The 72,089-nt window shown below is 42.8% G+C and overlaps 2 protein-coding genes across 2 annotated transcripts in view; both read right to left on the bottom strand.

Moving 5' to 3' along the window:
* The window catches only part of LOC8026950 (hyaluronan mediated motility receptor), a 4,285-nt gene extending 414 nt beyond the window's left edge, over positions 1-3,871 (bottom strand). Inside the window, exons 1-4 of the mRNA XM_029995468.2 lie at positions 3,813-3,871; positions 1,368-1,419; positions 1,273-1,285; positions 1-1,181 (exon numbers count right to left, since the gene is read on the bottom strand). The exon at positions 1-1,181 is cut by the window's left edge and continues 414 nt beyond it. Of these exons, the coding sequence (XP_029851328.2) occupies positions 1-1,181; positions 1,273-1,285; positions 1,368-1,419 (1,246 nt within the window). The 5' untranslated portion in view covers positions 3,813-3,871. The remainder of the gene's footprint in view (positions 1,182-1,272; positions 1,286-1,367; positions 1,420-3,812) is intronic.
* A 23,954-nt stretch (positions 3,872-27,825) lies between these two features.
* On the bottom strand, positions 27,826-53,627 carry LOC121838122 (2-acylglycerol O-acyltransferase 2-A-like). The gene is made up of 4 exons (XM_042294193.1): positions 53,489-53,627; positions 47,423-47,603; positions 36,690-36,889; positions 27,826-27,977 (listed from the first exon to the last, which is right to left on the bottom strand). The coding sequence occupies exons 1-4, from the start codon at positions 53,625-53,627 to the stop codon at positions 27,826-27,828; spliced, it is 672 nt and encodes a 223-aa protein (XP_042150127.1).
* Between the last annotated feature and the right edge of the window lie 18,462 nt (positions 53,628-72,089).

The raw sequence follows: 72,089 nt of genomic DNA, 5'->3' as shown, positions 1-72,089 counted from the left end.
GCTGTCCCTTGAGCTCTTGAAGTTGCTTCTTGAGCACTGTGGCACGCAGTCCGACAGCTTCCTTCAGGTCTTGAATTTTCTGCGCAATTTTTATGCCCAAGACCAGTAATTTCTCTTTCAGGGTCTTTGAAATATCCTTGAGGGTGTCGACGATGTAGGCCTTTTTATCCTCATCAGCATCGATTGCTTGGTACTGGGTGGACGCACCATTGCTAGAACCCATGAGTTCTTGTATTCTCTTCTTGATTTCCTCACGCGTTTCTTTGATGAGCTCTCTAAGCTTGTCTACTTTCTCACCAGTGACTTTCTTTACGTCTTTTAGAAACTTGTTCAGTTTTTCACGAAGATTAACCAGCTTAGCAAAAATTTCCATCGCGTGTTCACCGAATGACGCATACTGAGCAGGTTTGAATAATTCTTGCACCTTTTGTTTCATTGCTTCACGAGCTTCTGCCATCTGTTCCATCAAAGCTTGGAGCTCGCCTTTGATTTTTTCGGCGTGCTCACCGCCAGCTTTTTTCAGCTCAGCAAATTTTTCCTTCAAGTGTTCGACAATAAGAAGAAACTTCTCTTTGAGAGACTTAGAGATGTCCTTCAGGGTTGCGATAACATAAGCCTCACTATCTTCAACATCGTCATCATCCATTACGTAGTAAACAGCCGCTTGAGGATTGCTAGAGCCGTGAAGAAGTTCCTGCACCTTTATTTTTATCTCCTGCCTCAGCTGCTTGGCGAGCTCCTGCATCTGTCTCAATTTATCACCGGTGATATCCTTCATACCCTTAATAAACTCATTAAGTCTTGCTCGAATATTAAAAAGCTTTCCAAAAATTATTATGGCTTCTTCGCCGAACGACGCGTACTGGCCTTTGTCGAAAAAGCCCTGCACCTTTTTCCTAAGAGCCTGAACAGAGTCTTCCAACTGCTGCTTTAGATCATTGAGCTGGGACTTGATTTTTTGGGCCTGATCGCCGGCAACTTGCTTGAGCTGATTCATCTTTTCCTTGATCTTGTCCCCAAGAATGATGAACTTCTCCTTGAGGGTCTTGGAGATGTCTCTGAGGGTGTCGATGACCGTGACTTGTGTATCATTGTCGCTTGGTGCATCTTGGAAGGGCTTAATCGTAATCAAATTGGCTTGGTCGAACTCGAATCCCGTCACGCCTTCGTTTACTTGCCGCCTAAGAAAGTGCAAAGAATTAGGCATAACATTTCGAAATCTCAAATTGGTAGTGGTTTCTCAGACCTTAAAATGAGGTTAGACACACTCACCTGCCACTGCAGACTGGTTTCGTTTTTGCATTATGGGGAAGAAGAATAAATAGATATCACTTTATTGACCAAGGAAAACATTCTCTAAATCTTACCGTGCACTGCCATGGCCAGGAACGACACCGCAAGGAAGAATTGAAGCCTCATCTGCAATTGTGTGCCAATAGATTTTTTTAGTTAATTTGGATACGGGGGTCTGGGGTTTATAAATATTTTTTATGCTAAAGTTGTGACTGTCTGCTGAGAAACGATTTCACAGTCACTTATGCTGATGACATAAAGTAGCATGTCATATATATGGCTTTTGTATTTTTTCTTGGCTGCATTGAAAAACAAAAATTGGGAGTTACAGAAGCTTTATAGCAACGGTCATGAGAGTTTTATTTTTGTGTAAGGGGGTGCGATTTGCCTTTCATACATTAATAGCAATGCTGTAAGGAAAGCATTGATTAAAGCTACACACTAACCTTGATATGTTCTACAGTTCTAAATGTCTTTTGCTTTCTGTTTATTGAAGAACTTATACTTAAGATGTCTGATGTAAAATCATCCTTTCCGAATTTCTTTTACCCTTTAGGGAACATCTGTTTCTTAAGGAGAGCCTACTACAAGCGAGCAGCTCTCTTTTATGATATTTAGCTAGATGGATATTAGACAGTTTCGTTTCAGAATTTTAGAATTTCATACGAACTCAAAAATTATTTGCTATCTACACAAGAAATCAAGTCAAGACATTCTGCTAGCTTGAACGTTTGGTGAATATTATAATGACAACTTTGAATTATAACATCAAGCTTTATGATGTTCTGTAAGCAAAACTATGAACCTTGTTTGCTTATCCTTATTTACAAATTGCTTTAGAATTGTAAAGCAACCACATATTGCTTGAAGATGACTAGGTATGATTGTTACTTTCGGTACTATTACCAATGAGTAATTGGCGAGTTTGTAGCATTACTCGGTAAGGGAATTCGCTATTGGTTCGTGATAAGATGGCACTGTCATAACAATCTCGGTCTAAAACGCAGAACTTACACCAAGATTTGGGTAAGATGTGAGTCTAAAACTTCGTGTTTGTGCTGTCTTTCTCCTGCTTCAGTCTTGGGGTATATTGTACTTGCGTTTCCTTCAAACTGTTTTTGGTCATAGCACCTAAATTATGAGATTTTCGGCAAACTACGCAAACAACAACACTGTCTGGAATGTTGAACTAGATTTGAAAAGCTACACGCTATCGCAGTGCCTGATTTGTTAGTGAATAACACTTCTCACCTTCAGTAAAAAAAAGCTCAGAAGGGAAGATAACTAAATCAAAGCAGCCATTGAATACTACCCCTCGCGCGTTACCGAGCGAGCGCTTGGCGGAATGGTTACCGCGCTTGGCTATCACGTGGAGGCTCCGAGTTCGGTTCCCTGGAGCGGACCCCTAGCTCTTTTATTTATTATTTTAACTCCACATTCTCGTAAATTCGAGAGCCTTGTCGTCTGATCGAGTGACGAATTTTCTACAAATGTTAAAGAAACCCGTGCGGGTACGAAAGGTGCTCCGCGTAGTGGTCAGGAGTCAGTCTCTCCCCAGAGTTTGATCCTGCTGTCACGCAGACTTCGACGCCCGCGACGCTGCGTGTTTATATTCTGTTTCCTTTCTGTTTTGGGCACAAGTTCACCCCATTAAACGTTTCAGTTTCCTAAGTTATTCTCTGCTTCGTCACCTCGTCATTTGTGACAATACACGCTCTGCCAACTCCACCCCCCCTAGCGGGTTTCATTTTCACACATCGTCATTATTGATGTTGTGTTCAGTATAGCGTGTAGTGCAGGGGACTACTCAAACCCTCTGCTTGTTGTCATCCGGAAAAAGACGTCAGCAGGATGCGTGAAATCGTAAGTGCTGACATTGGTGTTCCCGAGAGATAAAACGAGAAAGACGGTGAAGGAGAGCAGAAAAAGAAAGCAGACGATAGGTTGGCCGTGTTCGCTTTCCCGCGACGACTTAAAGTTGTTCGAGCGCTTGTCAACTTTACTTTTTTTTTATACAATGGTCGACACCGCACGAAGTACAAAGCAAATCGAGAGAAACAATAAGTACAGATCGTGCAAAGTGATGTTTTCTTGCTTTTTAGTCTATATTAAAGCGTCGCTAGTGATCTCGCACGATCCGGACTACCGCTGGGGCCACCGATGTCCGCGTCGGCCCTTCGTTCCGAAGCCGCGGCAGTACATGGGACCTTACCCTATTATCGTTTTGCTCCGCTTGCTTCAAAAAAGAGGAGTACGCTTTTTGGGTCTTATCAAATTACACGACTATTGTGCACTTTGTGTAAGAAAAATTAAAAGACCACAAAATAAGTGTTTCGATGTACACATTGTAACAAAGTGAACTTCGGAAGTTACGATGTACTTGACTTATTTCGTGCAGAGTTCCAGAAAAATATCAGTGCACTAAACTAAAGACTATCCTGGAATGATGCCATGTAGATGTACTAAAGAGCTCTTAATGTGAGCGGGTGAGGATCGCAAAAAAAACCCAAAAAACTCACCGTTCTTGGTTACGTGCTTTCCAAGTTGGAGGCCAAGAGTGATGTGAGACGTCAATTGCGTCTCTTTATATTAAACCTGAGTATAAATGCGTTAACTGGGAGAAAAACCAGGTGTTATTCCTGGAGCCGCGCACAGCACTCCTTCAGATAGGAAGCACAGATGTTAAAGGTAGGGAAACCCACATGACAGATAGGTGTCTTTCTCAAACTTATGTTTGTTCAAGCAATGCGAAACTGAACAAAGAAATTAAGCAGCTGTTTGATATTTAAAAAAAAAGAGCTTAAAAGTACAATTTCGGTGAAAAACAAAACAAAAATCTCCGAACTCTTTCAGCTGACTGTTTAGATGTCTTGTATCGTGGCGCACGAAATGGCGCGATTGAGTTGGTTGTTTTATTTTTATTCTTCTTTGTAGCAATGATAGGCGTTGTGTAAAAGAATTATCTTCCTGAAAATAAAAACAAGCTTACAGTAATAATAATAATAATAATAATAATAATAAGTTTATTCACAAAGAAAGCATACATACAATATAATTAGTCTCACAAAAGCACTTGCGTGCTTGTGCGTGAGTACTTACAGTCCAGCATGGGATGAATTTAACAAATCGGAAGTATGTAAAACTAAATTGATACACTGATTGGAGTCCCTTTTATGTGGAACTCAACATAAGTGAAAGAAAACAAATGGTTCATCGCCTTAACAGTATACAAGCACAAACTTTTAGGCCAGTAAGCATGAAACGAAATTACCTATTTTTATACAATATTAGTAATGATTTACATAGACTTTGTAATACCACAAATGACACAGAATAATAAACTCTAGCTTTTAAAATCATGGCAATACAAACAGTCGCGAATAGAACAACAGTGAATGCAGACGTGCAAAAGGAATGCGAAAATACATTAGGGACGTGAAGAAAGAAAAAAAGAAAAAAAGGCATGGGTCTGGGAGCTCTCTATTCTTCTCCTGGCGTACTGCACCATTTACGCATTTCTTTTTTCACCTGTGCTAAGGATTGCAAATTAAGTAGACCATCGGGAAGATCATTAAAATATGTTGGTACATAATACTCCCTCAACCTTTTCCCATAATTAGTGTATATTCTTGGTATGTGAAATCTCTCTGTGTGCCTTAGTTGTTTTTCTTTAGCGGATGGTATTTTGAAATCGTGTGTGAAATCATATTTTGTGAGGACCATGAATTTATGCAGGTCATTCACTGTTAGCAATTGGAGTTCTGACAGCTGTTCTTGAAACGAAAGACTTTCTAAGTGTGTACCATACGTCATGTTTTGTATCATTTTTTTAATTAGGTTATTTATTTTCTGTAGTTTGTATTTGGATGAAAGTGCATATATGTGGATACCATATCTTAGTTTTGATTCACCTAACATCTGATAAATCAATCGCCTTAGATTAATACTTGCAGAACTTCGGAGTTTATAGAGGTATGAAGAAATTATTCGCAGGTGTTTGAGTAGGTAGTCAATATGATGATTCCAAGATAAATACTCATCAAAGTGTATACCAAGGTACCTAGTTTCACTGGCGTAAGGTAGTGGTAAGCAAGAACATTGTCTACATTCCGATGAATGCAAAAAGATGGGTTGATTAAGGTTAATTCGTTTCTGGTGAGTTCGAAAGCACACGAGGTTCGATTTATCATTGTTCACAAAAATATAGTTTTTTGAAAACCAACTCATAATTTGTTTAATGTCATCCTGTAAAATTGAAACGGCAGTATTATAATCTTTGTGTGTAATAACCAAGGCTGTGTCATCAGCGTATTGATACATTTTTGATTTCAAAGGAAGCAAAGATAGATCGTTCACATATATGTTAAACAGCATGGGACCCAATACCGAACCCTGAGGCACACCAGAGTTCAGGTGCGCAGTAGAACGTGTGCTATTTCCTATTCGAACTCGTTGGGTTCTTTCAGTGAAGTAACCTTTAAAAAATGTACGGAAATGCCCTCTGAAACCAATTTTATCTAGTTTCTCAAGTAAAAGTGAGTGATCTATTGTATCAAAGGCCTTTGTCAGGTCTAAAAACAGCGTAAGTACTAATTTGTTATTATCTATTTGTTCATTAATTAAGTCTGTTATCTCCTCCAGTAGAAGTATCGTGCCTATTTGTTGCCGGAATCCATAGTGGCAGTTGCTTATTAGTGAGAATTTGTCACAAAATGATGTCATGACTTGTAAAACAAATTTTTCCATTATCTGAGAAATTGCCGGCAACAACGCGATGGGCCTGTAATTAGCAATATCTTTCTTGTTTCCTTTCTTATAAATTGGCCGTACTATTGAAACTTTTAACTTACTGGGTATATTTCCTGTAGACAACATACCATTTATTATAGCAAGCAGAACGCGTTTTAAGCAGTCTATGTTATGTTTTATATCTCTAAATCTTATTTCATCAAATCCCGCTGGCTTTGTTATAGACATACTGTTAACTATGTATTCTAGATCTGATTCTGTCATTTGGGGCAAGTACGCCGAAACAGTTGAATTCCCTAACAGCTTAGCTGTTCCTACCATGCTGTTTACTTGGTTACGCAAGTCTTGTATCTTTGTGATGAAGGTGTTATTAAACTCATTGCTAAGCTTATCAAAGTCAGCTGCACCGAAAGTTTTTTGTATACATGCATCTATATTATCTTTAGGGGGTCTGCCAATTATTTGATTTACGATATTCCATGTTTCTCTTAAGTTCTTCCCGCACTGCTGGAGTTGCGTCATATGAAATCTCTTTTTAGCAAGTCTAATTTTCGCAGTGAGGTTGTTTCGTACTCGTCTGAATTCTTCTTTTAATTTTATGTCATGCGGATTTTGCTTACACCTATTCCATAATTTGTTTTTTTCAACACTCATTTCTAGTATTTCTTTATCGATCCAATTATTTCCAGGTTTTCTCGGCTTTAGCTTTATTGTTCTAGTAGACTGTTTGTATATATTTTTAAATGTTTCAACTAATGCCTCATAGAGAGTGATGTGATCCAGATGAAGCAAAGCATTCCAGTTATATCTTTGAATAATGTCATCTACTTTCTTATTGTCAATGATTTGTTTACGTTCATTTTTCCCTCTCACGGTCGTATGCTCTTCGTTTATTATCCTAAGCGCAACAAAATAATGATCTGCTACCTTTTGTTTAATAGTTCCCCCTAGAAATTTTAAGTTACTCAACCTTACTATCACATGATCAATGCACGATCTGGTAATTGTATTCCCTAGGTACTCTTCCCTTGTGTAATCGTTAATTAAATTATATAAACCGTAGTTAGACAATATGTCGAGATATTCCGTAACTCCCGTTTTCTTATGGCACATGGTATCTATATTAAAGTCACCTGCTAATACGAGTTGATCATTGTTATTAAACCTATTTAGTAATTTCGAGAATTCTTCATAGAACAATTCTAAATTATTGCTGGGCGGTCTATACACAGAACAAATTGTAAATGATAGTTCTGCTTTATGAATAGTAATCACAAGAACTTCTGCGTGTTTCAAAGACAGCTCAATACGATCAGTTAGCCAGGTATTTTTTACGTATACAAGAATTCCTCCTCCTTTTCTGCCTTGGCGGCGTGCTGAAAATGCGTGAAATTCATCAAAATTAAAAGACAAAGGCTCTGTCGCCTCGATATTTATTTCGGTTAGTATTAGTACATCTATATCTATGAGTGTATCCCTCAGGTATACATTTAGTTCGCCCCAGTGTTTTTTAAGGCTTCTAACATTGATTTGAATGAGATGGAGAATCTGCCGGCTGCCTTCTATTCCGTCCTCAACTAGTAAATTTTTGGTGTACCTGTCCCAATCTGTAAACGAGTTGCACGAGGTCATCTCAGCGGATGTGGTTCAAGTCACTCTCATCCTCGATACGTATCACAGCCGCCCCGTCTTTCCGCCTTACTAGAATTTTTTCATTACTCATCCAGACATATTTATAGCCTTTTTCCTTTGCACATTCTTTCGCGTTCCAAAACAACCATCGCTGGAGCTTCGTTAGGTTTTCGTTGATAAAAATGCGTTCAGATTTTAATGCGGAACGCTTATTGACCCATCTATCTCTCTCCGACCTGTCCCTGAACCGCACGATGATTGGCGGGATTTTTCCTTCCCTCGCTTTCAATCTATGCACAGACTCAATCTTATCCGGTTGAGGCACAGGAAGGTCCAGCCTTGCTGCTAGATTACCGAGACCCACTGCCGGGTCTTCTTGATTATTCTGGACGATACCGTGAATTTCTATGTTCTTCCGCCGCGAATATTGCTCAGCGTTTTCAACCGCCCATTCAAGCTCTTTAATTCGCGCGTCCCTTTCTGTACCTAGTTTTTCTAGTTCTTTTGTCTTTTTTTTCAGCTCGTTTGTGACATGTGAGAGTGAGTCAACTTTTTTTATCAAGTCGTCGTACTGCTTCGACAGCATGTCAGTTGTTTTCTCGATCGCTTCGATGGTCTTTTCCTGCTTATCCAGTTTCTGAATAACTGTGTCATGCTTTGTTGACTGCAAATTTAGTTTTTTTTCAATGGTCTCGATTCTACTCAAGACCTCCATTAGTGTTTGGTTAGTTTTTAAGAGCTGCGTCATCAGGTCTTTCTGAGACTGAGTGCCTTCTTCAGTTTCGGGGGCTAGTGCTCCTGTCTGACTGTCAGTTGGCAGCGATTGCCGCTGGAAGTGTACAGTACATGTTGTACACCTCCAAGACAACAAATCAGAGGGAGTCATAGCTTTGAATTTAGTTTTGCTAACTCCCGCACATTTTCCAACATGGTAGAAAAGGTTGCATTCTGCACATTTTAGCTTTTGGCTGTCAAGTGTTAGTTGTTTCAAACAAGCGATGCAATCAATGCTCTCTTCTGGCGAAGACATGATTTGCAATGCACCACAGCGATGTACAACAGCAGGCAGACCAGCGGAGTGATGAATGCAGTCAAAGGTCAAACTAAGACCTGCACCCACTTGAGGGTCAAAGCGGAGATGTTAAAATCGCCTCGTACACTCCGCTGGACTGCGCTGCTTCCACGCTTGTCTGTCGCTTATATGCCGCGGCGTCGGTGGGCGTTGCTCCGTATCTTCGACATCCGCAGCCCGTCAGCGGTCCTTGCGTGGTGACGTTGCAGCTGCGATGGTAGTGCAGTTGCAGACGACCGGTGATGTTAGCCTGAGGGTCAAAGCGGAGATGTTAAAATCGCCTCGTACACTCCGCTGGACTACAGGTTTTACTTTAGCTAGTTGGTACATACTTGAATATTGTCAGCTGAACAATTACAAATTAGAAAAACCGTGAGAGGAAAGACATACACACCGCTGACTATCCACTTGCTGTCTTTAATACTTCGTCTTCCTTTTTTCCTCTTTACTACACCTGGTGATGAAAGCCATCCCCCATGTCCGCGCGATGCACCCAATAGGGTGTTATGCGGCTCGTGCCACGTCCCAAGTATTGTTTTTCTTTCCGGTGGATTGTGATAGACGAAGGCAGTGCTCACGCACAGTTGAGCACTGCCTTCGATGGCCAGGGCTTCAATTACTTCACGTGCATATGCGTTCCGGTGCCGCCCTATAATGGTGATGTTGTTAAAATTAGGAGTACACTTGCAGGATGGGCAATGTGCAGAAATATGTCCTGCCGATGTCCCTTTCACAGAAGCCGCGTTCTCCCTAGTTCGATCGTTCACACACCGCCCCGTTTGTCCTATGTAGCACCTGCCACAGGAAAGCGTGAGTCTGGTCATCCGGAGTCTCTCCTGGTGACCGTCTCTGAAACCATTTGCCAGAAATTGAAACGCGAGCATCCAGGGAATGAGGCTTCATCGCAAGCTACAAATCGAAGAAACATAGCGGTCCTACCCTACATCCATGGACTCACACACAACCTAAAAACGATTGCCGGGAGGCATGATATTCGGGTTGTGTGCTCGGCGCCAAACAGGGCCTACTCCATGTGCCGAAGAACTAATCGAAAAACAAATCAAGAGAAGAAGCAATGCACAATTGCTCACAGGACGCAATTCACCCCGTGCCAAAGCGGCGTTGTGTACAACATACCGCTTTCCTGTGGCAGGTGCTACATAGGACGAACGGGGCGGTGTGTGAACGATTGAACTAGGGAGCACGCGGCTTCTGTTAAAGGAACATCGGCAGGACATCTTTCTGCACATTGCCGATCCTGGAAGTGCACTCCTAATTTTAACAACATCACCATTATAGGGCGGCACCGGAACGCATGTGCACGTGAAGTAATTGAAGCCCTGGCCATCGAAGACAGTACTCAACTGTGCGTGAGCACCCCGTCTATCACAATCCACCCGAAAGAAAAACAATACTTAGGACGTGGCACGAGCCGCATATCACCCTATTGGGTGCATCGCGTGGACATGGGGGATGGCTTTCATCACTAGGTGTAGTAAAGAGGAAAAAAGGAAGCCGAAGTATTTAAGGCAGCAAGTTGATAGTCAGCGGCGTGTATGTCTTTCCTCTCACGGTTTTTCTAATTTGTAATTGTTCAGGTCTTAGGTCTCTGTTCCAGTTTTCCTCTCTGCTTTGTCTTAAATAATGTGTGGTATTACCTTGCCGCTAATGTTTATAGTAATGGGCTCATATAATTTAATACATAACTAAATATTATCAGAAATGTTTTGTATTAAACACTATTTGATAAAAAAAAGCATTCGGTTGTTTATTTTTCTCAGAGAGCTCCGTGAGCTTAGTCCCACGTAAGTCAATCGCTTATTTTTTTTAAACTTCTGTTTTATAAACATTTTGATGAAGTTATCGGACAAGACATAACCTTCTTATATCGCAAAAATTTACCGTAATGGAACAGTATTCCCTATTTAGAAAAGGAATCCGTAAGAGAAACAATTATTCTGTATTCATCATTCCTAAAGCGAGTGTCGTACCGCGTTACCATTCTTGCTGAAATGTTTCCTCGTATTTCTAAAAATATACCTTGCAGTTAATCTTTTTTTACAACTTTTTTTTATATTAAAATGTCTTAAATGCAATGTAACACAAAATTTACTTGGCTGGAAACATTGTTAACTAAGTGGCATGAGGAATGTTAACATATTAAATTGAAACATTATGAGCTCTAATATTCCATTCCTTGTTGCTTATTGTAAGGAATGTAAATCAGTGCAAACTTTTTAATTATGACTGAATTCAAAGCAGTCAGAATGATAATTAAAGTACAAATAAATTGCAATTTCGACTACTCGATTTTACCCTCTTGTTTGTCATGCCACGAGCAGACTAGTTTGCAAAAAGTAAAATTTTAACTTTTATTTTAGTACTTTACTTGGCAAAACGTCAATGTCTAAGTTACCTTCCAAGAACAGACGCGAGTACAGTGTTTTGCTTCTTTTTTATTCGAATAAAAAGTAAACGCACTTTGTTACCAAAAACGAACCGGCACCACATCAAATTGTGTTTCGCTCAAACTCACGCTGTAAGTTAAAAGCACCTGAAGCCCAATCGAGAGGGGATTGTGCAAAATGCCGCCACGTTTTTCGCTGAATTTATCTGCTCTGCTTTGTTCTTAGTGGTTTCTCCTGGCATTCATAAAATCAAACGCGGTTGAATTGATCGACAGTCTTTTGTATGCCTTTTTACATTCGTCGTGTTCACTTTATTTCAGTATATTTAGAGCATTCCGCACATGAATGTGAGGATTGCTAGCATCTTCCTAACAAGGTCATGTTTCTATTTTACTACTAGACGTGACTATAATGTATCTGAATTTGTTTCATAATTATTGGTTTCGGTATTGAACTCCACTTTTACTTAGATTGCGTATGTAATGCTTATATGTTTCTGCAGAACTTTATGGACCCTGGGTAATGCTTATGTGATTTTAAATTTACGCGCAATGTCGACGTTTTTCATATTTAAAATGTTGTCTGCTTATGTCCCGTTGTAAACTAAAAAAAGGCTAAGGCATTACCAGGCACCTTAGCCTTTTGCCCCTGGCTCTTTCTGCATTACTTTGTGCCAGAAAAAATTAAACAAGGGTGGGGGGGGGGGGGGGGGGGGGGCGGAAGTTATTCGAAAAATTTGAACAACTTTCACTAAATGCACACAATGCGTTTCGGTGCCTAGCGTTTTCAGAAATACATAGAATGACACGGTTGTGTGACAGGCTACTGTACTGTTAAACAAAGGCAAGTCAGGTCTTACGAAGATTCAACGAGTCTAAAATGAAACGTAGGAGAACATCCGGCAATCACGTTCGTTTACCCCCAAAATGCCCCCCGTGCACGCTTTTATTTTCTCCCGACCTCAATCAATGACGGCGCTCGCTTCACTTGCTCCTCATCGTGTGCTACCTGCGCGTTCACTATATGTCGCATTTTGATTGGCCGTGCCCCTTCTTGCCTTCTGCTGAGCCAAAGACGTATTTTTGACCGCATGGTTGCCAAAGGACTTGAGGAAACTACCCGCGCTTAAAGGTCCTTCTTATCCTGATTGAGGGTCAGGAAGGAATACGAGAAACTGAGACATCTACGTTTCTTTATATATATTTAAAACAAAACAAAAAAGATGCTGCGCACCAGGTCATTCTGTTTTTTTGTTTCGCCTCGCAAAGAACCACCGGAGGGCGCTGCGAGCAATCGCAGCCTATCCAGCGTCGCTAAGGTGTCATGTGACCAGGCGCCCCGCACGTAGCCGCTCCATTCCCGAAAGTCACGTGAGACACTCATATGGTCTGGAATGGGCTTCGATGGCATGACGTAGCGTCCGCTGCGGTTTATTGTAGAAGGCAATACAAAATGTAGAAAAACAAAATCAGAAGTGCGAACTGAAAAAAAAAGACGGACTTCTAGAATTTAATATTTCAGGCGAAAGATCGCGCACATACTGTGATAAACACTTTACACAAATCCCTCTGATTACTCAGTGGCTACTCATTTATAGTATGATTTCGCTCCCTACGTAGTCATGTTTTAAAGCTGGTGAGTAAAGCGGTGTAATTATAACGTGGCCTGTGTAGAGATCACAACACGCACAACCTCAGGATTATTTTGCAGATTTTTTTGGTTTACTCTTCTTTTTATCGAATGTGGGAGTATAGCCTGTAAGTAATGGGTAAAGAAAGCGAATTATATTTTTTAATTGTTCTACGCGGTGAAACGTATTGCTTACCAGACAAATTCCGGTACTGGTAATCATGGAAATGCCATCTTTGTTTTTAAATTAGTAATGCTAGTTCAGTGGAAAATGAAGGTAACGAAGCCTAAACTAATATGCGGAAGGGAAGAATTAAGAAAAGAAGCCAGCTCTATCAATATACAGGTCACAATATAAAGACAAGAAAAGAAGAAGTGTTTGATACTTCACGGGCACACTTTTTTTTAATTTTACTTAGTAGATACTACAGGCCATTGAAGGCCCAAGTAAAAGTGGGGTACAACATATGCATTCACACATACAAATATGAAGAAACAACACGACATTAAAAGGTTTGCAACAATCAGCTAGCAAATATACTATATATATATATATATATATATATATATTACTCTTATATTTTCTAGTTGATTGTGTGTGTGTGTGGGGGGGGGGGAGTCAGCAACCATCAAGAAGCATGTAGTGCAGTGATGCACTAATACAAAATGACCTATCCGGATGTAGTATGGTTTATACGATCTTAATGCCCATCATAAAGGATCAATGTGCAGCGATGCACAAAGAAAATATCCTAATTATCAAGACGTTCGAGACCTTGAACAAAGTTAGCGTCAATAAATAGTTCGAAAGGTAAGCCGTTCCAGTCACTGATAATGCGGGGAAAAAGCTAAACTTAAACATCTTAGTACGCGCAAAAATGAGTATTAGTGAAGACTGATGTCTGCGCCGCGTAGTTATTGACGCTTAAAGGGAAATATATTTCAATGGGTCTATGCAAGTCTCTCCTTGTTGAAGTTGAAACAAGAATTTTAACCACGCAAGTTTCTTTCTGGTCTGAGTGGTGTGTATTCCGTTAGCCTTTATAACTTAAGACGGTGAATCCAGCCTTCTATATCTTCCGTAAATAAACCGAACCGCTCGATGTTGCACCATCTCCAACTTCCTGACGTCTTTCTGAGTGAATGGATCCCAAACGACATTTGCATACTCCTATTTAGATCTGACTAAAGAATAATAAGTATGTAGCTTAACCTAAATCTAAGCGTCTTTCAACTTTCTTGTAATGAAACCCAACTTCCTGGATTCCGATACACAAGTGTGGTTTATATGGGGAGACCATGAAAGTGTGTCCGATATAATTAAACCAAGATATTTAGATTCCCGCTCCTCAGTGAACGAAAGAATTAATTGTAATCCTTTACTTTTTCAAGTAATTTTGTAATTGCCATGTTCCTTTTTTGGGGCAGCATTTTAATTTTGTTACAAATATTGGTGACGGATTAATTTAATTACTCGTTACTTTTAAAGAATTTGTTTCTTTGACTTGTTTCTCTTGTTTTATTTTAACTGTATAATGTTTTGTAGAATCTGTTATTATGAAACTACTTTGAGCTGCTGGACTTTAGGGGGCGGAGGCTTCGTCAGGCACCACGCCTTTATCTCTGTCCCCTACGCGGCAAACCCGCGAAACAAATAAAGAAAAAACAAAATATGAACACATCACAGATGCTGGAGCAATTTCAGTGTGCGACCACCCCTTCGACCAAAACGTAAAAATGAGCGCTCCCGCGCACGTATTTTTCAGTACTCCATTCAACTATACTACGTTCATGCAAAAGCTAACATTGTGTCAAGGCTACAGGCACGAGACCGCAGCTTTGAGACGTTGCGCTCACTCTTGAAATGCCCGCTTCAAAAGGGAGCTTTCGTAGATCGCTTACTCACCCCCTAATCTCGTAGCAGAAGTAGGCGTGCTTGTGTGCATGTGCAACGCTAGCTTTGTCTGCAGGATTACAGAAATCTTTTCCCAGCGCCTTAAGCTAGCAGGATGACAGTTGGTTGTTGCAGCTTTCACTGCCTCGTCTGCTTACTGTTAAACGGGGTGCGCCTACATTTTTGCTCTTAAATAGTATATATTAATTTAAGAATGACTACCATAATCCGGGCGCATGAAAAACGGAAACTTGTGAAGCAAAACATTTTTGAAAAAAATCAAAATGATTTTTATAGTTTTCTTGATAAGTGTTAGGGAAAGGCAACGTGAAAATAATTTGTGACGTAACGAATGAAGTAATCTGTTACTTTTCAGCGAAAGTAATTGGTAACGGTAATCAGTTACAGTTGAGTCCCTGTAGTTTGTAATTGTAATTCACTTCATTTTGCAAGTAATGGGCAAAAGTCTGTTCACGAGAAACTTCTTTATTGTTCGAGACAGAAACGTGGCTGTTAAAGGGAAGATGGGGCACTTCTACATTTGAGAAAAAACGCTTGAATTGCGTTCATTTGGCCTCTAGAATAACAGATATCACAATTATATTTCAATGCGACGCGCCGGAGAGCCATAAGAGCAATCTGAAAATAGGGCTGAAGCCCCGCCTCCCTAGCCTTGGCAAGCCAAAAGATCCGTCGATGACGTCACGTACAGCGACTGTCTTTCGCGTTTTTCTCGCGTTTAACAATACTTGCGCGGCAAATGGTTTTGGTATTCGGGTTCAGGAGGTGAAAATACACTAGAATTAACTTATAACTCATTTTTTTCAAGAAGCTCCGTAGCTTCCCTTTAAGACAGATACACGTAAGGTTCAAGTCTAAGACATGTAGACATGTGTGTCGTATGCCATTGTGACCGCTAGACGCTGAAACATGTGGTTTTGAATTGAGCGGTGTTTTCAACGAATCCGATGATGTTATTTGTCGGCGTGAAACCCATGAGCTTTGTATCATTTCAGCAATTGGTGTTCTTTTTTTTTTTTCCGGTCACAAGGCTCGGTTGTGTTTCTTAGTCTGTGTGACATGAGTGAGAAACGTTGTTGGAATATTTTTCGCTTGCACGAGATGCTTCAAAATCGATCGCGCTACCGCGTCGTCGATAGCACAGGGGCGAGGCTGCGACGGCAACGTTTTTGTCCTGGGCGGTCATGCTTGTTTTACCATTTAACTTTATGGAACCAAAGTTCTGTCGGTTTTGTCGTTTCTCGAAGTGCCGTGCCGTTACCGCATCAATTGTGGATCCCGGCGAAACACCCTGCGTAGCACTCGTCTTGGTGCATGTACTGCGTTGTCGTCGTCTTGACGTGGGGACACAGAAATCGTGGTATCCCGAGTATTTGGCTTATGCTCGTGCTAACTTCCCCAAATCCAACGCTATTGCAAATCCAGCGTTACGGCCATGGTACGTATAATTCTTCTTCGACGTTAGTGCTCAGTTTTATTAGTAATTTAGCCTTGCGCAGGAAGCATATAAAAAGTGCGAGTACGTTGTCGTCAAAGTTGTACTGTTTCGTTGTACTCCTTAGAATACCAAAATACGTATCTTGACCATTGTTTTCTGAGCCCGAGACTGAGGCAGGAAAAGGGGAAAGTTTCAAAGTAGAATAAAAATGAACAGTAGAGGACACGTGTCCTCGACTGTTCATTTTTATTCTACTTTGAAACTTTCCCCTTTTCCTGCCTCAGTCTCGGGCTAAGAACAAAATGGTTAACATCCACCAGCTCGCCTGCGCAATCACTACATTATCACGTATCTTGAGATGTGCAAATCCGAGAGAGCATAGGGCTTGTGCACAGCTATTCAAAAAGGATTAGTTCGCCACCACGTCTGGGATGTGTCCGGGTATATTTATTACGTGCTGCGGGTGGTGCTTTTACCGTATCTTCTAACTCGTGGTTAATTCCTAGAAATTTGCCGCTGCGGAACAAATACTTCTAAACTTAACTCGTTGCAGTGAAATCTTGCTAACTACTACACTCGCAGAGCACGCTTCCTTGATATACTTCAATCTCGGGTCTTTGCAATGTGCATAATATCTTTATAGTACTATTTTTCTCTTCGTGCTGTTTGTGCTTGCTGCATGCCAACAAAATTCGGAATACGTATGGTAGGTGAAGCGCTATATGACTTAGTATTCTGAGGTAGTGAATGCGGCATAGAAACCCTTCGCGATCATGGTGGTCCCTGCTGAGGGTTTTCGCTTTTATTAGCTATTGATCACTTTTTGATGGGAGTTTTTTAAGGCAATATAGAGTTTATGTCACTGATGCTCCTTGTTGTAATCTGTCGCAAGTCTCGGAGCGGTGTAGTACAAAAGATCTTACTGATGGAGCGTCACATGCCCCGAAGACTGCAACACTAGTCATTTTTAATTGTCAACTCCCAGACATCTGCGGTTGCCTAGGTTGTCGGGCTGGGACTTTCTGCTACTTGACGAGTTTACCAAGAGAGCATATGCTTTGCCAGACTGCTTTGGTGTGGCAATTCTGACAGCAGGAGTCAATAGAGCCGTTGTCTTTTGCACCTAAAGTAAATGACAGGACTGGATATTGTCTTATTTCGAAGTATTTGCTTATTTTCTTACTTGCCTGCAAGTAGCTTACCTCTTCAAGTTTTAAGTGGCCTTCAAATAAACATGTCTCGGTTTTCTCCCATTGCGCCGCGGAGCACCGCAATTCATCATATGTGTGCATTTTTAGGTGAATAGCCTGAAGAGATCGCTGGCCAAGCAAAAAGAGTTTGCAGCTCTAGACGCCCCAAGAATGACGACCACCAATTGGACCTGGGTTATCTGGGTACTGACTGGAATCTTCTACGTGTTTTGGCTACACTGCCGAGTAAATCATGCGAGATTAAGAACTGCAACAAGAACAAATAAGAGACGAAAGAATTATTGATCTGCACGCAGTATAGCAATGAAACTTATTTGATAATGTTTTAGGTTAACAAATGTGATAATGTGTACATCCCTGATGAAGTGGTTAGTCATCATGTAATACGAAGACACTAAATGGACATTCGCACAGAGATGAAAAACGACTCAATGTTTGTGGAGCAGTGAGCAATCATTGACGATGTTATTATTGGACTCAGTCCAAACATACAGTGCTTTCGTAAATAACTTCTAGGAGACGTAATGTCCGTAGCTCGTGCATAAGGCGCGTTCCTTGAGAAGCTATGAAAACATACTTGACGGGTCGTGGGGGTTGCATGCTGGGTCATGGAAGTGTGAAGCTGCAGTGCCACCGCTCATAAAGCATACGAAAGACATGGTGGTTTCTGCAAACAGGATGACAGAATTTACAGCGCCTCAAATATGGCCGGAGCGTGCTTGCCTCCTACACATGTATACTTCGAGCATGCCCGCAGGCAGTTTTAGTGTGACCGTTGTGGCTGTACCGTCATAAAAAACACGCATCAGACAGTGTCTGCAGAGTGCATTTTGTATGTTGTATTAGCAGTCTGACCGCGACTGAAAGGATGTAAGAACATAAGCTGTGAAACGTGCTGGCGCCAGCACAGTTTTATCGATAGGGTGCCTTCATAGCACTCCCAGGCGCACATGATTGTGCACCCGAGGCACCTTGAAAAGCAAGTAGATCGGGATCAATAACGTTTGCTCGCCTTTAAAGCTTGCGGAAATAAGGTCTTAAGCAAGCTCACCCTCCCGCGCTAGCAAATTTTACAGTTTTTTTTTATTTGTTCTTATTTGTGTATGTTGCGTTACCTCAAAGGCAGCAGACGGTCGCACCAATTACCGTGCGATCACCAACGTATATGTTGTCTGTTCACTGTCTCCTATAAGTAAATGGAATCGTAGGTATTTAGATTCCGGTCGTAGAGTTTGGTTAGAGCGAGTCTGCCTTACCTTTTGGCACTGCGCCACAAGGTAAGGCTAATGGCGCAGCGGCAATGCAAATGATTGCAGTATACGTTTGGCGCTGCCGAGAGAAATGCTATCGCATTTAAGATTTGAAACCATTCGCCGGCGCCATTTGCACGCACCTCCCTGTCGGCGTACGATATTGGTGCTCGTGTTAAGAGCGTTTACCTAAAGCGCGAAGAATCGCGGAAGTGGTGCTCGCATCTAGACGTCATCCTGAAAACGAAGGTGTGCAAACATATCCTGAAGCACATAAATGACTGTAAATATTTCTTGCAATAAAGAAGAAAAAAGGCCACCTTCTTGGCGCAGTGGTTGAGCGTCGGGCCCAGAATCTCAGGTTCCTGGTTTGGATTTCATTTGAAAAACTTTCAGCATTTTGTTCTGTCTCGTCAATTTATTCAGCTATTACTCTCCCGCGCATGGGAATTCTCTTCGTGTTACAGATCAGAATTTTCTCGAAGGAAAGAATATCGCCTTACGTATTGAATTTAAAGCTACGCTACGCAGGCGTACACTGGCAACTTATTTTACCTTTTTTTTTATTTTTATCCACAAGCTCAAATTGCAGCAGTGTTACAAAGAGGACGACCGCAAGGACGATGGATTTCTTTGCGCTCTTCCATTGGCTCCAGGATTGTAACGCCGGTTCTCCTCGGGCTTGGCGTGAAATGGAATATTGCCCGGTTTCGCAGTTAACAAAACACGCGAGCCATTTTTTCGATATTTCTACAGCTTGACGATGGCCACCATCACAGCACGCGTATTCCAGTATCCCTCAAAATATTTATTGCATCATCTGAGTAGAATTCGAGTGAGGCGGTGCTCACCCTTGATCCGTGAACTGTGAAATTTAATTCCTTTAGTGATGTAACAACCCAGCTGTATCCATATGTTGAGTTTTGAGTATCCCATTAGCATCTCACTACTGGAATTCGCCAATAATAACGCAGAAAAAAAAACAATGTCAAGGCAAGGAGCGTAAACACAATAAAACACGCTGTGCATTTCTCCAAGTGACAGTGACTAAACGTACGATTGGCTGATGATGACCACATTTCTTCTGAGCCCTAGTACTCGCCACTATTCGGGCGGCAAACTCTTTTCAGATAAGAAGCGAGTAACCGTACTCCGTTACCTTTGCAATGTCGTAACAGACTAAACGCTGTGGAATGATCTCTCTTTTAAACCAGTGCGCCTCTCTCGCGCTACACCATGTTCACTTTGCTCATTTGGCACCCAGAATCATTTCTTGCTTACTCGAAGCAATGTGACAAAAACTGGCTGCGTACCAAAAAGCTTGTGTGTCTATGTTCATTATCTGTATCTGAATATTCTCTTTCATCCAGTGGCATACCTGCGCGGTACAACCAGGCCATTCACCACTCGAATAAATCGGGTTTATTTTTAGCATAGACGACGCTATCAGTTTTATCTATGGAGAACTCTCGGAACTACCTCTCGGATGCCATTGATAACGTCTTTACAAATAAAGTTGCGCGACGAATGCTGAGTTACAAGACATACACAGGCGATATCTTTCCTTATGGTAATAAAAACCCGAGGCTCGGGTTTTTATTACCATGAATCGGCACCAGCTCGCTTGCTTTTTCAAGTATCGTTGCAGTTATCTTTCCTTATCGCATCTTAACACCGGATATGAATATATTTTCCAAAGGTGCTGTAGGATAAATATTCAAAGTTCGCTCACAGCTTGATGTATCAGGTGGCTGAGCAACCGCGGGAGAAATTGTACGTAACGAGTTACAAGTAGCTGATTACTTCTAATCAATTATATTTCATTGTAACGTTTAAGGCTTCGATTACTTTTTGTGGTAACGTTCGCTGTGTTGTGATTACCATTTTCTTGCAATTAATTAGAAGTAATCAGGTATATGTTTCCAAATGAGCTAAGTTAGTGAGTTCATCTTTTTACGTGAAGATCGCCCTGCCTTCCTGTGCATCAATCGTCTATGTTGCACCAACGTTGGAGACTTTTTTTTATACCCTAACAACTAAAAAAACATACCAATATAGCAGAAGGATTAGAATGTCAACGCGCTCAGCGTTAACATTCTCTAAAAAATGTCTACACTGGCCCCTTCCGAGTCCTCTAAGAATCGGTTCGCTCCCTAAAGGGCTCTGAAGCGTCCGTCGAAGCATTGCGCAACCACGAACTGGTACGCAAGGTGTTTATGCACTACAACACCGCTCTTTCCTCAAACGCATCCGTCAAGAGGGTCTAGCATCGCGGAAGATATCTTCACCAGGAAATGTGGAAAAGAAAGATGACTGACGAGAACTTTGAATGACAACCGCTGTTGAAGCCTAACAAGGTGTAACTGACAAAAAGAATCAAAATGTGACCACCTTGAACATATGTGTGCATCTTTGACTCCGTAATAAAAAGTTAAAACAGAAACGTGAAAATGATTCAATTACTCTTTGATAATTTTTCAATTTCTGTAGTGATGCAATAACTTATTACTGTAATCAGTTACATTTTTCAAGGAAGTAATTGTAATTGTATTCGGGTACTTTTTTTTTCAGTAGCACGTACAAGACTGAACAGAGGACAATTATGGCATAGCGAAAGCACTTCACTTCCGTAAATCCGGGGAGGGAGAAACATTGCGCTATTTTGATTTGTATCTCTATGAAGTTCAATAGGAAATCTGTCGGTAATCACCGACAGTTTATTGATCGCGTTGCGGGGCTTATTATTATAATTACGCTTCTAGCTTCCCGATTGGCTCTTCGGGGTTCTTCTCAGCTAATGCCGCAATCGGATTAGTTCTGGGCCGATAATCAGATGCACGGGACTAGCAACAACCCCAGTTCCTTGGAATTTGTAAGGATATAATTTTTGATCGCGCTCCGAACGATGTTAAGACTAAGAAGAGTTTTTTTTTTTTTTTTTTTTTGGTATCTACATCGTCTATACTTCGTTTCAGCTTCGGTCCGAGCGGGGCCAATGTTATCAGCCGAAGGGCCATTCAAACAGCGTAAAGAGTACAACGTCATGGCGTGCTCTCTGCGCTTGATAGGACTAGCCGGCGGAGGAGCACGCACAGGGAGACGGCGAATGCAGGCTGGTCCTAACAACTGCAGAGAGCACGCCATGACGTTGTGTCTCTTTCGCTGTTTAATTGGCCCTTCGGCTCATAACATCGGCCGCGCTCGGACCGAAGCTGAAACGAAGTATAGTGTGCATTATGTTTCAATCACGAATGGTCTTGGGAAATTAGTATTTCCGTAGGTCACTTCACACCGAGATTTGTCGGGTCTTTCTTTAAAATTAATATGATTATTAGTGACTCCATACAGGTGATGCCAAATTTGATATTATGCATAAATTGAAGACGAAAGCAATAGGTCACCTGGTTCGACCTTAACGTATCCAGATATTCTCATAGAAAATTTATATTGCTCAACACACTACGCAAGAGCTCATTTTTTTCACTAGAGGTGATTCAATTTAAAGTGACTCAAACCATCTATATAACCTTCCATTGCCTTTAATAAAGAATTCAAACAAATCTTACAGTGATCTACAAGCATTGATAAGAAAAGTCAGATCTTTGAGACCACTACGAAACCTTCTACATTCTATTTATCGGATTTGTTGACCATAAATGAGCGTTAACTACATTAACAGTTGTTTGTTCTTTTGAATATTGGAGCGCCATTAACTTGCTTGAAATATGAGTAAGAACATTAAAGCTACCTCGTCCTATTTTCAAACTGCCTCAAGTTTCCACATACGAAGTTTATTCGCCGCTTCTTAGACACTTAGGGCATCGCATAATTGTTCTTGCCCTAACTGACCAGCTGTGTATTTTCTATATGTATATCGCAAGTGCGAATTCCGGAACGCATCATATTTAAGGTTGCGTTTTAGTACATAAAGTGTCCCAATAAATTTCTCAGTACATAACACGGGGCCGCATACGGGTTTGTCCGATTATGTTGCATAAAAATTACATTTGTGAGCCGTCGTACAGTGAATAAGCTACATTATGCTATCAATACTACTTTTAGTGCAATTAAATTACTTTCCAAATATTCTGCCATTATTTTTACTGTTTAAGTCTTTCCTGGAAACTTCTGCGATGACAAAATAGTACTTCCTTCAAAAAGTTTACAGTCCCCATCATTCATATAATTTAAAGTTGTCGCAGACGTCGATAAGGATAAAAATAACGAAATGATTAATCATATCTGTTACCTCCCTAAACACATTTATTATATTACTAAATTATCCGACCTGGGCCCTGGCACTAATTATTATAAGTAAAAAAGTATATTTAAAATACTCATAGTTTTATGGGTATTTTGAAACAGAAAAAGCTGATAACGCTGGTTCGCTCCGTGGGACAGTTAATGCTTTCGCATTAATAAATATTCAAAATAACAATAATTTTGCATTTTCACAAGCAATAACCATTCTTAATTTCTATTCTTTTTCCAGTGACAAGTAAATATGTTTTCCTTTTTTTTAAACAACGAGACAAATAAATTAGCATATAAATGATCGCGTTCTGCGCAAGTGCGGAAGTTCCACCCGTCATCGCACTACAGCCTTGTCGATTTCCTTGACAATGCCGACTTCCCTGCCTCTAATGCAAAAATCACTTGTACTATCGTGGACACTGTTAGCTATAACGCGGCAGCGGCTGCCGTCCCGTACCCCCAGCGCCTCATAGCAGGCGCCGTCCGAAACCCCGCGCATGCGCCGTGTGGCGGGCTCGCTCTTCCCGCCTGCGAGCACACCCTCGCTTTGTCGTCTGCTAGGCACAGAGCAGACGACGCCACAGCGCTTGCCAATTTTCCCTGAACACGGTTCAGCAAACCACCGCGTAAGAGGTGTCCACGGTTGATTCCCTGACTCCGCTGGCTAAGGATGATCATCGCCACAAATTGGAATATCACGGTAGAATACTTTTCTTTTTTTTTTATGGGACAAACTTGGCAGTTATACTCCGTTTTACTTAGGTCTAAGCGCAGCGGACGCTACGAGACGATAGGGCCAACCAAGCAGCGACAAAAGCGCACTTTTTGCACCTTATTGTGTCCCCCGGTGATGCACTCCGTGACATTGCACCTTTGCCGTTATTTGATTGGCTATGTCGTTTTGTAGCGTACGCTGCATTCGGACTTAAGGTGAAACGGAGTACAAGTCTATTTCTGTATCACACCTGCTGCGCTCATACTGGTTTGCGAGTGCATATTGTCAAAGATGGATTGCGAAATCCTGTTTCTGAAAAAGAAAAAAAAAAAAAAAAAAAAAACGTTGACAGGGTTAATGCCTTAATGACTCTGCAATCTCCCCCAATCAAAATCGCCGGTTTAAAATGAGTTTGAGACCAGTTCGCTAGGGCCAGGGTACAAGACGAGCAGCACTGTGGCATCGCCTTTTCTGCGCCTAGCAGACGACAAAGCGAGGGTGTGCTCGCAAACGGGAAGAGCGAGTCCGCCACACGGCGCATGCGCGGAGTTTCGGACGGCGCCTGCTATGAGGCGCTGGGGGTACGGGACGGCCGCCGCTGCGGTGTTATAGCTAACAGTGTCCACGATAGTACATTTCAATGTACTAAAAACCGTGCGCGTTGGGCGACCCTTAGTTTATGCATTGCTCCAAGATTTCACTGCAACACAATGTGCGTGCTTAAAGAGCCCAGAAAAAAGAAAAAAGAGTCATTTCGTGTAAGTATGACATTGCCGCACTAGAGCTTGGGAAGTCGCTTGGTGTAACAGCTGATATCTCGACTGTCTGCATGATCCACCGTCTGGGCCCTTCTCAGGCCACCACGTAGGCACAGAAGAAATAACATAGGTGAGAAAAACGCCCCGTGTTATTCTTGCTTGGACTATCTGTCGCCTCGAGAAAAAACGCGGCTGCCACTCAAGGATTCATCTGATTGTGGTCGAGAGGTGGCAAGGATATCCTGATACCTCAAACGTACCAGGTGCGCCAGTGTTTCGCTTTTGAAGACCGCAGTGTTAAAGTCGTTGACGCTTCGCAGTGTAAGAATAAAATAAACACATGTTGAGCAAACGCTCTAAAAAAAACACAGTTATCGCTTATGGAGTGAGTTCAGGAATTACCTGCCTGATTCACAGCCTTCTCTGACACTATGCATATAGGTATGTATGTGTGTGACGTGCCTTTGGCCTTCGTAAGAAACCAACTGACAGGTTAGTAAAAAAAATGAGCATGTCTATGCTGCATGTATACCGCTTATGTGAACGAGTGCCGGTGTGTTTTTTTTTTTTTTAGGTGGTTGCTATGTATTTTCATATAATTGTATATTTGTATGGCATATTATGGTTTATAGTTAATTATGGTTTATGGTATAAATATCTGCATGATGCAGGGGGTACGAAAAGCCTTACAGTTTGTGGGAGACGAGGGTGGAAGAAGATGGCACGTGACAGGCGGTCGGCCGATAAGACACGAGCTGGCGCGAGACAGGGCTCGCAGTGCGAGACGAGGAGCGACTAGCGAACGGCCGCAACGGTGCAAGCCCTGGACGACTCGGCGGAACAGAAGACCGGGCCAGCCCCGGAGAAGACGCGGTCTAGCACCAAGGAACACTAAAGTGTTTTCTTGCATCTCCTCTAACGTGTGACTTCTTGAAAGGGTGGAACAGGCGGGGACCGAGTGGGCGGCAGTAATATTGAGCGGCCCACAGCTTTCAAATAATAGATTTTATTCTGATGGTCGAACGGATGTCCAACAAAAAAAAGGAAAATTTTGTTGCGAACAGCAATGGTTTCAATTATTTCTGCCTAAAGCATATAAACGTAAAATGGGCAAATCAATACCCAACTCCCGTAACGCCCATCGTTTTTTTTTTGTGTGTGTTTTTTAGATATATTTCACATTTTGGAACCGGTCGCAATGTGTCCCCTTGTTTTTGATACGAAAAAAAAATGTCCCGCATGATTCCAGTTTTTGTTTTCCTATGATGTTTATGCCACGTAGATTAAGCTTTTGTTCAGTAAAAAAAACGATATAAAAAGGCAATCACAAAGTCTACTTAAGTGCATTTCTTTAGAAAATGTTACAAAATTGTATTAGCGCTTTCAATAATAAAAACTGGATCGCAGTAAACTTTGTTTGTTAAAAGGTTTAACTAAAAGAACTTGTTTTTTTACAAAGCCCCTTTTTAGGTGCTTTAGAAGGCATACTTCAGCTTCAATCTAACCCGATTTGAATAGTGTCGAATAGTAAAAACGTTTAATGTTGAGTCGAATATTGAAAACCCAATCTCTATAGACATTCTTTTGCAAGCCCACTGAACGAAAAATGGAAAAAAATCACATGTCAACAACAAACTTGAGATACTGCTAAATGAAATCAACCAATTCACGCTTGGGTACTTGGCATTGGAAAAGCAGCGTACTGGATAGACTGTTACGGTTTAACAGTTTAAGTCGGAATGACGTCCTGCTTCACCTTGCCGCGTTCTTGCTTTAGCAATACATGATTACATTATGAACACGACAACTGGTTGGACGCGAAAAGCACTGGCGGTAGCTTGTGCAAGTTTGAATGCGAAAGCATTAAGTGTCCCATGGAGCGAACCGACGTCATCAATTTTGAAGCCGCGCCAAGGCCACCTAACTCCGCTGTCCCAATGGAGCGAAGCGAACCCGTGAACTGATGAATAGTCTCCCATTGGTTCTCGCGCGGCGTAGTTCTAAAAAAATGCCACCAGGGAATCCCCCTTCATGGCGGCGTAGCGCACGCAGCGGTCCGGCCGTAAAGCCTTTACCCGGCCGCCAGTAAAAGGTGAGGCGGTGCGGGCCTGGCCGCACAGCCCGCTCGGGCCATTTCCGGACAGACTGCACGGCCGAGCTCAGCGCGGCGCGGCCACTTCACGAGAGCGCGCGCTCGGCCGTCGGCCGCAACCTCCGCAGTAGCGAAACGTGGCCGTCCACGCCACTACGCCGCAGACGAACTAAGGGTGCGGCAGAACGACATTCATGCTTTCGCATTCAAAACTCATAAGAAGTGCTTAGGTGTCCTCGGATTTTTTTTCTATTCGAAATAGCGATATGTCTGATTTCAAGGTTTTCTTCGAATGTTGTGAGGAAGCTTGACCGCGACTAATTTGTTCGAGTAATACGAGAAACAAAGCATTTTTATTAAAATGGTTAGCCATTCAAGATTTCTTAAGGCAGGCTTGTTTTATTTGAATAAACCCGGACTTTGTCCAGGATTATTTGATGTGTCGAATTATCCGAAAACTTGAATACTAGAAATTCAAAAATTGATTCGATTTATTCGGGTTATCACTATGCGATTCGAATGCGAAACGTGAATGCTTGCCGACACCATGGATTTTATCATCATTTATATTAAACATAACGGGAGGTAATCGGACGGTTCATTGAAGAGTTCTGCGATTTGTCAAACATAACAAAAACGTATGGCTGATATGCCCTCTTAATGCTGAAGTAAGCTGGGATTATTTTAATTCCAGTCACGTAAATTTGGTTTAGTCTTCTTTATTATTCATCCGATAGTTTCTTTAATTAAAACGACCTCTGATTAGACAAACAAATTTCGTGTACACAAACTCCCAGCAAAGTACTATTTAGGGAGCTTTAGTTAACCTGCTGAGAACTCGCTACGTCGCATGCAATGTTTTTTTTTTTTTTGTTTTTTTTTAAATATATATATATAGATATGTATTTACAGAAGAGAGTTATTGTTTAGCAAGATTTCCGCCGCAATTTCTGTTTATCTATTTCAAGAACGCAGCAATTGTTGCAGACAATATTTTTTTTAACTTGTAGTTAATACAGGTTTCTTAAAAGACCTGTTCGCTGCAAGCAGAGCAAACCACAAGATGCTGTAAAAAAAGAACAGAAGAACACGGAAACTGGAGCAGCGCAAGGGGTCACACCTTTAATGCACTAATTCTAGCTGATTACCAAGTAACCGAGTAAAATGCCTTTTGATGCTCCACTTTGCCACACGAAAACGCTTTCTCATCGTGAAACAATCCTTTCCTTTCGAATCTGTCCCTTAAGTTATCTTCGATGGATGACGTTTCAATAGTACGTGGGTACGAAAAGAGGTTTTTTGGCTCTGTACACGATCGTGAAGGTAGGTCCCTGTTCTCGCCTTCACTCCACCCACAGATATGCCGCAGCGATTTTGGGGCTCAGAATTGTCGTTTCCTGCGTGTCACTTCAGGCGATGCAGAGCTGTGCTCCAGGAGCGGCGTACAGGTCCTTGTGGTCCTCGAAGAGTCGAGAGAGCGCGATCGTGTACTTCTCGTGAAGAGCGTCCACCTCCTCGTCGCTTGGGTCCTCGATCTTGGCAACTTCCAGCGGCGCTCCGACTGAGTATAGAGACAAAAATAGAAAGCTCGCGTTACTTCAAACCCAAGAGTTATCCCACATGAAATTATAATTCTGGACAGAAGACAAGGACAGCTATAGTCTAAGCTGCAGCTCAGGGCGTGGGTTATGATGTTCTCGCGTCTTGGTTCGTTATTTGTACCAATGCAGCCGATGAAGTGGCGACAAAAAAAGCATTACGGAGTTTTAGGGAGTTTTAGGGGGGGAACAACAAAAGCGCGGGATCAGGGGGCATTCACTGGGCGTTACTGGTTTGTCCGGGTGCAGCAAACGCACATGGACGACGAGCGTCGTGACACTGTACGTTTTGGCGCTGCTTCGCTGATCTGACTTAAGGCGCAGCTTAAGAGGTGACGAAAATAATCCCTGGAGAATGGAACAAGGGGGACAAAGGACGAACACAAATTTCCAAACACAGCTAGGTGACTGGTGCGCGACCGAAAGGAAATCCGCCTGGTCCGGGTGTCAAACCCGGGACCTCTCCATTTCCAGTGTTTGTCCTTTGTCTCGCTTGTTTCCCATCTCCAGGGATTATTTTCGTCATTCCTGTCCAGCTCGCTTGCACCTTTGCATTTAATGGCATTATAATCTTAAGAGGTGACTGAAGAAAACGTGTATTTAGTAGTGAATTCTTGATTATTTTTTTCCCGTGAATTTGAGTATCATGAGCATTTGAACCGTGCGTATTAATAAACCAGGAAAAAAAAAACGAAAAATAAAGCCAGAAGTTTTAACTGCCTCGGACGTATACGTCCGCTTGTGATGGAATTAGTACGGCATCTCTGACTGCTCGTGTAAGGCTTGCGTGCGTAAAGTGTGTGCATTTTGAGATCTTTATAGAGTATATACGTCCCAATTTCCTTTTGTTATAGAGCACGCAGAAAAGGAGGAGGCTTTCGACGCAATTCTAAAAGAGCTGTTGAGGTTACTTGGTACAACAATTTGAAATACCTGTAATTTTGACATTTGTGTTTCTGAAGGCCAAATTCAGAAGATTTAAGTGTTTTCTTTTTCAAATACAGAACCGCTTTAATTTCCCTTTTATCTTAGAAGGAGTCTAAGTCGAACCTAAGAGTGAAGCTGGAGACTTGTTTCCAGTTATCAGAGCTCATAGATAGACCATGTGAAAGGCAAAACAGAATATGCGGATTGAACGCCTCCTCCCCTCTCCCCTCCCCCCCCCCCCTCCCTCCCCTTGGGTTATCATTCTTAGCGAATTTTCAGCTTTTACAAAGTTTTTCGATCCGTAAAACTTAACATCAAATATGTGGGTGCCAATCCAAAAAAAAAAAAAAAACTAAAAGACGTTTAGGGGTTTGTCGAAGCTCCTTATTGAACACGAAATCGCGGAACAATAAAACTGCACCCGAAGGTGGCTTCACTGGTTAGATCACAATGCAAATACTTTGTACCAAACACGTCTTCCGAATTAAAGTTAGATGCGAGCTCGTAAAGACTTCCCTGAAAGGCCAATGTCCTGTCGGCAGCCGACGTCTGCGGGTTACTTGACAATGGGAATCATAGATGGCGCTAGCTACCGTACACTTGCACGATAACGCAAGGGTGGTTTCGTTCCCACGTGAAGATACCGTCGTATGGAACTGAGTTCTAGTTTTATCTATAGGACCGAAAGGTTAAATAGCTTAAGTTATATCTCTCACCGATAGAGGACGCACACCTCTGGTTCAAATTCTTTTTTTAAATACTTCCAATTTTTTTTTCGACTTTTCGCCGCTCGTATATTTTACCACGAACTTTCAACATCTTGACTTTTGCTTCAAAAACATTCTAATGAGCATGTGCACTATGAAAAGCACTATTCTGCTACGTTTTGTGTAATTATATCATCAGTCACCACTTAAGTTTATGTTTCACTAGATATACGTCCGAAAAACACTGTTCGCAAACATAAGCACAAGCAGGATACTGCTTTTGTAGGCCAGCATTATTTATATGTAATTGTGAAGTGAATAAAAACATTATTATTATTATTATTATTATTATTATTATTTGCCGTATGTAATACGGTAGAAGTATTACATACGGCACTGATACCGAAACAGAACAAGAAAAAATTGATCATATTAATCTTCCATTATGTCATGCTTTGTTTACTGAGACGGTTGTTTGAAGACACTTTTGGAATGACAAATTTAAAGTTCCCCACATTGCACCTCGGGCACTCAGACATACCACTCGTTTTCAGGTGCCGAGAATGTCAACGAGGTATGGCAGAAGACAACGAATATTTTGTGTACCGGACATTTTCAACAGTCTTCCTGAAAGAGTGTTGGATCTGGATTCGAAAAAAAAGTTGAAACAAGCCCTACGAGACCTATTTTAAATCAAGTGTGCCTGCACGAACCAGACTCATCTTCTGGGCGTCTTAAACTGTGCTCTAAAGATTTTTTTTTCTTAGGCCAGTGATGTGATCTTTATTACAACCCAAGTAGTGTGGCAACTTGACATGACCTGTGCTTCATTTTTTTAAATATTTTGATGTCTGTGTGTGTGTTCTTCATGTAATGTGACTATCCACATATCAACAACTCTGGACACTAACTTTACCAATGCTTCAATGTTATTTTTCTTAAAACGTGTGTGCTTGCGTGTGTGTGTGTGTGTGTGTGTGTGTGTGTGTGTGTGCGTGTGTGTGTGTGTGTGTGTGTGTTTTATGTGCTGATGCACTCTTCACAATGTTGAAATAATTGATTTATAACTTTAATACTGGTGGTTTAGCCAAACAAGCCAATTCAGGCTTCGGCAGACCCGAATTATACTTCGTCGCATCCGAAAAAATAAACTATTATTATTATTATTATTATTATTATTAGTCGTAATAATATTATTATCAATAGTATTATTATTACGAGTGACCTTGTTATCGAGTTTTCTTTTATTAAAGCGTTATCAACCGACTTCACAAAGACTGGCTTATGAAATAGGGAGACAGATGAGATTGCTTGATTGGCAGGCATACAATACGCTTCGTTTTTGTCTGCAAGCGGTATTCGTTGTTTGTTGGAGCATCGTGAGTGGGTTACACGAAAAAAGTAGACGGAATCAACATTCATCTTATAAAATGTAACAGAGCAATTGCATCTTTCCAGGGGTGCATTCCACTTCCGGCCGCCATCACTGGGGGAGATAAATACTTCCGGTTCTCCTATTTTAGGTTGTGTTGGAACGGGTGCGGCGACGACCAACGTTACTAAAACCGCCAGTTGGGAAACTCACCGTTGAAACCTGGGCCGCTGGCGTCCACCGAGACAAAGCTAAATACGACAACAGCGCCACTCTTCATCATTTGTCCTTACTGTGGTCACTTTGAGCTTCTAGAAAGCATGTTTTTGCGTAAAAATTAACGGAAAAAAACTATTTTTGTAGCAACGTTTATTGGAGTTTAGTACAAATGAAGGGCGCATGTTTTCTAAAATCTTTAGTTTGCAAGGTTTTGCAGCACAATTCATATTTTTTTTATATAACCATGCCTCAGCGGTGATTTCAAGTAGCGCGTCCCGATCTAGGCGCATCTTAACTTGGGTAATAATTTCGGCGCGTCCGCTTGGAAGGCGGGGGTGGCACCTCTGAAACCCTTCCATCGTATCTGTTTCGGAGCCAAAATGGCCGATTAAATCCAAGACTTCGCGAAAGCATTCGATAAAGTACAGCATAAACGTTTGCTTATAAAACTTTCTCAGTTAAATTTAAACTCTGATATCATACATTAGATTAAAGAATTCGTGAACAATCGCTCTCGGCCTGTTTTTGTTAACGGCCAGTCCTCTCATTCACTTCCAGTCACATCAGGCGTCCCCCAAGGATCCGTCCTTGGTCTCCTCTTGTTCCTAATATACATTAACGACTTGCCGCTTCATGTGTCTGGCCATATCCGTATGTTTGATGACGATTATGTTATCTATCGCTCGGTTACTAACGTTTCCGACCAACAATCTCTCCAAGATGACCTTAACCATGTGCAAGAATGGTGTGACGATTGGCTTATAAAGCTAAACCTTGATAAATGTAAACTCGTGTCCTTTCATTGCCGCCGCAATCCCCTTCTTTTCCATTACACTATCGCTAACATACCAGTAGAAATCTTAGGTTCATATAAATACCTCGGCGTCACTCTGTGCAACGATCTATCCTGGCGCACGCATGTTACTAATGTTATCTTATCTGCAAACAAAACATTGTGATTCTTAAAACGTCACTTTCGTCACCCCCCCAAGGTGTGAAATTACTTGCCTACAAATGACTTATCAGGTCAAAGTTAGAATATGCGTCCGCAATCCGAAGCCCGCACCAAGTATATCTCATAAACGCACTTGAAGCTGTTCAAAATCGCGGTACTAGGTTCATTCATTCCTCGTATTCATATAACGTCAGCATATCTTCCCTGAAAGCAGAATCGGGGTTGCCTAGCCTCTATATCCGTCGCCGCATCACCATCCTTTCTTTGTTCCACAAGTTCTATTATTCTCCGCTTGGTTCCATGCCTTACATCATACCGCCGGCACGCATTTTTCAACGCACTGGTCATCCGCTCCAAGTGGCACGCCCACGCGCCCGCACTGTCACTTTTTTTCCTCATTTTTTGCCCGCGCAGCCTCAGACTGGAACGGCCTTTCCCACAACATCGCTGCCGTCACCTGCCCATCAACCTTCATGGACAATGTAGCAACTCATATCTCTCTCTGAATATTTATGGCACCCAAGAACTAATCCATGTCTGCCCACCCCTTATGTAATACCCCTTGAGGGGAATTTTTAAGGTAATAAAGTGAAGGTGAAGTAAAGTAGAAGTCACGTGCAGTTCTCGAGTGGCCGCTGCGAGAGAAATGGCGGTGTTGGGATAGCCATTAGCTCAGCTCTCGACTACGGATCAATGCCACTTTTTCACAGAAGTCTTTATGGCAGTTTCCCAACTGAGTGGTTCTAGCAACGTTGGCGACGACTCTTGGTTCACTAGCGAGCAATTCTGTGAGAGCTACGCTCTAGAAATGTCCCAGTGTCGTGCTTTTAAGTTGTCCGTGCTTACCGGCACAAACAAAAATGCAACAATTGAAGTTATTTCAATTATCTAGAGACGAGGACGCAACCACTGATCTTTATGACAATTGCTAGATCGCGCCTCCCCGCTCCACGAACGCGGCCACCGGATGGTCATCTTGTATGCACCGAAGTCAAAATTTTGAAGCGTTGCAAAGGCTGGGCAGCAGCGTGCTGAAGACACATTTTCTGCTCGTTCGCCGTCATTCGCCGAAGAATGTATTTTAAAACCTTGTGGGGGACCTTTTTCAATCCATTCCGCATAATAAGCTCTTCCAAGCGGTGAGGAAATCGATTATAGGAAATGATGAGATCAGCTTTAGAAATTCAACCTTCAACCGGCGCAGGCGTGGAATCTTTCATTGATCTGCTGCAGTGCTATCTCAAGTCTACCTTTGTGTGTTTTGGGGAGAGTACGTACAAAGGTGAGGATTTTGTATCGGCTCCTCCGTCGCGCCTGTACTCTGCGATATATTTTTTTTTTGCTCAGTGTGATAAGGGCATACGGCTATATGCAACGGTATTGTACGAATAGGAAGCTTAACAATTTTTCCACGCGCGTTTGCGAGCAAGCGTGTGCGTGGCCGAGTGTTTACCGCGCTTGACGGTCGAGCGGAAGGTGTAGTTCGATTGCAGTCGGCGGACTTTTATTTATTCTTTCAACTTGGCCTTCTCGTAAGTTCGGGAACATTCTCGTCTGTTCGAGTTTCAAATGTTCTCAGTCCGGTGTTACTGGCGTCGGTGTGGAGATATGTTTCGGCATACTGGTCGAAATGGCCAAGAATCGGGGGCGTCGATGGCGGCGTAACGGCAGGGTCGAACGCTGGGGCGAGACTGACTCCGCTCGCCTTGCGGAGTCCCTTATGTACCCTCGTGGGTTTCTTGATCATTCGGCTTATAATTTTCGGTGCGTAGCACATTTGGAACTCGATCAGACGAGAATGTTCTTGAACTTACGAGAAGGCCAAGTTGAAAGAATAAATAAAAGGACAGTCCGCTGACTGGAATCGAACCTCCACCTTCCGCGCGAGAGTCGAGCGCGGTAACCACTCGGCCACGCACGCGCTTGCTCGCCGACGCGCGTGGCAGTAAGTTGCTATTTGGATGATTGCTTGGCGCTCGCTCCGAAGTCCGTTAATGTCGGCATAGAAATGATCAACGATGTACTAAATTGTTTCCTCTTGAATTCACGTGGATTCGAAGTTCACTCATGAAACTATGACAAATGAAAAGCTACAATTATCGGATTTAAGCCTTATCTTTGAAACTGACCATGCGTGCTGGAAGTATGAACCGCGAACAAAATAAGGGTTTCTGCCGTTTAATTATGCTCATTTTAAACTTGTACAAAGGAGTCGCGGAAGAAAGCTTTGGGACAGGTGAACCGTCTTAAACGCGCAGGATACCCCCATCGTTTTAAGGGAGGTAGCGAATAGCCTTGTTACTCAGCGTAGAAAAAATAAGGACACGGTGACTTCAGCTAGAAACAAAACAAGTACATTCATAATTTGTCCCACAATTTAAATAAGTGACTTCACACTTCGAGCGTATGCGGCGTTTTCTTCCCCAAATAGGCTGCTTAATTTATGTTCAAAAATAAATAAAGAAACAGAATAAAAAAAAAAAAAGAAACAGCTAGTCTGTCAGTGCGCCATCACTACACTTGGCAGATAGAGTTTTCCTTTTTATGCGAGAAGCCAGATAAGACAGTTCTTTAGTACGGTACGTCTTCACCTATTTCTTCGTCCCTGTTTCTTTTGGCGCTTCCGTACAACAATTTACCACCTAGCCCATCTTACAACAGTGATCAATTAGAGTAGATTTGGAACATAACCATGGTTAATAGTGCATAATAGGGACCGTAGCGATTTTTCGCTTTATTGATACAACTCTCCGTAACAGCTGGATAATCCAGAACTCTGTGCACAATATATGATGCAAAGACATCTCCGCGCGACACAACTTATCAACTTTGCCGCGGCGTCGATTCTTGTTCGGTATCCATGCGTGTAAAGGCACAGAGACGCAGCACTTCGGCGTGCCAAAAAAGCTTTAAGCGCGAGACCGGTGAAACTTTCTTTCGACAAGTTGTGCCTTTTTCCTGCGGCGCTGCGCTTTCGTAAACATTTTCACGTGTTCTCAATGGCAATTTTCACCATTTACACAGGGTTATAAAAACATCCGCGAATGACGACGAACGAGTAGAAAACGTGTCTTCAGCACGTTTTCTACGCCAGCCTCTGTAACGCTCCAAGAATTCGATTTTGATGCAGGCAAATGGCCGTAAGGTAGTCGCGCTCGCGGAGCGGTGAGGCGAAATCCAGCAATTGTTATAGAAATCAGTGATCCGAACAGAGTCAAACAACTTACTTTGCGTGCACCATCGCATAGGGTGGTAACAGAGTTTCATACTCCGCAAAATAAATCATACAAATCAGCGTCTGTAGATGGAAAGCACAAACTTTGACTGAATGAGCATTTAAGGGGGGGGATTCTACCTCGCAGACGACCAAGCTAGTGATAAATGTAACTTGTGGCTCCATCTCTCAGTAGGCGCTGCAAGTAGACAACAGAGTGTGTTGCCTGCCCTCTGCGGCAATCGGAGGATGGCGCCACAAGTCACACTCATCTTCAACTCGATCGTCTACGAATACGTGCACCGTTGACTTCGGCAAGTTGGCTGGTCTCATTTTTTACCGAAAAAAAAATGAAAGCCGTTAACAACTACATGTAACGCCGAATTAGAGCGCAGCTCTTGAGGAGGAGGAGGAGGGAAGGGTCCTCCTCCTCATCCTGTGTGCTACTCCTCCCTCCGAGCGGCGTCGCCATCGCCTCACAAGGGTCACGTGACCTCACGGGGGCTACGTGACCCCTGTGAGGTCACGTGGCGATGACGATGACGTCATCATCAATCGTGACGTCATTGTCACTGGTGACATCATCAGTGACGTCATCACTGGTAGCATTGATGACGTCATCATCACTGATAACGTCATCGGCATCGCCATCGGCACTGTCACTGTGACGTCAACAGCATCGGCATCGTCATTGTCACTGTGACGTCATCGGCATCGGCATCGTCACTGATGACGTCATCAGTGACGATGACGATGCCGATGACGTCATCAGTGAATGCCGTGGAGCCATCAGTGAAGTCACAGGTGACGTCATCGCCATAATCACTGATGACGTCATCAGCGTCGGCATCAGTGACATGACCAGTGACGTCACGCGTCCCATAAGGCACCTCGCGGTTAAGCAGACGGCGACGCCGCTCAAGCTGGAAACGGGCGCCTAAGAGCTGCGCTCTAAAAAAAATAAACTTTGCCTTGTAAATTTGCAAGATAAAATCCACCATCTAAATGCAAATTTGGTAAAAGAGCTTCCTATATGCAGGCGCGCCATTTTATCTGGTTTGTCCTGGAGCGTATGAACGCCATTAGCCACACTATATACCAGTGGACATGCTATATATGGGGGAGGGCGGAGAGAGAAAATTCATAACAGCTGCAGTCCCCGAAAACGTTAGAAACGCAGGGCGTGAAGAGTCCCAAGAAACGTCTCTTTTCGTTTCTTGGGCTGTCAGCGACCGCTGTAAAAGACGTTTCTCACTGAACGTTGCCCTCGTGTGTACGTACCGACGGTGACGACAGGCTTGCGGAAGGGCAACCAGCCGTAGGAGTACTGGAAGACTCCCCTGCCGTGGAAGATCGGAGGCGCAAAGCCCAAGCGACGCGTCAGCCAGGCCTGGCACCGACGGAGCAGAGTGCCCTCCGGGTTGGACGCCTGCACGAACAGCTCGTTCTCGCCGAACGATAGCACGGGCACCAGGGACGACCTGCGTACCCATCGGGGTATGTGCTTGACCCTCTAAACAAGATCACCCGTAGTGACCAGGCGCGAGTAGCGCTTGTTTAACCACTGACTAGTGATGTCATCGACTAAAATGATCACGTGGCGAGCGATAATCGCCGCTAAGTGAGCGCTTGCTGTTCAGCGGTCGTGTTTAGGGCCTAGTAGCCCCGCGCAACTAAAAGGTCGAATAACAAATCTTAGTTTAGCCGGTGTTTAGCGGGTGACTCAACGAGGTAGAGGGGCTTAGAGCGATAAACCGGGGTTCCGGTCTGCACTCGAATGTGCCCCCCAAAAGGCCGCTGCCATTGTACGCAAATATGACCACTCGTTACGTGACCAAACCAAATACGTGAGGTCACAGGAAAGATTGCAGCGCCCAGGCAGCGGCTGGCCCCAGCTGGACAGGAGCATTGGCCGGAGCTTGTCGGATGCTTTGTTCGTTGTCGTTCGTCTCAGCGAGTTCATTTCAGGCGTTTCAGGCGCGGAAGCCTTCATCTGAGGCCGGTCGAAAGCGACTTCAGAGTTCAGCGTGCTGTCTCACGTAGGTATAACGTGAAAATAGGAAGGTTTAGATCTTATTAACAAAAAAAAATGGTCCTTCGCGCAGTACAATACGGTGAAAAAGTAAGGAAAGTAAGTCAAATTAAATCGAAAAAAAAGGAAGCAGGAGACTGTCACTTGGAGAAAACGCGTGTTTCTGTCGCCTAGAAACTCAATTATCTCTTCGTTACTCTGAATCGATAGGTTGCAGCGCCCTGTGAGAAATTTTAGGTCAGGCAGTGATACACAAAATTAATTTAGCCGACGTAAACAATGTTATGTATATTACCATCATAAAAAAAATCGCTTGCTTTTGGCATTTTGTCAAGAAAAATAAAGTTGCGATAGCACCTGAAGCTTTTTTTTTTCAGCGAACAGCACTTTCTCGTTGAATTTCGCGGGGATTTGTTCCTGCTAAATTTAGCAGGGAAATTCTGAGTGACGTCACATGACAATGACATCTTAGCGTCACATTACGGTGGGACGTCAAGCAACATCATGACGTCACGCGGCATATGATATCGCACCACGAAATCCCGCGACATTGTGACGTCACGTAACAGTACGACGTAAGGCACGCTGTAACGCCACTTCAACCACTTCAACTTTACATGATATCACGCCATCGGGACACTTCATGACGTCACTCGACAATTTGCTTCTTGCGCCTTGCCTTAGGCGTCAAACGAACAGTTTCGTTGCGCATCTGCCGCTCTCCCATGACCTTGCTACGAAGCAACCAACACCAACACGAGCAAGCTAAGTCAGCGGAAGGGTTCTCCCAACGCACGGTAACACTGCAGAGAAGCGCCAGAGGGAGGGGCTGGTCGCTCGCTGCCCGTAAAGGCTAACTGATACACTTCCGTTAGGCTGCAACCGAGTCCGTAGTGCTGCCTTGTGCAGCCTTCTGACTCCTTACGATAAGAAAACACACTGGTACACTGGCGCCATCTTTGAGGTAGCCCTGGAACTGCATTTGATTAGGCTTTGTAGTATTTGCGAAATCAAATGTACGCAGTACATTTGATCGTTTACATAACTAGGCTCTTTACTTTCCGGTTTTAACCGAAAAAACACCGATAAACGGGTGTAGCACGATTGCCCCGCGTGCACAATCCCTGTCGCAAAAACCCCGCCTCATTGGTCTCACGGTTAGAAAACCCCGCGTTCAATTACCCTGTCCGGTATTCCCTCGCACCAAAAGCCCCATCCTCACTGCTCCCGTCCAAGCCTCTTTGCTCTTCAAACAGCATAGTCCTATGTCTTAACCTAATCAGTTGAGGGTCTACAAAGGGTAATATAAATAAAAGAAACAACAAAATAGGTTTAACTCAAACCGCAGAAAAAATTAGAATGACGTACAAGTGGCAAATTGCAGAAATCTGCATAACCTGCGATGCACTCCACTGCTACAGAGGTATACTCAGACTTAGAATTATAGACTTTATCTAGCTATATGGATACAAATATTTTTAGATTAACGTAAGAAGGCTGGAAATGGTGTTTGGTGCTCTATACCTAATAAATATGGCGCAATAAGCTGTGGGTTAACAGTTTTGACAGAAGCCACTTCGTCGGAACTGTGAATCCATGCGTGCTTCAGAGTGGACTAAAGATTTGGTTCAATGCTTGTTCTTTATAACTAAAAGTTTAAATTTTTTGCCAGTGACTGATATTTTATGTTTGTTTTCACTTGTATTGTTTCAAGACGTGAATGTGTATAGCGTACTCCTGAAGAACGGGAAGGTTTATCCAGCTAGTCCATACTTCAGTCCCGGGTACGGAATTATTATGTTACACAAGCTCGCGTGCACACTTACTGTCTCTTAGTTAAATGCAAAATGCTCCGTCCTCGCGCTGAAGACCCGGTCACCTGATATGGGGGATTCGGAAACCGGACAAAAGCTCACCGAACAAAAGCTCACCGGACAGAAGCTCACTGGACAAAAGCTCACCGGACAGAAGCTCACACGTTTTTTCACAGACCCGGACAGAAGCTCACCTGATTTTGTTTTGCTACCCGCGCGAAACACGGGCTGAAATAAAATTCGGACGCGACGGACATTGCACCATTTTCAGGTGAACTTGTACCTCATCCCACGCAAGGGTTTACTACGGTTGATCGAATGCCATTTCGTCGAAACATTTTTTAGAGAACGGGCACGTTTTATTGAAGCCCGGTTTAGAGAAAGCACAGCCTCAGTTTAGAGATATGCCGTTTATCGAAAAGGGGACGCTATTTAAAAAAGGCTTTTCTACTTCACGCGTGTATCACTGGTGCGCGTGTTAACCCAAGCTCCCGCCGCTTCGCGGCGGCAGTCTGCGGCGGCTCATTACAAAAATGTTAACACACTGACTTACGCCGCTTCGCGGTGGCTTCGCGCTACACGCCGCTTCGCGGTGGCCGAATTCGCTAAAAGGAGGCTCATCGCCTTTTTTTCTAAACTTGGTTTCTCTGTAAGACCAACATGACATTTTCTCTTGGTGAGCTTTTGTCCGGGTCTGTTGAAAAATGGGTGAGCTTTTGTTCGGTGAGCTTTTGTCCGGTGAGCTTCTGTCCGGTGAGCTTTTGTCCGGGATTCGGGGGATTCGCGGCTTGCGCTTCTGAAACTGGGGCTTAAGAGGGAGGTTAAGAATGGCCGGGCAGTTTGCCGCGGGGCATTTTGACACGGGGCTTTAGACATCGGGTGATTTCGTGCACCACCGCCGATAAACATCCGCCGGTGTAAACAATACACAATCGTTTGAAACCGAAAAACACCGGTTCTACGATATTTTCGAGCAAGCGCTGGCGGTCTTCACCGAAAAAGTCCTGTATACTTTCCAGAACTAATAGACAAACACCGATAAAGATGCGCCGGTGAGGAAAGTAAAAATAGTCAAAACAAGACAAAAAAAAAAACGATTCCTAATAATTTTTTCTCCTATCAATCTTGTTGGTTTTTGTTGTTGATTTTTCGTCGGCAAAGTCCTACGCATAACTCTGTGAAACAAATCATCTTGCCAGGAATCATGCACTTTGACTGTCTTTCTTTTGTGACCTATGTGGTCATGAACTCTTGGAGGATAGTAGCTTTGTTTCACTGTTTTCCACAGTGGTCTTCTTGGACCACCGACCTTGAAGATCACTATCAGTGCCCTGAGAGACCAGTCACAACCTGTGCTCTTGTTCTCTTGAGGTGGGAATGATCTCAATGCCCTTGTCCCATTCAAGTCAGAACGGGAGATCGTCATTGTCTTGTTGCAGAGAAAGAGAGGAGAAAAACCTTCATTTCTCGACGGAAAAAATACTTAAAAACATGGTTTTCAGGTTCTGCTATTAACAGCAAAGTTGGGCTACTTTATACTCCATTTAGCATTGAACTTTGGCTGTTGGCTATGTGGCTATTTTTGGGCTATTTCACGTCTTAATGCGGCAAGTTTTTATTTTTTTGTGCTTGGTTTAGAGTAGATGAACAGAAGACACTTCAGCATGCGCACAAAGCGACAGTCCACCCTTTCCAAATTTCCGCTTTTAGAGATTTTTTGTGAGAAGATGCGCGGGCGTGACGCTAGATCTCTTGGGTCCAGTGAGCTACCGTGACTTAGATTCAGCTCCGACGTCATCGCTCTTGTATTCATTCTGGCTAATCTTATGTTGCCAAGTTCTTTCACCTTCCCCTGGCGTCTTTTATGTCCTCGAGTTTCCCACCATCCTCCTAGAGGAGGCACCTCTTCTAAAGAAAAAGGACAGAAAAGGAGACTCAAGATATACAGCAGGATTTCATGTCGTCCGATAACGCGTGCTGTGCAAGGTAAACAAAGAAGACATTTTTTTCAAAATATGGAAGATTTTTTTAAGCAGAATGAGCCATAACAAAAGACAACAGATTTTAAACAGTGAATAATCCGAACAAAATCGAGTTCGAAGTGCATGAGCAGCCATGTTTCTATTTCAATCCGAGTTTGCCATCGCGCTACTGACACTACCCACGTCGAATGCCGCCGTGGAGAGAGTATTCAGTGACGTATTCCTGACTAAGTCAGACATAAGGAACAGTATGTCTCTTCCAACTCTTCAAAACATCCTCTATGTAATGCTTGTTTTTCTTGATAAGAACGCCTGGTGTAAGCCTATCAACACTACATGAAGAATTTATAGGCCGTTTTAACACGAAAATCCTGCATGAGGCGAGTCACCCGAACACGAGCGAGTGTTTCATAACCATGTGACCGTAAAAACACATGTAAAAAAATGTTGTCCTTTTTGTGTGAAATAAAACGTTTTCAATGCATTTCAAGTTGTACGTCTTGCAAGCTGCTCCAAAACCCTAGATATGCAGACGCAGTGCCTTCGCCTTGAGCTGGTACATTCGAGCGCGCGATTTTTCGGGCTCTTCAGATATCTTAAAGAGGGCTACTATTGGGCTATATAATTATTTTGAATTTGACTGCTTTTCGTTTACCATCTGGCATTTGGCTGTGTGACCAAACCTAACCTAACCTACCTGGTAACCCTGCTAAGAAATAAATTTACAGTTTCGCCTCAAACGAACCAGATTGAAGTCACCAGAATAGAAGAAAGCGCTCCGGATGATTACGTTGAGGATTTGGATGATTTTGACGTGTGTACCGACCCTTCGTCTGTGGTGCACAAGTACTGCCGAATCACGGTCAGCATAAAAGATGAGAAAAGCGCTACGAGCATCACAAAGCACACGTCAACGAAGCGTCACGTCCAGCTCAAGAAACATCGTCTTGATGTATGCAAGTACTTTATCTTTACCATGTATTCATTTGATTTAAGTTGAGAAAGCTAAGGTAATGTTACATTCTGGAGGAATGCCCGTCGTATCTTTGAATGCTTCTATAATTTAAACTTTTTTAAAAATTATTTTAGACGGTAATCCTCAGACGTCCAGCCAGAGCTCTATGGAAGTGTGCTCTCTTAGAAAAAAATGGTCTATATAGTCCTTCTTTAAGGGAAGGACTCTTTTGTAACCTATGTTCCTTCAGAAAGGGAAAAACGTTCGTCCCTGAAGCAGAAGAGCAAAGTTCTTTCGTCGTCTTCATATCATTCATGCGGTCCCGAATTGAGAACATCGAATCAATAAAGCTTAACGGGGACGCTACGTCTATTGTACGAGACAAGAGGAGGAGAAAATAAAAGCGTAACACAAGCATTCCGCTATTTGTATTTCTTTCCGAAGCCAGCTACCCACGCAGGTAAAGGAACTTCCGTCTCAAAAGCAGTTACTCAGTCTTCTCGTCATCAGCATACCAAGTTATTTCGCGCACTTTAAGTCTTGCCTTTTCTAATTCTTGAGACACAATTGTTTTGTCAGCACCGCACATCACGGAGGAGTCGTAAACAATTCGCGAAACAAAAAGCCGCTCTTAAAACGGAAATTCGAGGCAGCCTACTTCGCTCAGTGTTGCACGGTACCGCGAAGCGTGCAAGAAGGTTAAATCGCTCGCCACGAGATGGCAGGGTCAAGCAGAGTGGTTGCAAGTAGCTAGGCTAGGTTGCGCTAAATACCGCCCAATTCATGGGTTATAAAAATATTTTTATTTTCTCACGCCACAATTGCACTTCGGGCTCCTTTATTGCATTTTCTTATCACACATCTCGATACATTACGGTGACCACAAACATTAGCTGAACACATACAACGAGCGCATACACATACACGGCACATACAAATATCAATACAACAGCACACTAACCCGATTACTACTTCGGAGCTGTGCGTTTCCGCCTTTTATAATCATCGTTTTGAAGGTACGGATTTTCTCGGTAGGCACCTAAGCAATTAGCAATATTCCCAGCGTACTGGTTTTTTTTTCAGTTATGTTATACCTTTGAAAGTATTTTCAACAGCCCAGTGGATGAATCTCTTAGTGAAATGTAAACGCTCATCTGTAAAAATTTTAAAGTCAATAAAACAAGGCGCTCCACTGTGGTTCCAAGCTATATGTTTGCTTCCTACACAGCACGTCGTAGCCAGCTTTTCTATCAGAGTATTTGTTTTCTATTTCTGCTATTCGCGCGCGGCTGCAATTGTCGTCTGGAATTAATCTCCATAAAGGGATATTTACTGAGCTAGAAGCGATACTCAAAGGGCAGATAAATCGCTGTTCGATCAACACGAATGCAGTCAAAACCGCGACTTGCAGCTGGTGTTAAGTGTACTGAGCTACGCCAGGGCAAGCTCGAAGACTTCTAACGCTCATCGCAGCGCGCCACTTGGAGGGAAGTTTCTTAAGAATCTGCAGTATATTTATGCAGAAAACGAAAGTATAGCTTCTTTTTTTTTTCTCGCTTTTACTTAGAACCCTCCCTTAATGCTAAAATTTTGATCTGTGAATATGCGTACTTTCCGTCATATTTTCATGCTCTTCAGTCCTTCCCTTAGAACGCAATCGCTCTAGGGGAGGGGACAACAGGATATCGCAGATGACAGTCACCTTCGCCACTGTACGAAAGGAGGGGGTTCAGACCAGCTTTCCAACATGACTATTCGCAGGTCGGTCAGTTTCACCGTAATCCCTCAAGCGGTCTTAAACTCTTTAATGTAAAGCAGCATGCCAACCTGCGACACCCCTCCCCTTCTATCACTGCCCGAAAAGCGGCATCAATGCCCGACAGTTTACGTCATCTAATCTTGCTGTTACACAACTTATGCCATTAATACGCGAACACACGCTCGCATCGGCGACAATCCCAGTCGTCGTTCACAACGCACAACACTGCCATCGCGATGTTCCTGCTATGTAGCTCACACGCGGAAATACAAAACCACGTTAAGTGCCGGTTGGCACTTGGTATCAGAAAACAGATCCGAACTCAACACAGAAGGCACGCAGGCACCCGGCAGCCAAACCTGTCTGTCTTGGACGCAGTTTTTTGCTGTTTCCATAACGTCGTCAACTGTGACACGTCGTTACAGTATACCAAATACGTCGTTCCGCAAATCGGAGGCGGCCGCCTTAGCCCAGTGTACGTAGCACTTCTGGCACCGCTCAGGAACTGCGCTCGTTCTAACGGCTTCGTTTGCTTGTTTGACAAAATTAGTGGTAAAAGCGTCACTGCAACCGGGATATTCCACACTTTTGGACTGGGAGACAGAATCGCAGACGGCCTTCGCTGCCGCTGAACAACGCTCATTAAACAACCCGCGCGATGCGCTCGAAAAAGAAAACCGAAAGAAGGTGAGGCAGGAGGGCGGAACCGTTCTCCCGTCTGCCTGGAGAAGGAGGAAAACGTCTCGTTCCTCTTTTCTTCTTGTGTCCGCTTGGGGCTCGTCGATAGAAGGGAGGAAACCGCGCCGTTTCTAACTTTTTCTTCTTTTTTTTTCTCTTTGAGTGTCCATCACGCGAGTCTCGAGTAAGGAGATGAGGTCGATGACGTGGCACACAGATTCTGCAAGGCCCACGGCAAGGCTGGCGTTCCTCTTAAGAAGACGGACGGAACCTTGGAGATCTCTTCAGATGTGTGTGCCCCACTGCTTGCACAATTCCGTCTGCGCAGTTGATGTGCCGCAAGTACTTACCCGACGTATTCGCAAAAGATGTCTCTGTACTGATGAAAATGTGCGAGAATTGTCCGATTTTTCTAACTATCGATGAAACACCTGAGCTCCGTGGTTGACCAACGATTGCTGTACTTGTGACATTGTTTGATTGAGAGCGTCTCCATCGAAGGACCTTTTGCCAGATCTCCAAGTCTTACAGAAGTGCAACGCCGTCGCCTTTGGAGTGCTTGTCTAGGACGTTCTCGGGAAGCTTGGCAAGAATTTCCGGAATGCATGCGTCATTTACTCGGACTCAGCATCATACATGCACAAGCTGCACATAGACATCCAACTATCTCATGCGGACTTCATGGAACTGCGCTTCAAAGACTTTTGCCTTTACCTCAACATCACACTCGCCGAGAGAATGAAACTGTTTTAGTTGGAAATTGTACCAGACTTTGTCGTCCACGTCCCTGCCCTCTTAAAGAGTTTGTGAAAGCTGCGGCGTAAGATCAAAACTATTTTTCACTCTATGAATCTTCGACCATGGTGTCCGTCCACAGTTAGCCCTTCACGGTGATTTTCCTTTTACGAGGCACTCACTGATGCTTCGCATTACTCGCGCCCAATTATATTTTTTCTGGAGAGTAGTGACACAGTTGGTTGGAAGCACAAAAAGCTGAATGCGCTTATCTCAGCTCCAGAGCCCTCAAAGAACTTCTTATAAAAATGACTTTCATCCACAAAACTTCGGGCTCGCTCTTGACTTGACATCATGAATGTTCTAGAGTCGGAAAAAAAACCTCGTGCAAGAAGTGTAAACTGTTTTCGGCGTAAAGCTCGCATATTTGCTGAAAAGGTGGAATACCCTTCCGCTCGAAAGCTACGGCAGTGTTGATGCACTTCTGAAGATGAGTTCTTCCTTTTCAGCTCACTACCGCGCGATCCAGAACAAGTGGCTGGGGGCTGTTCCACGGAACATCGCTGATTACCTGCTCTTCACGGATTAGTTGTTCTGGTTCGGCGTGCAGATGGTAAACCCTTGCATGCAGATGGAGCTGCCGGAGGGGTTTTCTCCCTACGAAAGTAACTTCAGGCTTGATAAATGTATGGTCAGTGATCCGGAAACTGGGTTTCTTCACTACCACCAGTACGCCACCAGTGCTATAGTTTACCCCGTGCTCTTTTGAAAGCTAAACGCATCGGACTGGCAGTGGTCAGTACTGTTCCAAGCCTCGTTGGATGTTTCGGGGCTTCCTCTCGGCAGCGCAACTGTTGAGCGGGCATTCTTGAAATTGCGCGTCTTTCGTCAACAGGAAGGAGCGGGCGGCAGTGACAGACGAGAGTCTAGGAATGTACGCATGCATATACTACAATAATCAAATGTTAAATCGATTATCTAACAAAATGTAAATAAAATTTCAACTGTTTTTTGTCTTCAGTGGTCGTTTACATACACAATTCTTTTCCCCGAAAATCACCGTTTTCAGCGTCTGCACTGGAGAATTTACAGAAAAGCACCGGTATTCTAGAAAAAAACAAAAAAAAAACACCAATTAACATCCGCCGATTTTTGTTATAAATAAACACCGGAAAGTATGCACCCTACTTATAACATCGTCAATACACTTTCAAGCCCCTGGTGAAAGAATTATGCGCAGAAATCCAGAAATTATGCGCAACTCGCAAGTGTTATGGGTCTACCCCATAGATGGCGCCAGTGTGCTTTCTCGTCATATGGGATCACAAGGGGTTGGTATGCACTGGGCTGCAACCGAATGAAGGGGTGCGAACCGGCCTTCAAAGTAGAACCCGGAAACTGGAAAACATTTTGCCCACTATACACTGGGACATGATCTCGGCAAGAAAACTGCTATGGTTCCGAGCTAGCCAGAGGGTGTTTTCACCGACGTTATTTCGTCCACCTGTTTGTTGTTATGAGCAGCCTGGCGCTTAAAGAAGGCGAGTGCCCTGAAGAGGCACATCACACCCTCGCATTGGTAGTGTACAAAAGTTTATAAGTTTTATTACGCTGCCATCTAGCAACAAATCGGCGGATTACCGTCCTGTAAAGACACCCTATACTGAATGTTTTAGCTGCGCCAAAGACTCACCCGGACCTATTTTTAATATCGCTTATTACCCTTGTGCGTGCGTGTATGCTTTTAATACTTCACGAAGACTCCTTAGTGCGCACTATGTAATTTATTTTTAATGTTATTTAATATATGTAAACTGCTGAATCACTGAATAAAGAGGATGCTGTTACTGTTCCTGTTATGTTTCTGGATTATGTGACTATTGCTATTAATATAAAATATAATTAGCTTGCATTAACAACCGTCTTAACAAAAAATACCTCAAGCGAGGCTAACAACGAAAACAGAGCTCTGCCGTTCAGACGTCTAATAGAGCGCCGCTGTCTTCACAGTCATTCTGGAAGTCACCCGAAGTCCGCCATAGCTTCTGCAGGCACGTACCCATGTTGGAGGGCTTTTCGCACAAAGCCTTTCCTTCGGCTCAGGTAAAGTCTGTAGCTCCCCGGATGGGCGTCCAGGACCTCAATCGCTCCTCCGACCACCAGAACGGCTGCGTTTCCTTTGTCCTGCTGCTTGGCGCCAAGGATAAAGTCGATGCTCTTTGGAGTCGACGCACATATTCCTGCGGATGCGATGAGCGATGAGAGAAGCCCGTGCACCATTCCAATATTTACAAATCTTCACCCCAGCACGCGCGTGTTCACCTTTTTTCATGGTAAGCAAACCACACGTCATGCTCACGAACGCTAAAGGTGGCATTGGCCAGAGGCTTGTTGTAGCAATGGTGTAGACGTCATAGCGGTAAGCTGACAGAGCAATAAAATTTGGTAAAGCCAATCAACCGTAAATTTTTTAATCACCTGATCACGCTTTCTGCGCGTTCCCAGGTTCCGAGAGCGGGGTGGGGATATAGGAAGTACGTGATTCACAGTTCCAGAAAACAGGTATAGCTTTTTCCGCCTTGTCAGATTAGCGATGTATGTAGTATATAGGTGAGACAACATTGAAAATATAGGTTAGCCCATACCACGGTGACAGAAATACTTCAGGTGGCGTAACGCTGAGCCTTCGCCGAAGAGCCAGCGTGTCGAAAATCGGCATGGCCTCCTGAGCCTCCGGGGTGATGGAGCGCCCAGGTGAAAGGGCGCGTCACCAACCCAGAGGCTGAAGAAGCCTTCCTTTCATGAGCGGTAGCGTGCGCCGGGCTATGACGCCGTGTAGTTTTACGCGGTTTTCACGTGGTTCTCGCGTTGTTTCTGGCCGGTTTCGGCTTCCAGAGGTTGCCGGTAATGTGGAACAAGTGGTTCGTGCCGCGGTGCAACACAGGGTACGAGACATGCGCGGAGGAGCTCACTTTTTGTTACTCGACGGGGAACAGGACCACCTGAAGGTCAATACTTCAGCTTGGGCGAGTTGGTGGTTCCGACTTACACTTCAAAGCGCACAAGAACCTACGCATCTTGAAAGTTACCTCACGCAAAGAAAGAACACTCACACTGCGCTGACTCACAATCCTGGTTTGTATTGTGCTTCATATTTATATTCCTTATTCTTATATATAAAGAACTAATTTAAGCTACGGCTGATATAACTAGGTTACGTTTCCTAAATAGTCTAGTTGTTTTTGTTTGTTTTTTTACAGTTATCGAAGGGGTGCTAACATATAAGCTATCTAGCGTGGCAATGTTCGCGGTTCCTATGATTTCTCGCATATATTTGTTATTGCTCCTGCCCAGTACAATGCAGTTGGCCAGAAGTGGAGAACACCCTCAATCTCGGCAATGGATGCCTAAATGACCTCAGTCGGCCTTGATGGCGTTGGTTTTCTGTTCCCGAATTCGTTCGTTGAGACATCATCCTGTTTGCCCGATGTAGCGCTTTCCACGGGAAAGGGGTAAGGAATAAATGCAAGGAACAAACTTAGTTTTGTGATTCTTGGTGCAGCACGCTGGTCGAATAGAAGGCCCATTTACCTTCTTACATAAGCTAGAAAGTTTATATGGAGCGGAAAAGGCGACGTCGAAATTGACTAGATCGGCTGCTTTCTCGAGCTTGTGGAAAAGGTTGTGATGACAGGGCATTAAAGAAGGTCTTGTGGTGCGGTCTATTGGACGGCGTGTCATAGCTCCTTCATGCTTAACTTTCCTGAGTAGGCATTCAGCAACTGCGGTTAATAAAGACGAAGGGTACGCCCCTGAGACCAACCGAGAGATTTGCATTTCTAAGCTAGTTTATACTGTGTGCTTGCATGATTTGTTAAAAAGCTTTTAGACAGAGTTTTTCAATGCCCCTTTTAACAAGCTTTGAGTGTGCTGAGCTCTAGTTAAGGAGTGACTTTTTTTTCCTAGGATTGTAGGACCAGCAGCTGTGACGGTGTGTCATGAACACTCGAAGGTCTAAGAATCCTTAAGGATCGCTCAACCGGGGGTTCGTGAGTAAGTTTTAACAAATTCAGGCAGTTTTTGAAAGTTAAAAAAATACTGACCATCAACGTGGGGAAGGTTTTATTGCCAATATAGAGGAATATCAAGTAATCATCAACGCATCAAAACGCACGCCCTATTTTTTAGTGCTCCAGGTTTTGCTGTAAAATTCTGTTATGAAAGGCAAGAAAAAGTTCACTAAGGACAGGAGCAATACAAGACCCTATGCATACTCATGATTTTTGCAAGTATGTTATGCAATCCCAGGTGGCAAAGGTAGATTTCAAGTAGACGGTTATTAAGTCCAGAAAACCTTTGATAAACAGACCAGTAGCGTTTTGAAAGACGATGACACCGAAGGTGTCAATGCTCTCTTCTATGTACCTGAGAAGACGATCTTGAGGTAAAGCATAGCAAAGATATTTTACATCGATGGAAAAGGCATTGAGTTTTATGTCCTTGAGACATTTGTGGAGAAAATGTAAGACCTTATCCGAGTTTCTAATCAAGTAGGGATGATTTGGGTCGAGTAGGTTTAGTTAGTCTTGGAAGGATACAGCGACCGACATTTGCCAAGTGCCTTGTTCAGACACAATGACCATGAGGGAGCGTTCGGTCTTGTGGGTTTTTTCATTGAAAAATATCTCAAGGCTGGAAAGTTTGCTCCTGTCAATGGAGGCACAAAGTTGCTTTAAGGCAAGCGAACCACATAATTTTTTGACTTGGCTTTTTATCTTACTTAAGGATATACGTGGTGGCATTGGAAAACAGGTACGAGGGCTGTTAAGGCCTAAACCAATATAACGCCGTGATCCTTTACTTTTATTTGTGTGTGCTTGGTTTACCCGTGATAGCTTACTGGAAAAAAATAAGGAGCGCCGTGACCATGCACTTTTTGTTGTATCGTCATCAAAAGTGCATTGATTGGCTCCATGGGAACGTAGCGTGTGCTCCAATCGCGAGCTCTTTTCTTTAAAAGGGAACTACCGACGAACGGTCAAGCAGCAGAATCACATACAGGGACTACCCCGCTCGCGCTTGTGTCCTTCAGAGAAGTTTATGTGAACGCCAGACAAAGTAAAAAGTGCCGAGAGAAAAGAGCACCGTACGTTTCTCATCGCAAACATAAAAAAATAGGCATAGCCGAAACTTCAGTCTCTGTCGAAATGTATCTCTGCTAGTAGTCGGGACCAGAAAGGCTGACAATTTCAAGAACTTTATTATCCGTTATCCGACTTGTCCGTCTCAAGTTATCCGTCTCGATGGTTGTAATCGTGTTTGTGATATTTGCATCGAGAATACGGAGTTTGTTGCGAGCAGCGGACGCACTTTCACTCCAAGGGCCTCAAACTTGTGGAAAAAAAAGTTGGTGCCAAAAATTCGCGGAGTCGGCTAAAAAAGTGCGAAGTCATCGTCGTGATAGGCCAATTGGTGCGCTCCGTCAACTTCGTCCCAAACTTTCTGTTTGACGAGTTTAGAGGCCTAGGCATTCACGAGAGTCGTTAGCCGCCGTTTTCTCTTGAAAAGTTTTGAACATCGCGATAACATTTGGGGACTAATTAAGTTCCTACACTTTGGCATCGGGTTGACACCACTAGAGCTACATTTGGGCGGAGTCTGTAAATTCAGGGACGCTCCTTTATTTTTCTTTTTTTTTTTCTTTGTTTGCAAACACCCGGTATAGCTTGAAATCCATTCTGTGGTATGGATATTTAAAGAGGGTCGAGTTGAAGATATGGCACCAAAAATTACCATGGTGAAGATGCTTGATGTGCCAAGGTCGGTGGTTTTGTTTACCACTTTGGACTAGTTTCTCATGACATTCACAGTATGTGGAATCAGTCCAATCCTGCTCAAAATGTTAAGCAGAATTTCGGTAGAACACACTGCGTTCGGTGCTCGTCAGCCTGACCCCAAAATAGTTTTTATGCCGTGGAGGTGCTTAATTCTGGTGGACCTGTGGCCGTTCTGACAGCCACGGGTCGGAAAACCAGGCCTCCTCGCAGAGAGCTCCGACTAGTTTGTGAAGCGTAGGATGGCCAACTTCCTTGGAGGCCTTCCTGTTCATTCTCTTCGGGGGCACGACGGAAGTATTATCGAACCAACCCGTGGCATTGTACCTTGCACCTCGTCTACATTGCCGCGAAAATGTGGGACCGCGCTACTAGGTTTCCCTCTACTTTGAGATCACCGCCGCTGTTGAAAGAGCCCTTCGGTTACTCAGCACACCTGTGGGTAGCGAGAAAAAAAAAACAAGCAAAAGGAAGGCCAGTGTCACCGGTGTGTCTTGTAAAATTGTAATTTTAGTTATATGTGTAATTGACATTCTAGCACGATGTGGTTAGTAGTTTCTGGGTTGTGGAGTATGCTGAACAGTCTGCCCATTCTTTTTCACTACATAAATCGAAAAAAATCAATATTTATTTAGAAATAGATGCCATCTAGTAAAGATAAAAATATATATATTATCGCTTTTTTGCAGCTTAGCGTTACCAAAACTTTTTTTTCTGCTCAGTGTGATTTATTAACTTTAGATTTATTCACGCGGCGAGCGTGAGTGCCTGGCATTGAAAGATGATGTTAGCTAACTGACTGCATATGGCAAAAATACCGTTTTATTCGAAAAGAAAAAAATATAAGCATCGCTAGGCTATCGTTCTGCGAAGTCGCGCGCATTATTCTTTACGCTTCCTACCTATAGAAGAATCTTGAGCTATGCTTTATATAATGAATGAAGGAGGTTACGACATAACGAGCATACACGCACTAGCCTGGCAAAACGTTTGACGAAGGAACAGGGTCTTCTAAGAAACACGCCTAATCTTCGAAAAGGTATCCTTCAAAAGTATGAAAGTTATTCGCAAAGTAACATTCGATGCAAAATTGAGCGCTCATGCAATACATGCAGAGCCTTAAGGCTTTAAATACTGGCAGAAAGTAAAAGACAAAAGTATTGTCATTTATGCGCTGTTTCTTCTTCCTCACTATGCACATGCCTACAAGAATTCATAGCTTCGAAGTCATTCTACTCGCCTTATCTTAAATGTGTAACAATGACATTAACCTATTCTCAAATAAAAGTTGGCAGACATATTCCGTCTTGCTCTACAGCATGTTAATTCCTTATGATGATATGTTCCCTACTGAAAAGATTTCGCACCAATACAGCCTATATTCTATAACAAAATTCAAATGATCCATAGAAACAAAGATTTCAAAACTAAGAAGTTTTATCTGTGGACTTCACAATTTGACGTAGCTCATTAAAGCCGCCCTTATAATAAATCAAGACAAAACAAATTATTGTCGCTGCTTCGCGCCGCATCAATTTAATACCTCAGCTGATTGGGAAAAATATTTTGCGGCTAAGAGAAGAAACATCCGCATTTTGACAGGTCCAGCATGGTAGACAAGCATGGCCAAACGTCAAGTTGACACAAATATGTATGTATCAGGTCCTATTTTTTGCATACGATAAGATATGTGACGTTAGTCGCAAGAATCCGTATAGTATTTATTATTATTATTATTATTATTCAATAGGACAAGTGCTTCCCTAGGGTGTGTCCTAGAAAGTTCCTAAACCCGTTTTCAACATTTCAGGAAGCTCATAACCACGATACTCGGTGCAGGGTTTCGATTGTTGTGTTTCCGCGTTCTATCGCGCCCATACATCAAAAGTGATCCCCAAGTCGCACCGAATGACGGCGCAGCAGCCAGCCTGTACCGCTGCCGGATGTCGCGGTTCTGACAGATGGCGCTAGAAGTCCCGGCATGCTCTGCGGCATGCGATGTACGAGCGAACGCGAGTGTCACTGTCATTGAGGCGTCCTAACCTGGCTCCCGCCGCTTCCATCGACTGTCAAGCTACACAGCGACCCGCTGCAGAGCAAGCGTTTGCCGCACCCACCGCGGCTTCTTTGACACTGTTAAGATCGCGGCCGGCGGCAGCATGCCCCTTTGATGACGTCATTAGGCGGACATTGCGGGACCACATTTTTTAGGACGAGGTAAACAAATTAGTCGGACACGTCGTTCCGGGCACCACACCATAATGTCACTGATGCACGTAGCGACCTCTTACCTGTACTAAGCAGCAGGTCCCGATGGATCGGGAACCGGAACTGTCCTTTCAGGACGAGCAGGTGTGGCCGGATGTTGGGGAACAGCTCGCTGAAACCCGTGCCTTCGGTAGCAAAGTTGCCGAAGGCTCCCGCGCACATGATGCCGTGAGGATGGTAGCCCAGCAGATAGTTCTTTCCGGGAGGCAGGTCGCACGTCTTCACCAGGGTAATTGGGAAGTAGTCGCGAAAGTACCTGCGCGCCGGAAGCGTCAAGATCTACATTCTACTTCCAGGGTACTATACACTAAAATAAATTTGGTCTTAGAAGGCCTTTTAGGGGTTCTTCGGCTGTTCTATATTTTGCACCCTGAAAAGTTGTTTTTGGCACCCCCGTTCTTCGCGAAAAAGCTCTAATTGCGTATTTTAAATTCTTTTGTTTTTAATGCGACAGAGTTCCTCATTGCCCAGTTGTCTTTCTAGTGCGCCACTGTGCGATAGTGTTTGAGGCGAAACTGTTTTTCACGAGCTGAAAGAGTTCTTGTGGCGTCAAAAAACTTTCAAGCACGGTTTTTTTTTTTTTTTTTTTAGTATATACAGGGCCAGAAACGCGTCTCCATCTGGTGTCTATTGCGTCCCAAAAAGTGGTCCCCCGATTTCTGCCTACTGAGGTAATAAAAGTCTACTGTTGTCACGGGCAACAATCCTGGTGGTGCGACAACTGCGTTGATAAATATGGCAGACGCTTGTTCTGCAGCATGCGGCCCACTCCTCAGCTTGACAGTCTTCGGAAGCTTCAGCAGCCAGGAGATGGAACGGCGTGACGACAGCGACACTCGCGTTCGCTCGTTATGTTTTTTTTTTTTTTTTTTTTCTTTTCGGGTCTTGTATACCATCAGCCACCAGGATCGCGACAACCGGCAACGAGACACGATGACTTCTTTGACGTCATTTGTTGCCTTTTCGGGACCACTTTTGGTGCATGGGCGGGTATAGGAAGCTAAACACAATGGTGTCGAGGACAAGTTACAGGCAACGTAATCGTACCGCTTCGCGAGCGAACGACGAAGACTTCTCGCAAGCGTACCAAAAAGCCTAATTCATATTTTTTTGGACTATCTGTTCGAATGGATTAATTGCTTGATACGGCGAAACCCTTTGAAGTTTGCGGTAGCTCGCGGCGCTCAGCCAGTGTTTTGTTATGCACGATTGAGTTTAATCCACAACGAACAAAAATAACGTGTTTGCTAACACTCCATATGGTGCTGACGACTGAGTATAGTCACCAACAAGTAACTTTGGTTGTTGAAATAGGTAGTGTTGCTTGGTTGTTGACCGTCTTTGCAAGGTGTTTGCTTCAGAACTTATGACTGCTGGTATGCACTAACAAACATGTATATATATGTCCGGCCAACACCGGGTTCGCGGACCAATGAAGGAAAGAAACTACCCTAAATGCAAAAGTCACATACGACGTTGTGTTTTCATTTTGTAAGTGGTATATGTTTTCTGGCAGCCTAACGAGTTTACTAAAAAATATATGCCAACTCACCGTTTATAAACAAGTGCGCTCCTTCACAGGAGCTGTATAGGCACTCAGCATGCACAGACACTTTTTTTTTTCTTTTTACGGAAGAGCAACGAATATGTGCATGCTTTTCTTGACATCCAGCTCTACCGCACTAGCGCGATATCAGAAACATGATTTGATGTAGCGATCACAATCGTTGATAACGAAAAGGTTCTTCAATTATTTGCATTTGACTGCAACCGAACGTGATATAATCTCTTGTATAATCGCTTAACGCAATGGCACACTTGCGCACTCTGTCGGTTAGAGCTGGAACACTTTTCCCATCGGTATATAAGTAGACTGAAAGTTTTGCACTGTCGGTGAAATCAAATCTACGCACTATTCATGAGAAATGGTCACGTATAAGATCGTCACAATTATTTAGTGCCCACTGTGAAAGAACGAGGCGTAAATGAATTATGAAAATATATGGTCAGGTGAGTTTCAGGTCTTTCCGTTGGATGGCGCCAGTGTACGGGTGCGTTAAGTGGTTGCAAAAGATCGCAACGAACATGGCCACACTCAAACGCCAATTAGTAACCAGGGAAGACTCGGCGGCATCTCACTTCCATATGGTCCACGAGCGCACCCATGTGCTGGGGTGCCCTCCACGGTCGCAGGAGTTCCAGTCCCATATCATCCAGGCGAAGTAGACGACAGACACGCAGCAGAACCTCGTGAAGAGCAGGTAGACAAGCAGGAGCGAGGCCAGCACGCCGAAGGCCAGGAAGGACGCACTATAGTAGAAAGCCGCCAGAGTCTCCAGCCTCCGATGAAGCGGAATCCGCAGGGGAGCCCACTGGATTGACAGCAGGCTTCGGAGCCCTGCCGAAATTGGGGTGCACATGGGAGGTAGGTACTCGAAGAAGCATGCTCGCGTTTTGATATGTTTTCGATTGAGCGCTTGATAGTATTCATTTCTTCATTTACAGGCTCGAGAAGAGTTGGCTTTGTAATTAAGAACAACTAGGCGATGATATATTAGTAAGAAATAACTTAAAGAGGGAAATATATTTATTACGTACACCTCCAAGGACAGAGCATCCAAAATGTTTGCCCTTGCAAAAGCAAGTTTGTTTATTTATTTGCTTATATTATAAATATTAACACTGGAAACATAAAATGAGTATATTATTCAAAGATTTAAAAAATCTGATCTAAAAGCGAGCTGGCAATCAGTTCGTCGAACGACACTTCATCCACATTGTTTTGTCGACAGGCGATTTTCATCGTTCATTCAACCGAAAGACTTCCCGCGTTCGTTTCATCGACATTCTATGCTACGCGTCGTCTAGCACAACCCTGCTGTTTTCGCAACAGACTATATGCCTCTCTGGCTAACGTGGGGAGAGAGAAGAGGAGGGAAGGGGGGGGGGGGAGCGGGAGGTTTCAGTAAACACTAGAGATGCAGCAAACTTTTTTTCAAACCTGAGGTTCCAAGATCAAACTAAGGGGTTCGAAAGGTTGGAATGCATTTCAAAATGTCAAACTCACTAAATAAAAGAAACACGACAATTTTCGAAATTTTGAATTTTTCGCGATAAGAAATTTGATGGCGTTCAAACTTCAGAATTTTTCACATGAAATTCGAACTTCCCGACTTATCACGCTAAGAAATGCGAGCATTTCCGAACTTCCGAACCTGATAAGTTCAGACGATCTTATGAGCAAAAGTTTGGCGAAGTTCAAACCAAGTTCACCCCCATAGGTTCAATTCAACAAATAAAAATAACACAGCATATCAGTGTGTGAGGTATACCGGAAATTGTACTCGAGTTTTACTTAGCTGATTGTGCCACATACCATACACTTTAAATGCGCTGAATAATCGCTTTTGAGGTGGCCTCGGCTTAGTATTTCGTACCCTTTGTCTTTCGGCTGCCCCAGAGAGCCTCTTCCGTGCACAACTCCGTAGGTTGCCCTGAGGCAAACTGTGAGCCAAATCCCTGGTGTACGGGCTTGAAATTCAACCGAGGCACTTAGCTGGGGCTTGCTTCATAGTTTCTGAACGTATCTCCCGATTTCCTCGAAAAAACGGCTGGTCCGGGAAAAACGCGCGCGGAGCGTGACGCCCATGCGCTACAGCGAACGCTGGATCGACGCTTACTTCGTTATCATTATTAGCCGGCTAAATTTTAGTGCGACCATCATCTCCATTCATCGAAAATGAAAAGATCCAGGCAGCTGCAACACCGTTAGCCCGAAGACAACCGGTCGTGACCTGGTAAGCTGTATTTTCGGGGGCCGGGTTGTCCCCTAATTTTGTCTGGTTGCATTCTCCCGAACCTTGACTTGCGTCTGGTGTTGTGGTTGTGCCCAGTATTTCCTTCATCCCACAGGTCATCCCACCAAAAATGAACGCCTGGGCAACTAAAATTTTCGGGAAGCCTGGATGCCTTTTTACACATGAGCTGTCCTCTATATTTAGTTGTTTTATGCCAGCGTTTCATCTGGGCGACGTTTGATTGGATTGGTACTAGTTTGTAAAGAAGTGGGAAGTATGTAAAACATAACCGCAAGAGGGTGTCTCGATGAAACGTTCTACCAGTTCAGCACTTGTTTTATAAGTTACGGCAAATAACGAGTAATACAGGTAGTACTTACAGCACCACAACGCTAAGATAGAATGAGTAATTTACAGCATAAGAGAAATGTGCAACGTTTTCAGCAAAATTTGTAGCAAATTTCGAAATTGTTTTTCTATGAATTCGTGCAAACTTATTTCGAAACTGCGGATTTGCGGATTTTGATCTTCTTTGTTAAATTCAACGTCTTCCAGCTTAAAATTGAAACTTTCAAAGTTTTCAAACTTGTGCCTTGAAGAAATTCAAAGCCTTCTAATTTTCGAACTTTATTATTATATAAATTTAAGATGCTTAATTTTTTTAAACTTTCTTTTTCAGAAAATTTGATATTTGTTAAATCAAACACTCAGAAACCTTGACATTTTCAATATTTCCGAATTCAAACCTCAGCAGAGTTTTAAACTGGCCACCTTTGCAAATTTGAACATTAGCTAGGTTAGAAATGTCTTAAACCTTTCGAACTTGAACTTTGTGAGGTTCACGACATCGTTCACGCGGGTAACTTGGCGATATCATGAAACACAGAACCCAATTGACGATTTCAAAAACCTGGCTGGTATTTCCGCAACTTAAAGGAGGCTGCTGAAACCGCCTTCCGACCGGGTTTTTGATTGTGCGGTTTTTTGTCGATTACCGGTACGCCTCGGGTGACCTTGGTCATTCGGCACGTTAACCTCATATGTGTACACATCGGGACACTGTTAGCGCGAACACGACATCGGCGAATTTTCGGTTTTTTCTTCTAAATAGTGTTAGCGAGCATGAAATTTTATCGCTTACATTATAAAACGAAATGGGCTCTTTCCGTAACATTAATAACTTGGATGACATCCCTTGGTTCAAAGAGAAAATCTGGAAAAACCGGCGATCGTTTGTTCGCGCTAACAGTGTCGCGCTCTGTACGTCAATGAATTATATAGTCAATGACAGGAAGCCTCAAGAGTGGCAAGTCGAGAGTACTTAATGTGTGGCATTATCCAATAAAATCGCGTGAGCGTAAGCAACCCCCCGCGTACCTTATGCTGCCAATGAGCATAGACTTATGTACTGCTAATATTACGGAGTTTTAATATATGTTTTGTAAATTCTGTCGGTGATGGTACTGCGAAAACTTAGACTGATAAAATAAGATCGCCTTTTTGACAGCATCATTAATGTTATATTCTGATCTTTTTTTTTATTTCCGCCAATTTTGTTTACTATATTTCCCAAAACCGAAGTCACTTCAAGTAATAATCAAGTAGCTTCCTAAACATTATTCAAATTTGAATGCGTAATGATGAAAATAAATTATTCATTGCACATTATATGGCAACTGGAATAAATCTAAAAGCACAGACGAAACTGTCGTAGAAATGTCTTAATTCTGTTTCTATTAGGGTTTGTTGCGGAAAGGTTGCTCAGTCCATCAGCATCTAACGTACGAAGAGTGTTCTTGCGTCTAGAAATTTAAGGAACGCAAATCGCTTTCTTTTTTATATTTCTGGATTGGGTATTCGAAAAACACTCTGAACAATAGTCGCACAGAGCGGTCCTGATTTAGTGTATGCCGATAAACGTCAGTAAATGTGCGACAAATGAACATTTTCAGATATGGATGGGAAAAACAGTGCTCAAAATTTAGATATAGCTTCTGTTGTATTGATTTAAAATCCTTAGTAGTTGGGATTAATTCTTTACGACACTAATTTTCGTAATTTTTGCACTCCACTCAAACTCGCGAAGAGAGCAAAAAAAAGCAGCTCTATTAAACTCCATTTAGCCAAAAATAAGACTCTGCAATCCAAAAACACTGTGGTCACAATAGAAAGTCTTAGTAGACCTTACACAAAAGTTTTTCGCACGCAAAGAAATTGCGGGTCTGGAGTACGCATGCGCAGAATGCAATAGAAGGGTCAGCGTATCGCGTACGCACGCAACACTGGGGTATTTTGCGTTGCGGGAGAGTGAGCTTTTTCTGGGAGCTCTCGAGAGATTTGGGGTCCAGCGACCGAACCCGTTTCATGATAGCGGTTACCTCGACTGGCGCAACATGGGCGACGTGGTGTTTGCGAGGTTCAGAGTTACGTAAAATTACGTGGTGTTCAGCTCGACAATTCTTTCCAGGACCTACCGCAGTCGAGTGAGATCGTCGTGTAGCCGAAGGGGTGCATAGTGAAAATATTCACCGCTCGCAATGTGCGTGAAAACTGCGATCTGCTCAACGCTAAGCCTATTCGCGCAGTTAGTCGCCGACGAACGAACGGCTCTTCGAAAAATCGCCGAAGTCGTCGCCTTGCACTTGACATCAGTAGGTCATGGGTTTCTTTTTGCGATAGCGTGAATAAAAGGTGCCGTTTCTACGAGACGATTGACGGAGGCTCCGTGATCGAGTTTGGCTACGCACTCGAACATGAATATCCTCCATACACCGCAGGAAAGAACCCTTGACCAGACAACTGCGGCTTGGCTTAATTTGAAATAAAACGATTAAAAACGTTTACATTTTCAATATTTTTTTTTGAGGAGTACGGTGTTGATATGGGGTATAAGAGGGTTGATATGGGGTATTGATGATGCCCAGTAAATTTCTAATTAAAACTATGGCCTTAAAGTGAATATATAAAAACTTACTTTCTAAGAAACAAAACAAAAACTATATTTTTACAAACGTTATTATTTTTCCTAAATATAGCTCTTGGGCCGACACCAACACGGCAGCAACCTTTTTTCTGTTCTATGCTTAGCTTTCGCAGGAGCGATTTGGCCTGCGTTCTCTGAAACATCCTGTATATATTAATTTGTTGGAAGATGCCCTAAACACTAATGAGTTGTTACTATTATTAACGACAAATAACTTTCTGGACATGATTGCTCAACCCCCCCCCCCCCCCCCGGCATTACACTCGCAACGTAAACATTACTTAATGTTTTTATTACAAATTATGAAAACTAAATCATCAAGGGCCGGCGTAGTAAGTTCAATTCATTGCGACGGTTTGCCCAAATTTAGCTTTGTCGACAAGAAACAAGACTGATGCAAACGGGACAATACTATCACGTTTCAAAACATTACACTAGTTACGCTGGATGAATTTAAACACAAAATAATTTACTCAAATTGGGATGATATATTCAGTTCAATCGACCTAGATAGTGCTTATAACAAGGTTATGGAAGCATTTAAATAGATGTATGGTGATTGTTTCCCAAAGAAGAGTGTAAAACTTGACAACAATGGACGGAAGCCCTGGATGAGCCCGGTGTTTTTTTTTTTTAAAGACACGCAGAAAATATCCACGTTATTAAACTTTTCTTGCAACTCGTGATCTAACGGTCTTAGCACAGTTCAGAGAATTTAAAAACCAATTACCTAAAAAATTTCGAAGGTCTTAAAAATATACTGTTCTTGTATATTTGATCCCGATTGTCTAAAATGGGCTATATAACATAGAAATGAATAAATTGTGTTTTAGTACGTCATATCAACCAAATAAAATTGAAAATATAAACCACCAAGGCGCAGTTTTTAATGACTCAAAGTTATCCCACGCATTTAGCAATATTTTGTTAATATAGCTAGAAGCTGTTAAAGCGGTGATGCGTCAAGAACATATCGCAAATTTTGTTAAACACTACTCGTGTACTCTCTGCGACTACACGAGTAGTGTTAAACACTACTCGTGTAGTCGCAGTCGTGATTCAAATGAATTACAAATGAAACGGGTGAAACATGTGGTTGATGTTATTGCCCCATGTTCAACGTACATCTACAGCTTCGCATTATCTATTGGCCTTTTACGTAAAAAATGCAAGTAGCGAAAACTTTAGCACTTTTCAAAATTAGAAATGAAATCGAATTAAGAAACTACCACCCTATATTCATACAGCCAGTGTTTTCGAAACGTCTAGAAAACATTATTCATACCTGTATTCAGAAATTTCCCTATAAACACTCTCTTATTACGGACTTCCAATTCGGCTTCCGGAAACATAGGTCAACCGAATCAGCATTATTGACTCAACAAAAAAAAGTATACTTCAAAAATGTGAACATAAAGTTTTCACGCAAACTGTTTTTAAACTTTAGTAGAGCATTTTATTGTATTAATCATTCGATTCTGCTTGATAAAATGTTCGCATATGACATCCGCAATCTTCCACTTTAACTTATTAGGTCATACTTACAATATCGCTCACGGTTCGTTCAAATTGATAACCATAAATCATCTCCTTTGAATATTACTTCTGGACATCCGCAAAGTAACATCATATTGGACCACGCTTTTTTTCCTACATTAATAATATTGAAAAATTGATACAAGTTTAAAATATGTCATCTATGCGGAAGACACGAGGATGTTTTCTTCGGTCACACACCAGGATAGTCTTATAAACAAAGCTAGTGTCTTTATTTTCAAACTAAAAGCGTAGGCTAAGATATATTGCTTGCGTGTTAATGCAATGAAAACAAAAGCTGTCATGTTCCGTCCGCGTGGTTTAAATAACAAACTTTGTAACTCCCTTAATTTAGTGTCTTTAAAGATTGAGTTTGTAAGGAGCATTAAAACACTTGAAATCATTTTTTTCGCTAATATTTCATAAAATAAGTATAGAAAATATATTTCTTCTTAGCAAATCTGCAGGAATTTTAAACAAATAAGGGCATGTTCTACCAACAAGTGTAAAAAAAGTTATATATATATATATATATATATATATTGTTGGCTTATTTATTCTCGTTTGTGTTATTGCAACTTTGTTGGGGAAATACCTCCTTTTTTTAAATTTTAGTACTGTACAACTACTACAAAACTGGCAATAAAACTAATAGCAAACGTGTCTTAGACTGATTCATATTCATTAATTAAAGTACAAACTCCTTAGCGTGCACCAATTATATCATTACCATTTAACCACTGCGTATAAGTATGCGGCACATAGGCGCTCAGATTTCATTTTTCAACTTTCAAATTTAAAAGAAAAGAGCCAGTACTACTTATCCAGACATTAACAGTCTTGGCGAATTTCTAAATCTAGAACCATTTATAGAATGCAGAGATTAGTTCACATTTTGACTTCTTCTTACACGACTATTTTAATCGCAATGTATACATAACCGTACTTTCAGATACCTGCATATTCAAAACGCTCACTAGAATTCTTTCATTGATAATATGTTTGACTTTATTATTTTATTTTGATGCCTGTTCATTCACCGCAATTAATTGTGGTGAAAAATAAAATCGTATTGTATTGTATCGTTTAGGTGTTCACTCAGCAACGGCCGCGGATCACACAACGAAAATTCGTTCCGAGCAGGTAGGCTCTAGCGTTCGCTATACCTTTGCGCCGTGGCGTAGGCAAGGGGAGGGGGGTCAAAACCCTTCCCCCCCCCCCCTCGAAATGCCAAAGCTCCCCCTCCCCGGGTGGCCGTATTGAGCCCGCTCGCTACCGTGCTCAGGCAGTCGGCCTTGCAAGCGGCACGAAGCAAAGGGGGAGTGCGGACTATCTCCAACTTATATGTTTTCGGAAGTAAAGTTTGTGGGGTAGAAAATGCTCAAATAAATAAACTAGTCAATATTTCTTCATTCGTGGTTATATGATGGAATGCGGAATTTGATCTCAAATGCTGTAAAACCCTTTATTTTCGCGGCCCCTATTTTTCGCGAATCCGTCACAGATGACATAATCGCGACCACTAAATTCCGCGAATTCCAGATGCCTGCATTGAAAATTTTAAGGACTGGAATTTTCGCGCGCCCTTAAATTTCGCGAATCCTTTAATTCGTGAAATTCGCGAAAATTGAGGGCTCGCGAACATTAAGGGTTTTACAGTATGTAGAGAACGGATATTTCGAAACATTTGTGGGGTGAAGGGTGGCAATTTCAAGGCAAAGTATAACAAACTATCCTCACTGAAATGCATAGCTAAATCAAACTAAACTGGACGTGGACATAATAAAACGCACACATGGTGATAATATCAAAACAACGTCATTAAAGGAGAAACCGAGCAGGTTTCGAAACGTCGGGTTTCCTTTCAAGGTTTGGTTGGAGCTACATTTTCAGATTTTAATTCTCACCCAACCAGGCAGATTTCTACCGAATATGTTTACTTTCAAATGGCAGTGATGTAAAAAATATTAAATGATTCGTAAAAACAATTGCATAGTAAGCAACGGGCGGTGCTGCGCTCACGCACACCTTGAGTACTAATGAGAGTTACGTGCTTCCAACTAGAAATTACAGGGAATAAAAAAGTATTTGGGACTTGTTATTTCAGAATGCGATTTACAGACTCTTTTGATCATTTCATTTATGCCGAGCACCCACATATTAAGATGCAACTGCCTGCTTTCATGGAAAAGAATATCCAGGATGTCCACCACTTGAACTTCAATGGCGCGGTGAACCTTCAAAAACTCAAGACCGAGCAGTCGCTCATTCGAAGTGGACGCTTTCAGGTATTTTTCAACTGTCGTAGTGAAGAGAACGAGCGTTCAGCTTCCACCGTTGTTACGCGCAGAGTCGCTAGGATCTTGAGGAGACGGTAGACCTTTGGGAAGGGCCTCAGAAGATAGGGCGACCGCCTGTAGAGCAGACGTGATGGGCGTAGAACGTTTCTCCCTCTTTCATTGCACGCCTAAAATTTCCCAATTTCTGGCGAAGTTCCCCTCACTTCGTGAAATTCCCTTCATCGAGACGCCCGTCTCAATGGTCGCCCGCGGATGCGATGAAGTCCATTTTGCTTTCTGCTTTGCATGTCGAAGTGGCATGCAATGCAATTTTTTATTAGATTAATCTTTTAGTTGCATGAAACATCAGAAGCTCTGAAGAGCCTTCATATTCTTACTACGGGAATTCAAGTTCCGAGTCCACGTGCGGCGTGTGGTTTGCGTGTTTTTTGTGTGGTGCGTGATGTCAGTTCTCCTAGTGACAAAACGAAGAGTTTGGACTGACGACTTCTCAAAGCCCCGAGAATATGCCGCTGCTGCCTTCGGACCACACTGCAAGATAAAGTGGCCTAGCAAAAATAAGACTTTCTTTCCTTCAGCATCTTGTTCTGTAGCAGGAATTCGTTAAGCCTTTTATAAATAATAGATTTCAGTTTTTTTGTTTGTTCAGAATTACCCTCGCCCTATATATGGGCCCCTAGTGCTTGTGCGAGAACGGTTGCTCTAATTTTTCAGCGTCGAGATTATTATTTTTTGTTTTGCTGCTTAATTTTTTGCGACAATATAGCCTGCCGGTAACAGCCAGGCGACGCCAGTAAAGTGAGATCCCAAGGTTATACCCTGCCTTGATGTAATTTGGCAAAGGGTGAACGATAAGCCCCACCTTGCGTGCCGACGGCTTCGATTTCCGCTACGTATACGAACGCAACGCACACATATTGGAGCATGACGCAGCGGAAAGACTGATACTTCTTCGCAGTAAAAGCGCACTCCGGTGATACGTAGTCACGTTCCGATTGACCCGCCAAGCCGCAGCTACCGCCGTGCTTGCATGCTATGCGATCACGGCTTCCTGGCCTACCCAGTATTTCTTGCTTCAGACACTAGGCTATAGCGGCGCCACCAGAGTAATAGTTCATGTTTGAACTATACTGCTGCCACTCCCAGGCATACCCAATGTTTCTTGCTTCAGTCGCTGGATAGCGCTAATCCAAACAGCGTTGCAAGTTGCCTATAGACCAGTGTCCGAACTCCTAGCCCCCAGCGATAAAAATGTGAAATAATAATCTCAAGCGCAGGCACTTGTGAAGAGAGGGGCTGCGCATAAAATAAGTTTTTCTCTCTTTACAGCAGTCTTGGCATTGTTGGTGTTCTTGCCCCTTCGTGACTATGCCTTTCCGACGTTCTTGCACTATATTATGTGCGAAGGTTAATAAAGAAAAAAAAACGGAGTCTCACAAAAAGCGCAGGTCCGCCCCCTTCACCGTGTCATTGCGTCAGCATAAACAAACATGGCGGCGCCCATGGAAGAGAGCAGACACTAATTTATAGTTATCCTTGAGTTTTGTCTTGCCTTCACGTGCTGGTAATGCAGTAATACCTCAAAAATCGGGGGGAGATGTGTTCTGTGAGGATGCTTTTAAAGTTGGCAGGCCTCAACTACGACGACAGTAGAACAGTGAGCCACCACGCCCATATTTCTGTAAATGAAACCTGCTCCGTTTTCAAAAATGACAATGCAGCTTACCCGTTTTATCTTAACAGCGCCTTGCTAATCTTCTGTGTGAGCGTTCGTACCGCCGAGCTCACCCTGCTTCGTCATGGGGGGGGGGATCATGCTATTGAACCCCCCCCCCCCTCCTTCCCGAAATAAAATCCTGGCTACGTCACTGCCTTTGCGTGTCGCGTGTTGCATACGTAAGCACCAGGGACGCTATACTAAAGCTGTCTAATAACGAGTGTAGCCGTACCGCTTAACGGTATGGCACTCACGGAAATATATATATATACAATACGCTGACAAAACTGTGCATTCATTGTATGTTTTTTTTATCGGTCTGGCGACCGACGCTAGAAAGTAAGATGAACTCACCCTTCATGGTGGCTCCCGAGGAGTGAAGAGCCGATGGGCTGTGAGTGGATTCGTAAGTGACCGAGTAACCGCACGGCTAAATGTTGGTCAAACTACGCCATGTGTTTCGGTAACAAAGTACAGCGAGACTGCAAGCGACCACAATAGGCGAGCAATTGCTGGAGCGTATAGAATCGACGCACGACGCCCAGTTGTCGTATCATGCCCCTTGAGAAAGCTGCCATTTTCGAGGGTATCGCAAACTTCTAATCTCCACCGACAACGCGGCCTCCAGGCTGATAAGCGACAAGGCTTTGAAAGAGAGAAAGGAACCGCTAAAAGGGCAGTAGTAGGACACGATACTGGTCACGTTCAGAAGTAAAAATAGGACGGTCGTTGATCGATGCAAAGAGAGTGAAAGGGAGGTTTAAAGGGAAGCTACGGAGCTTCTTGGAAAAAATGAGTTAGAAGTGAATTCTAGTGTATTTTTACCCCGTGAACCCGAATACCCAAACCATTTGCTGCGTAAGTATTGTTAAACGCGAGAAAAACGCGAAAGACAGTCGCTGTCCATGACGTCATCGACGGCTCTTTTGGCTGCCCAAGGCTAGGGGGGCGGGGCTTCAGCCCTATTTTGAAATTGCTCTTGTGGCTCTCCGGCGCGTCGCATTGAAATATAATTTTGATATCTGTTATTCTAAAGGCCAAATGAACGCAATTCAAGCGTTTTTTCTCAAATGTAGAAGTGCCCCATCTTCCCTTTAAAGGCTAAAAGAAAACATTGTAGCCAAAGTTTCTGAGCAAGTTGCCGGTAAAATTTGATAACTTTTCCGCTGTCTCGTAATGCGTAATTGTTTCTTTATTAAACTTCCTAAAACCCATTGTGTAAATTAAAAATAATACATATATGTATTTTTTTGTTGACGTCCATGTGGTCTCCTATCACATGTAAAACCAATTCATATATTTTTTTATGCAAAATGCCTGCTTCGCACGAACAAGACTCCCGCGACTAACTACTTTTGTTGCAGTATTACTGCGATTAAAGTGTTTCTCTCTCTGCATTGACACGGACATAACATGGACATACACATAAGAAGTTTATATATCGTATCACAATCGTGAGACGCCTTACCTCTGTAGGTATAATTAAAGAAGGTAAATGGGTGATTTCAGATAAGATCGAACAGTGGGTGGCTGGTCGACCTTTTTAATTTGCTTCATAATTTTATATGTTATTTCCCGATGTCTAAAATAAACAAGATCAGAATTATTTTCACCAAGAAAAAAAATTGTCGGGCGCCAAAAATCGTACATCACGTAGAGGTGGAATGTCGCATTTGCTTGCATAGCCGGAGGGGGCAAATTTGGTGATTAATAACTGAAGTTATACGTCCTAGGTGAGTTTAATAATGTTTTAGTACAATCTATATGTACTTAGCAATACGAAAAAAAATATTGTTATTCTTTAGTATGTTTTAAAAAATGAATAAAAAATATCAATTTTGGCTCTTTGGCCGTTTTTCCCCCAACTTTGCAGGCCTGTATCTTAGGAAATAATTTAGTCAGAAACGCGATATTTTAAGTAAATTCACTACTTATAAATCTAAGTACATTCACTAAAATTCAAATTTATTTAAGCGCGGGTTGGGGAGATTTTTGCAAGCAAACACGACACAAGGACCAAAATAAAAATGTTTTAAGGACGATTTAAAAAAAAAAAAAAAACCCGTTCTCGATTTTTTTTAAACTCTGACCAGTCATTCTCCTTTATTTGGGGGTTACCATAGATTAAAAACATGTTGCATTATATTGATGGTGTAATAGATACAGCACCTCTGCCGAGCCCCTTCTGCGAAGCTCGGCACGGTGTGCGCCCCCGTGGTGCGACGCAGTTATTGCGAAATCTTACTTTGAGAGAAAAGTTTTTTTTTTTTTGTTATTCGAGTATAGCAAGTAATAGTTCTTCCACATCTTTTGCACGTTATAATACATTGCGCATTATATAGAACAAATTACACAACAGATACAGAGTGATTTCAGATACGATCGAAAAGAGGGTGGCTGCTGGCTGGTCGACCTTTTTAGTTTGCTTCTTAATTGTATATGTTATTTAAGGATGTACGAAAAAAAAATCAAGATTATTTTCACCCAGAAAAAAAAATCGTCGGACGCAAAATGTCGTACATTACGTAGAAGAGGAAAGTCGCATTTGCTTGCGTAGCCGGAGGGGTAAACTTTGGTGATTAATAACGGAAATTATACTTCTTAGCTGAGTTTCACAATTTTTAGGTACAATCTATGTGTACTTAGCAGTACAAAATAAGTATTGTTATTGTTTATTATGTTTAAAAACAATTTAAAAAAAACATCAATTTCGGCTGTTTGACTGTTTTCCCCCAACTTTGACGGCCTGTATCTTAGAAAATACTGTAGTCAGAAGAGTCATATTTTAATTCAATACGCTACGTATAAATGGAAGTAGATTAACTGAAATATAAATCTGTATATGCGTGGGTTGGGGAGATTTTGGCAAGCAAACACGAGACAAGCACCAAAATAAAAATATTTTAAATGCGACTTAAAAAAAAAACGTTATTTTTTTTTAACTTTACTTAGTCATTCAACTCTATCTAGCGGTTAATATCCATTAAAAACATGTTGCATCCTACTGATGGTGCAATGGATACAGCTCGTCTACCGAGCCCCTTATCGGATATATATATATTTATATATATGAAAACGTGGCATCGGGGTCGCCGGAGCAAAAGTGCTCGACATGCACCGAGTGGGCGCACAACATTCGCCGCTCCTTTGCGACCACAGCCTCTCCCCGGGAACGCTGTCAATTGCTGACCATCCTGCCATCAACCTTGACAAGAAGTGAAGTCCAGAAAATCATTCCAGAGGCATCGATCTACATCATTAATAGGTCCCGGAAGCTGAGGGAGGACCACGGCCTGTGGTATGTGCCCGATCCCTATACAAGGTGTAAAGTGAGCCCTGAAAACATATCTGCAGCGGTTGAGTACTACATGAAAGACGAGTTAGAATGTTCTAGGCAGAGTCCCAATCAGAAGGACGTCATTTCCGTTGTGCTCGATGTCCAGAAAACGCTCAAGCCGAAACGTTTTATGACACGGTCAATCAGAGAAGCGTTTCGTGTATATAGAAGTGACCATCCCGACCCCGGCATCGGATTGACGAAGTTTTACTCCCTGCGACCCGGATGGGTTAAATGCAATCCCCAGCAAGAAGCATGCGTTTGTGTGTACTGCGCAAACTATAACCTCTGTGTCACCTATCTACAAAACGCTGCTGGCTCACAACTTGATGCAGCGGAATTGAACTCGGCATTCATTTGCAACCCGCCATTGCGCCAGTGCCTTTTAGGCGAATGTGGCCATTGTCCCAAAGGCCAGTCTCTCACACTTGAAAAACTCAACATTTACTAGGATGAGTCAGGCGAGCTCGTGAAAAAAGACTTTAGATCCGGTCACTTTTCTGGAAGAGCTTCGTGTGTCGGTCTCAAGGAGGATCATTCACAACCATATCAGACAGACGCAAGGCAAAGCCATCTATGAAGAAAAGCAGTGCGCGCAGCGTGGTAGCATTGTCTTCCACTTCGACTTTGCTGAAAACTGGACTGTTATCCTTCTTGACGAGATTCAAGCGTACCACTGAAAAAAAAAAAAAAAGACAGGTCTCAATACTTACGTGTGTGGTGACGACTAGAAAGTCGACATACACTTTTGTCTTCATCAGTGACGACTTGCATCATGACTCCGCTCATGCCTGTCTGGCTGTACAAAAAGTGAGAAAGTGGCTCGATGACAACCTTGCTGTGTACTCTCATTTGACTTATGTAAGAGACGGTGCCGCCAGTTACTTCAAGAATCGCTTCCAACTTCATGAATTCCAAAAAAAAAATATTTTTCCCAAGGCCCAATGGCCACTGGGCACGGAAAAAAACGCGTGTTACGAAGTTGGAGGACTCGTCAAACACCAAGCAACGCTTCACAACTTGAGACAACTCCCAGGAAAGGCCATACAGTCTGCAAAATGCATGGTGAACAGCCTTTCCCAAAAACTAAAAGGAGTGAGTGAATTTCACAATTCTTGACGAAGACGAGGTTGTTGAATCCCCTGAACGCAAAAATGAAGGGTGGGTGGGAGTGCGCGCCTTTCCTGGTATTTAGTCGTGGCATGTGTGGCTATGAAAAACATCAGAAGCTTTGACCTGTGACTTGGACGTGGCACAGACTGTCGGGTCCCCTTGGAAGAAACTCTAAGTGCACACCGTCAGAAAATGTTTGTGTCAAAATCTGTCAATCTTGAAACCTATAAAGGCAGAACTGTGTTGTATATGATGGGTTATTTATTATATTTAATGCTCAATTTATTATAACGTGCCAAAGATGTGCCAAACTACTACTTGCTATACTCGAATGAACAAAAAAATACTTTTCTCTCAAAGTAAGAAGTCGCAATAACTGCGTCGCACCACAGGAGTACGCCGTGCCCAGCTTCGCGGAAGGGGCTCGGTAGAGGTGCTGTATCTATTACACCATCAATATAATGCAACATGTTTTTAATTGATATTAACCCCCAAATACAGTAGAATGTCTGGTCAGAGTTTTAAAAAAATCGAGAACGGGATTTTTTCTTTTAATCGCCCTTTAACTATTTTTATTTTGGCGCTTGTCTCGTGTTTGCTTGCCGAAATCTCCCCAACCCGCGCTTAGATAAATTTGAATCTTCGTGAATGTACTTACATTTATAAGTAGTGTATTTACTTAAAATATCACGTTTCTGACTAAATTATTTCCTAAGATACAGGCCTGCAAAGTTGGGGGAAAAACGGTCAAAAAGCCGAAATTGATGTTTTTTTATTTATTTTTAAAACACACTAAACAATGAAAAAACTTTTTTTTCGTATTGCTAAGTACATATAGATGGTGCTAAAATATTATGAAACTCACCTAAGAAGTATAACTTCAGTTATTAATCACCAAAGTTGCCCCCTCCGGCTATGCAAGCAAATGCGACATTCCACCTCTACGTGATGTACGATTTTTTGCGTCCGACAATTTTTTTTCTTGGTGAAAATAATTATGATTTTGTTTATTTTAGACATCGGGAAATAACATATAAAATTGTGAAGCAAATTAAAAAGGTCGACCAGCCACCCCCTGTTCGATCTTATCTGAAATCACCCAAATAAGAGATACGTGCAGATGTCTTTGTTGGTTACTAATCGAACGAAGGACAGGAAGGTGCGTAGGGTTCACTTAAAAGATCTACCGAATTTAAAACAGAAGAAAAAAGGGATAGGATGTATGTTCTGGGTGATTTTGGTTTCAGGAACCATGGTCACTGACATCTTAAGAAACTCGAGGCACTCTGACTTCGTGATATGGGCGCTCGGCGTTCTTTTCAGCCAATGCCCCAATCGCATTGGCTGCGGAAAAGTAGTAATCTCTCTTGAACTCTCCAAACCCCATGTTTCGTGAGGTTCAAGCAACTATGAGTCCGACTTCCTGGCTTTACGCATCGATAAAACTTTAGAAACGTTGGCGATTTAGAAGAAAAAATTTGCCGATAATTAGGAGTGTGCGGGTGCTGCTTCGAATCGAATAAATAGGGCAGACGCATCCCTAGCATAAACAATCGTAAAAAAGAAGAGCCGGTATTTTCTGCATTTTGCTCGCTCTGCGATGCCGAAGTGTGGCGCTGCTAAATTCAATTTGAAACGCTGTTCGCGTCCTCTAATAATAATAATAATAATAATAATATTAATAACATAAGACTGGTGATGGCGCAGACCAGCTGGTGTAGATTCACCATCTTCTTGAACCACCTGAGACTGGGTTTTGTTCCTGTCCCTTCCACTTTTGGTTCTTCTAGTTCTCCTCCCAGTCTCAGGTGGTTCAAAAATGATACATAATGACAGTTGCA

The sequence above is a fragment of the Ixodes scapularis genome, unplaced genomic scaffold (genome assembly GCF_016920785.2).
Source record: "Ixodes scapularis isolate PalLabHiFi unplaced genomic scaffold, ASM1692078v2 PGA_scaffold5__190_contigs__length_132052651, whole genome shotgun sequence".
NCBI classification, from domain to species: Eukaryota; Metazoa; Arthropoda; class Arachnida; order Ixodida; family Ixodidae; genus Ixodes; species Ixodes scapularis.
This window is presented reverse-complemented; position numbering and strand designations above follow the sequence as displayed.

Bases quoted from the DNA above. Each gene is read 5' to 3' on its own strand.
- LOC121838122 (XM_042294193.1), bottom strand. From the start codon at position 53,627: ATGTGCGCGGGAGCCTTCGGCAACTTTGCTACCGAAGGCACGGGTTTC. The intron at 36,890-47,422 runs GTACGTGCCTGC...ATGGGTACGCAG, and splicing joins CGAAAAGCCCTCCAACATGG to GTCGTCCCTGGTGCCCGTGC. The intron at 27,978-36,689 runs GTACGTACACAC...CTCTATACTCAG, and splicing joins CAAGCCTGTCGTCACCGTCG to TCGGAGCGCCGCTGGAAGTT.